The sequence below is a fragment of the Rhododendron vialii genome, chromosome 13a (genome assembly GCF_030253575.1).
Source record: "Rhododendron vialii isolate Sample 1 chromosome 13a, ASM3025357v1".
NCBI lineage: Eukaryota > Viridiplantae > Streptophyta > Magnoliopsida > Ericales > Ericaceae > Rhododendron > Rhododendron vialii.
This window is the reverse complement of record NC_080569.1, coordinates 25,216,050-25,285,044: the sequence shown is the minus strand read 5'-3', so window position 1 is coordinate 25,285,044 and position 68,995 is coordinate 25,216,050. Positions and strand designations below refer to the sequence as shown.

At 37.1% G+C, this 68,995-nt stretch overlaps 4 protein-coding genes across 9 annotated transcripts; all 4 read left to right on the top strand.

Moving 5' to 3' along the window:
* The first annotated feature begins 26,594 nt into the window (after positions 1 to 26,594).
* Positions 26,595 to 33,692, top strand: LOC131313397 (sugar carrier protein C-like). The gene is made up of 4 exons (XM_058341684.1): positions 26,595 to 26,831; positions 27,355 to 27,677; positions 32,290 to 32,919; positions 33,007 to 33,692. The coding sequence occupies exons 1-4, from the start codon at positions 26,696 to 26,698 to the stop codon at positions 33,466 to 33,468; spliced, it is 1,551 nt and encodes a 516-aa protein (XP_058197667.1). The 5' UTR covers positions 26,595 to 26,695; the 3' UTR covers positions 33,469 to 33,692.
* Positions 33,693 to 35,886: 2,194 nt separating this feature from the next.
* Positions 35,887 to 40,178, top strand: LOC131313366 (sugar carrier protein C-like). Its single transcript, XM_058341643.1, has 4 exons — positions 35,887 to 36,235; positions 36,454 to 36,776; positions 38,657 to 39,286; positions 39,407 to 40,178. Exons 1-4 carry the CDS (start codon positions 36,103 to 36,105, stop codon positions 39,887 to 39,889), a joined length of 1,569 nt encoding a protein of 522 aa, XP_058197626.1. The 5' UTR covers positions 35,887 to 36,102; the 3' UTR covers positions 39,890 to 40,178.
* Positions 40,179 to 48,908: 8,730 nt separating this feature from the next.
* Positions 48,909 to 53,342, top strand: LOC131313761 (equilibrative nucleotide transporter 3-like). 6 transcript variants are annotated; one of them, XM_058342263.1, is made up of 10 exons: positions 48,909 to 49,048; positions 49,652 to 49,704; positions 49,877 to 49,981; positions 50,476 to 50,631; positions 50,757 to 50,900; positions 51,018 to 51,123; positions 51,466 to 51,629; positions 51,767 to 51,927; positions 52,583 to 52,841; positions 52,923 to 53,342. In XM_058342263.1, exons 2-10 carry the CDS (start codon positions 49,663 to 49,665, stop codon positions 53,034 to 53,036), a joined length of 1,251 nt encoding a protein of 416 aa, XP_058198246.1. In that variant the 5' UTR covers positions 48,909 to 49,048; positions 49,652 to 49,662; the 3' UTR covers positions 53,037 to 53,342. The 6 variants fall into 6 exon arrangements, with proteins under 6 accessions (XP_058198246.1, XP_058198245.1, XP_058198243.1 ...); XM_058342262.1 differs by having other exon boundaries at positions 48,965 to 49,349; XM_058342260.1 differs by having other exon boundaries at positions 49,014 to 49,349; positions 51,466 to 51,641.
* Positions 53,343 to 60,067: 6,725 nt separating this feature from the next.
* Positions 60,068 to 66,732, top strand: LOC131315369 (lysine-specific demethylase JMJ28). Its single transcript, XM_058344545.1, has 12 exons — positions 60,068 to 60,915; positions 61,024 to 61,169; positions 61,701 to 61,803; positions 61,905 to 62,037; positions 62,169 to 62,232; positions 62,339 to 63,080; positions 64,250 to 64,579; positions 65,212 to 65,712; positions 65,796 to 65,868; positions 65,947 to 66,032; positions 66,343 to 66,462; positions 66,548 to 66,732. Exons 1-12 carry the CDS (start codon positions 60,277 to 60,279, stop codon positions 66,617 to 66,619), a joined length of 3,009 nt encoding a protein of 1,002 aa, XP_058200528.1. The 5' UTR covers positions 60,068 to 60,276; the 3' UTR covers positions 66,620 to 66,732.
* The last annotated feature ends 2,263 nt before the right edge of the window (positions 66,733 to 68,995 follow it).

The following is a 68,995-nucleotide window of genomic DNA, read 5'->3' as shown; positions in this document are numbered from 1 at the left end:
ATTTCCGAAAATCATGGGTCTCTACAACTTTACAGCTAAGCAGCTTTATCACAATTCATATGAAAATTTCATAATAGAACGACAAGCATTAAATAAATAAATCCATTAGCAAGCCTTTAAATTAATTTCTTTTGAATCTCACATTTCATAATCATACCTGCACCATAGTATCCATCACTTTTTCAAACTCAAAATTCCGTTGAACATATTTCAAATGTTCTGCTACCTTCAATATCACGGGGTATTAGTAGACTATTCACACAATTCTTGGTCCATCAGGCTGCCCTCAAGGTCCTGCTAGGCTACTCTAAATACCTGAGGTCCTGTCAGGCTACCCCTGAGATCCTGATTGGCCACCCTACCAATTCTAGGTCCATCAAGCTGCCCTCAAGGTCCTGCTAGGCTACCCTCAATACCTAAGGTCCTGCCAAGCTACCCCTGAGGTCCTGCTTGGCCACCCTAGCTACACCGGGTCTTTCAGACTACCCTCAAGGTCTTGCCAGGCTATCCTCAATACCTGAGGTCCTGCTAGGCTATCCCTGAGGTCCTGCTAAGCCCACAACTTTCATCTATTTTTCCTTTTTCATTAACCATAACAACGTCGACATAATTTCTCATTGAAATCACCAAACGAATCTAAGTTCGACCCAACAATACAACAATCATGAATCCATAATAACATAATCAGTAAACATGATATATTTTAATGAGAAAGCAAACATAGCAATTGGTACTGTGCGAGTAAGTAAAGCACGTAGAGTTTCATAATTGGGCCAATGCCCTTAATTTATTAAATAAATGAGAAATTTTATCAAACAAATAATTTAACTAGTAATCCTTCATCATTCTATTTATTTATTATAAGAATCATATTCAATTAACACTAAACCAAGGCAACTCAATTATTTTCATTATTGTTCATATATAACATGTAAGTTAAAACCACCCAAACGCATCTCTTGGGGCCAAAATTATAAATTCAAGAAGTCTAGGGGGATAACTGTAATTGTTGTGCCATTTGTTTTAAAACTTCCAACTGGTGAACAATTCCAAAAACGTGATTAGCAATCACGGTTGATAACAGAGCAGTGTCTTCTCGGAAAAATCTGGGTTTCGTTCGTTCAATTTCAATTTCGAATCTTTTCGATTCTAATAATAAAAACTAACCTCTTAGTACATTAATATACTTAGGGAGAGGTAGGAGAAAGATTATAATATCTTTAATCCAGACAAAACGATTTGGTAGAGTCCGGTAGGTTTTTGTTTGGCGGCGAAAGATCGGTATTCTAGCAGCAACTTTGGACTGGAATAACTTGACCAAACCTCTGCCGTTTTGGACGATTCTTGTGTCTAACGCGAAGATCTTGAAACGCTCTACAACTTTTGTGAAGAAGTCAAAGCCCGAAAACCATTTGAACTAGGAGAAAAGTGGGGGTTTTCATAAGTCCTGTTTGCTGTCTGGAAACAGAAATCCGAAAATTTCACTGATCTTTGGATAGCGATAACTCTATCAATCGTTGACCGTTTTGGGTGATTCTTGGGTCGAAATCGAAGCTCTCGACGCCCTCTACAACATTCGTGAAGAAACTTAGGCCTAAAAATGACAGCAACTGGGAAGAAACAGACCGTGAACAGAGGGACGTGATATGGACGAAAATTGAAAGGATGTGATCCATCTTTTCTTGTTTCTGTTTTTGCAGTGGACTAGGAGTAATATAGAGGGAGTAGTGGAGGAAGGTAGGAGAGTGGGACGTTATAGAGATTAGAGAGATGTATAATTTAGGAAGAGTTTGAAAGGGAGTGGATAAGTTAAAAGATAGAGATAGAGGGAGAGATAGGTGGGGGATGGGTATCTAAATCTCATAAATTGTGGGATGGTTACTAATATCTATTTTATAGATATATAGACACACTTATACATAGTTACAAGCTAATTAATAATATATATGCTAAACTAATTTTAAATACCAAAAATTAATCTAAGTTTTAGTTTAATCAAATTACACTTTTAAATAATTAATCGATTACTATAGACTATTTGATTAAAAATAATTTCTTTATTCGAAAAAAAAAATAGGGCAAAAATTCGGGTCGTTACAAGGGATGCAAATGATCCAAACCGAGTCGAGCTTAACTGTGTTCAAGCTTGTTTATTACTTAAAATTTTAATGAACTCGAGCTTGCGCTCAGTGAAAACTTAAAAAGCCAAACTCGAGCCGATCGGGTCTTGGCTTGACTCAAGCTCGAGCTTTTGCATCAAGGTATCAAAATGCTAATTGTGGTAATTAACGTAAAAAGTCTATCACGTCTTGGCTTGCGAGCCAATTCGAGCTGAGCCTCTACTGGCTTGTGCTGGGCTTGACAACGAAACGAGCCTAGAATTTGAGCTAGAGTTTACTTATTTATGTCTCGAGTCGAACCCGAACAAGCTTTTACCGAGCCAAGTCTCGAGTGGCTCTTTTCGTTTGCAGTCCTGATTTTGAGTTTAATTCACAACTTTGTCCAGAACTCAAACACAGTGGGAATAGCTGTATTGGTGAACTAACAGACACACCAAAAAAAAGGCCCAACTTTTTGTGCGAGTATCACAATCCACTGCTTTTCTTCCTTTGGGCTGTTTGGGCTCAAATGTTTCTGGGCCATTTGATTCATATTTGTCACTTGCCCAACTTGTCTTGGCACATTGTTGTATAAACGATCCGTATTAGTATTCTGTTTTCAAATGTATTGCTGTTTTAGTTCCATCTTTAGTGATATCAAACATTTCCTTGAGGTTCATGTCAAAAAAAAAAAAAAAAATTTCCTTGAGGTGATATTGAAGTATTTATTTGTATTACAGCCAAAACAAAAAAAAAAAATCAAGAAAAAAGAACGATGGATGTGGCGGTGTCATCGACTAATTAAGAAGTCCGAATCTGATGAAAAAAAGCATATATTTAAGAAGCCCGAAAATAGAATTTGGTATTGCGATATTGCTGGCAATCTTATTGAAGTATGTCACATTTGAACCCGGTATTATTAATTCTACTTTTTGTTCACACCCTCCATTCAAAGGATTATATATAATGAGTTATAATGAGCTGAATACCAATAAAGAAAAAAGGAAAATATATTGTTCAAACTTTGAAGTTGTCCCGGAAAAATAAAATAAATAAAAAAGAACCCGCAAAAGTATGAGACCCACCAATTTATTGTCCAGCAAATTATTCAAATATATTTCGAAGTAAGAGTATCATTTAATTTGTCAAAAATGGGACCGGCGATACTAGCTTAGCCAACCAAATCTTTCGATGAAATGGGGCCCTGACTATTTTTCAATAACTAACCTATCAAATTTCTTTTCACGTTTTTATTACTCAGGTGTATTGGCAATCTCACGCGCACCTCGGCTAATATGGAGGGTCGACCAATCCCACATTCTACTTATCGGGTTCCAACTAAAATCAAATCAAAGCTCCTTATGAACTATCTCAAAGGAGTTAATAGGTTTCAAACCTGACATCTTAAAAGAAAGCAAACACGTAAGTCTCATGCCTCGACCGTTAAGCAAATCCATTCGGGTTAATTTGCCCAACGTTGACTATTGTTACCTTTGAATTCGGAGTATTAGATACCGTTGACAATTGTTAATTTGGGTTTAAATTTCTCTTACATGACCGTTTGGAATGAGCAATTCCATGTGCAGTGGGCGGAGGATCAGTCGCACACTCTCGCAATAAAAATAAATAAATCAATGGGCTCTTGTTAATTAACTCCAAAACGTGCATTATGTAAACTAAAATAAGTATTAATTACTAGTAGTATGTAATTTCACTTGCTAATTATGAAAATCGCATCTTATTGCACCATAAGTTGTTCTATATAGTAACGGTAACTTGTAGAGGTACCGGGTAGTGTCCCACTGGGTTGCACCGCATTCAGGGCCGGACTGATTTTTCAGGGCCTCTAAGGCAAAAATTAACTACTACTCTATTCGTTTCAAATTTTTGGCCATCTTCAATTTTACGTATAATTTTTAATGGTCTATATATCTCAATGTATATTGTTTAAAATATGCAATATGGATATTATTTGATAGATTTCAATTATTTTAATAAAATAATATTTTAATTTCAATTATTTTCATAAAACAATGTTTTTAAAAATATAAAAATAATATAAATTGAGAAATATAGGCCATTGAAAATTATACATAAAACCGTAGAAAATAAAGAATTTGGGATGGAGGGAGTATTAGATTGTTTTTGTTAGACTGTTAGAAATTAGGCCATGTTTCGCTAAGGGTTCTTAAAAAATAAGTACTTATTTACAAAATTTAAATTTAAAAATCATGTATTGACGAAAATTAATTTTTTTTTGCACCGTTCAAAAGATCTCAACAAGATCTATCAAACAAGATCCAGATTCACAAGAAATTATTTCAGTAAGTATATTATTTTTAAGCTTAAAAATTGTAAATAAGTACTTATTTTTAAGAACCTTACGGAACACAACCTAAGGGTACCAAAATAGGAGGGTCCTTAAAATTTGAAAAAAAAAACTGGCCTAAAGTGGCTGCTTCTGCGGCTTTAGTTCATGTCCGGTTCTGACCTCATTATCAGTTAGCATTCAGAGAAATACTTAAAAAACAGTCAATGATTTGGATCAATCATTTGTATGAGATCTCGAAGTTAGCCCCACAATTGCTCAATACTCCATCGGTTCTCTCTTGGTCAGTCTCCGTAGTGTTTTCATTGACCAATAGCCAATAGGTCAACTCCCTTGGCGAATGTAAATAAATACTCCCTCCGTCCCAATTTACTATCTAGTCTAGTGTCGGAATGCCAAACATATTATACAGTAATTTTCTATTTTTTCATTTATTTTACATGATCCTTAAATCTGAAATAAAAAAAATAAAAGATTGGATCGAGTACGTACACATGTCGATTGAGCTAATTTTTCACGGATCCACTCAACTGTTTTTATAAAATTATCAAACGGCTCGGATCATCCGTGCAGGACCACGAGTAGGTCTTGCGTGCCTGTTGGTACCCATCGGTAGGGGTTTGGTCGGTGCAAGTACCTAGCTCGGCTCAATCCGTAGCAGGGCAAAAGCAAGTATGAGAGAAGTGTCCTAGTACGAACCCTACGTATAGATATATTGTATTAGCTGGGATGTTTTTGGTAGTGAAAAATTTGTAGATTTTTATTTGTAGTTGAAAAGTTGTTAGGTATTTTCAGTAGTAAAATAGCTGTTGAGAAATATCAAGTTGTTTCCGATAGTAAAAAAGTTTTTCTGGGTATGTGAGTGAAAAAGTTGTTGAGTTGATAAAAATTTTTTTGATAGTGGAAACCAGTTGGTGAAATGCGTTAAGTTATTAGTATTTTTTGTTAATAAAAATGAAATGATAAAATACATTAAATTTTGGGCGCCGCTATTCGCAGCCCTTTATTTTCTCCCATAGCCCACTACATTTCGGTAAATGGTTGTTGAAAATCATAAATAACATTTCAGTAAATTGTTGTTGAAAACAAGATTATATTTCGGTAACTACATGTCGAAAATATGTTCAACTTTCGGTAAACAACTGCCGAACATATATTTTCGGTAAATATCTGTTGAAAAAAATATTATATTTTGGTAATTGGATGCTGAAAATATATCTTAATTTCGGTAACTAACTGTCGAGTATAATTGGAAATTTTTAACGGATTATGGAAGAAAATAGAGGGCTGCGAATAACGGCGCCCTAAATTTTTTGTGATTTTTGTCGGTGGAAACCGGATCTAAATTTATGCTACTACAAAATTACACTATATGTCTCCTGTATTGTAGGAGTGGTACGGAGTATTAAATTAAATTTAAATGTTCACTGCAAAAGCACAGCAACGGGCTAATAAATTAGTACGGAGTAGTAAATACCACTACCTGGCTTCTCAGATGATGGCAACTATTCATGAAATTCCATGGGAAAAATATGGAGAATAAAATCTGTACCTTCATGGCTTCATGCATGAACTGTCATTAGCTTACGCTGTATGGTCTTTCCACCCACCTAACACATACTCCCCGCCCGTCCGTTCATTTTTGTTGGTCCATTTTCAGTATTTATGTCATGTTTTAAATTGTTTATATATCTTTCAATCAATAACAGATTTCATGATTTTGAACATTTTGTATAATGGAATTAATAATTTAGGTTTATAAATAAGATTTATATATATATTTTTGCATATTTTTTAGAGATTTGAATTGAAAGATGTGTACTCCAATTTTGTAAGGTGTGTGAAATAATGGCGAAAATGAATGAACAAACAAACACGGAGGGTGGTAGTATGCAATTAGAGGAATCGATATGGTACATGAAATCTGGATCACGAAAAGGTCCACAAAAGATAAATAAACGGTGGATCCAAACCGTTCATTTCTCTTTCATGAACCATTTCATAGATACTTTTCATGTATTCTGACATTTTCGATACAATTAATTAAATTGTTTTCTTTTGACCCGTTTTGATTGGGGTTGGGCCATGTTAGCTGTTACATCTCATTGCTTTCTAGTCTCTGAGTTGTCATCCTCATCGTATTAATGCATAGACTATGTTTGCTGTTCATTAAAGGAATGGTAACATGGAGTAGTAGGCAAGGCTAAAATAGTCAGAATAATAAAAAATGTGTTCTGAATATATCATCCAAGATTTTAAACATAATTGGATCCAGAATACCATCACGATGCGAAATCCGCTCCGGTTGGCATATCAAATTGTGATATTAGGAAAATAAACCACATCTTCCAACGGATGGATGGATACCTTGCAAGCCCATTTAACAAAATAATCAATCCCGGTCAAACCTTGAATCTCACACAAAAGCTGAGTCACAATGGCTTTGATATCTCAACATAATTTTTCACAAACCGAATGGAATAAAACCGTAGTGTTGCTTAGCGCAAGGAGGTGGCAATTTTGTCTATTCATGCGCACGCAGGGAAAACGAGAATGCAAAATTAGAATCGAAAAAGCTTCTAAACGGGTGATGTTCAGATTGCGGCTAAAAATTGTGGAGAACACATTTTACAAAAAGACATTCTAGAAGTTGGCTCCCAAACACAGAATAGAGAATTACGGAGTATTCCACAATGCAAAAAAAAAAAAAAAAAGGAAAAGAAATCACTATATAGCTAGCTTTGTTCATTTTGGAGTCTCCAAATCCCTGGACACGGCTTCGAATAAATTTTTTTTTCTATCTTTTTCTACTTATTACTCCGAAAAACCTCCATCGAAAGGCTCATGAAAACTCTTTGCTACTAGCTAGGCAGGTCCGTGGTGTGTTTTTCCAATATCAGCAATATTTTTGTCCCAACTTTGCCACTTGCTAATTTTTTCCTTGAATATGGCCCACTTGCTGATTTAATTAACACAAGAGAATCTTGGCAACTTGATAACAGGATTCAAATCCTTGGCAAGTCCATGCTTTTAGGAGTAGTAAACTGTTGGGTCAAGGTCTTCTTAAGAAAACAAAAAAAAATGTAGGGTTCTAGAATAGAGAAATGAAAATCACCCAAGTGGTCCTTACTTACTTAGAATTTATTACTCCTATTTATTTAATTATTAATTTTCAAACGGTCCTTAGTGATGTACTGGTCAGATTCATTTACCATTAATTGGTGTTCCCAAACAGGTAGGATTTCGAACTGGGTCGGGGATGTTCCCCAGAAATTATTGAGTCGAAATTAATAATGTCTTCTCCTCCATGGCTGAGAACATGCCTACTCTCGCAAGTGAGGCCGGTTTTCGCTTAATAATCCTATAGGATTTTAAACTTTTTTCGCATTTGTTAATTTTGGTAAATCTTTTTTATGGGTTATTAGTTCGTCGATGATCAAAATTTGAGAAGTAGAAAATTATGTTCGAAAGTAAATTTTATTCGATTAAAAACAAAAAAATAGTTCAAAATCAAACTGTTTTGGATCAGTACTTCTCATAAATTTAAAAGGGGAATGAAAACATTTGCTATGGGACCATTAATTTTGAGGTTATGTTGATAACGTTGCATCCTTTGAAAGGAGTAACATATATGATGCATGGCTGGCCGATGGTTGGATTTGCCTATATATAATATAGGAGTAATAATTTAACGGTCTCGCTATTGTTAGCCCACTGAGCTGACGAAAAGCACACTAGAAGACAAGAAAAACACGTATTTCTGTGTACTTTTTATACATTTTAATACATATTCACACACTTGCTATTGTCAGCCCATTGGGCTGATTTTAAAATTTTTCATAATTTAATAATCATATACCAAAACATAGTTAATTAAGAGAGAAAAAAAAAAACAATTCAAATTCAACGGCTCCAAATTAAACTGCACATGCATGCAATTAATATGGTCATTGATTAATTCAAAAGGAAAAGGTTACGGTCTGGGTTTACTGTTCATTATTATATAGATATATTAATGCAGCTGCAAATTAGTGTTAACTTCGTCTTATTCCTTTAATAAGGAAAAAAATGTGTGTATATATTAGTATATAAATTGCCCTCGGTGACAACTTTAAACATCAAATAAACAAACATGTACTGTAAATTGCAATGAAGCTAACAGGCTGATGTACAGATGTAGATATATCGACCATTGGACAGGACCATCACTGGGCTTTGAATAACGGGGTTTTCTCTTTTTCTTTTAATTTTTTTTTAAAAAAAAATTGTCTATGTCAAAGGTTAGTCCTTGTAAATGTTGATGGGATATTTCTCCTAGGATTCGTAAAATAAAAGGGAAAATGGAGAAAGATATGAGAATAAAATTGTATTAGCACATTAGAAGTTATAGACAAGAGGAGTTGTTGAACTTTTGACTCTTTTTTCTCTTGACATCCTTTTTTTGTTTTACAAAAGTGAGAAGTTGTATTAATGTATGAGTAGCTAGGGGCGGAGTCAGGAATTTTGATTTGTGGGGTCAAAAATTAGATTCATATGCACTTAAAACAAGTTGGGGTAGTTTAGAGAATTTTTATGGGGTCAAAATAGCTAAATTATACATATTCCAATGAAAATTCGGGGTCAAATTAGTAAAAATAGGGTAAAATTTATACCTATCCCAAAGGAAATTTGGCAACTAGTAGAGTCGGCCGTTGTCCCTTGTATCCATGTGCCTTCGCCCCTGAGAGTAGCGGCACTTACAATACGGAATTCATCACTAATATCTTGGACAAAGCCAAATTAATTATCTAATTGCTACAAAACGAGATAAGTACAAGACAGTTGATGTCTTTAACCTCAACGGCGCTGCTATGTCAAAGATCTCTTGGCTATATGGGCATGAAATTTAAGGGGATTGCTTTCAATACAAGCCCCGTACCGTTTACTTCTTTATTTTTTGAACCCACGCCTTCACACGTCCCCGCACTCCATGCTAAGGGACCGTTAATGTTGAGGTTATGTTGATAACGCTCCACCATTTAAAAGTAAATAAATATGCACGGTTGACCCAAGATAATTGGATTTGGCTACACTTGGTTAAATTAAAGAAACATACCAAAACATACTTTAATTGAAAACCCAAAAAAAATAAAATAAAAAGACACTTTAAATTCAACGGCTCCAAATTAATCTGCACATGCAACTTATGGTAATTAATAGTACTAAATAAGAAAAGGGTCCGATAGAAATAAGGATAGAGAAAAAAAAATTGCAGTTTATGACAGCTAATTTTTATTAATGTCTTGTTCGTTTCCCTTTTTGAAAAAAAAAAAATTCAACTCAAAAAATACTTATTACCTTTATTTTTAATTATTACTCTCCACTCATTACTTCTATTTTCAATCATTATTCTCATTTCTCTCTCTATTTCTCTCCACTTGTTACCCCTACTTCCAATCATTATTCTCATAGTAAAAAATTTCTCAAAAACTCATCCAAATACAGCATAAAGCATATTCAATAAACTTTCATTCATTAGGGTAGCTTTGTCGACAATACGTACGTGGTATGACCAAGAGAAATGGAGAAGACATTGCATTGCAAGCCCCAAAATAAGGTGTTCTATGGTGGAAAATGGCTATCTTTTCATTACATTTTGACAATAAAATTCAAGTAAGGCCCCGTTCCGTTAATATTCTTATTTTTTAAGTACTTATTTTTCGCTTTACAAGACATGTAATTCTTTCACAATACATTACCTTTTTTTAATTCAAAAAATAAATATTTTAGTTAGCGAAACAGAGCCTAAATATGACAAATTTGTTTTTCCCTGTCACGATCTAATGTGTACCAAATTGTGGTGCATGCCACTTAGAAAAACATTTCAGAACTTATTATGCAGAGACTTACGCGAACAATTTGCAAATTATACAGCAGTACACAATATATGATGTAGGACAAAATTGGAGAGTTTCTATATTTTATTTTAATTTATTGCTTTATAATAAGTTTTTTACTAGGAATATTCTCGTTTAGGTTAGAATTATTACCTTTCCGTATTCGGTTTGATTTTAATTTTCCAACTTTATTAGGATTCTTGGTCTACAAAAATTAGGAATTTATTTTAATTAATTAAGAATTATATTTTCTTTAATGCAACTTGTTTTAGCATTATTTAAGATTTCTTTTTCAGTAAGATTTCTAGGGTTAGGGTCTTATAAAAAGGGTTATAACCTATTCAATTATTCAGTTTTTTTCCATCAATAATAGTCATAGTTTCTTTCTATTTTTCTTATGCTTACTTTGCTCGTGGACTCGAGTATCTATATCATTTGGAATAGTACGCATACAATTCTCTTGTGAATTCCGCTGCATCAATATACTAGAATAGGAAGATTACTTTTAATCAAAGTTTGCATTCGTCAACATTTAGGGTGTGTTTCTACTAAATTAAATGGACTCGTGCTTTCCTGAATTTCTAGGTATATATCATTCTCCTCACATAAATCAACTAAAATATTATTCAGCGAAAATAAACTGAGTCATTAACTTGTAATTCATTATGTTTAGCGAAACGCAACCCTTATATTCCGCTGCAAAATTAGATGGGCCATAAGTGACTTTTTTCCAGAGCTGCATTAATGGATAACAACAATTTTAAAACCACAAACAAGTCCCTAAACACTTGCACAAATTCACTCGCATCACATATGAAACCCCACACACATTGAGATGTATAATGTGTGTGGGCTTCACATGTGACGGAAGTGAGTTTGTGTGTGTGGTTGTAGTTTAACTCACGGGACCGAGGGTTGACTTCACCCTTGTTATATGTAGATGGTTGACTTCACCCTTGTTATATGTAGAGGGTTGACTCACGCGATCCATTACGTCCGGGGATCAAGTGGGAACACAGAAGGAAGTGCCCGTTGCGGCCCATGGCGGCCGTCCACCTTCGTTGACTTTGTACATTCAGTCAACCCCACCGTGTTTGAAGAAAGGGGAATCTAGTTCTTGTACTATCAAGTGGGATCAAGGCTTCATTCTTGTTTGACTCTTTTTTTTTTAAAGTTTTTTTTCCCTTCTATTTTTGTACAGTACTTTTCGCAACTTTTTGTTTATAGGAGTAGTTTTTCATCGAAATTTTTGAAGTCAATCTTTCGTCTCGACAAGAAAAATCATCAGAAAAGTACAAAAATGGGAAGCGCTGTTGAAAAAATTTCATTCATGGAAGATAGTATTTTAGGGAAAAAAGGACAGTTGTTTGGTATAGTATTTTTTTCATCTTTAGTGAATTTTTTTGTTCATGATTTTTACTTTTTAGACTTCTTCGTCGTGATGGATCATTAATCCAAAAAAATATGACGTGAATCTAAAAAAAAAATGAAAGGCTAACATGACATACAAAATGAAAAAGTTAAGTGAATGGAAAGTCTTCCATTGCCACGTAGTATTCCTACCCCCTTCTATGGGGACTGATGAAATGGGTGCCGATGGTGCACATACGGTGTGTGAGGTCTACACAAATGATCCAAGCCATTCAAAAAATTTAAAATAATTTTTTGAATGGCCTCGCTCAAAATCAGTTCAATTGGATATTTATAAGCCTTTGATCTAAACTTTTATTTTTTATTTAAAATTCAGGATCCTAATTTTTGAAAGAAAATTTGAAAAATTAGATCAAATACTTATGAATATCCAATTAAGCTCATTTTTTAAAAAACCCATCCTATGGTTCCTTGGAGTATATCATTGAGTGAGGCCAAGGCTTGTGAGTTTATGATATCAGGGTCCCGAAGGAGGGACATCTCAAAGGTGAGTCAGACATCTATTCCCATAGATGAAAATAAAATATGATCAAGTACCTTTTGGACCATCATGGATTAGAGGACAAACTGACGTGGCATTTTACTAAACATGCGTAAGATTTTTTTGGTGCCGGGTGGTATATCCCACGTGGTACCCGCTCGGCACATTCGGATTGTCCAATACACTTTTGGACGGCTCGGATTGAAACCCTCTCTCTCCTCTCACTCTAACACTTTCTCTCTTATTTTTTTTTCTCCAAATCCGAGCCGTCCAAAAACGCAATGGACGGCTCGGATGGGCCGAGCGGGCACCATGTGGTACCCACTCGGCACTGACATTTATTCCTAAACATGCAGATTATGTGGTTTGATTGCATATCATCTACTAATTATGGAATAGAGCAATGCTAGGTACCCAAATACCCCGAAATCATCCCTAACAGATATTTCTTACCGCTAATAAAAGTCTATTAACGGTCATAAATACTTTTAAAAGTCTGTTCGAAATGATTTCGAGATATATCTTTCGGGTACCTAGCATTAGCAAGGGCTGCCTAACAGAGGCGAAAGTATCAGTGACAGTGAGCCTTCATCTGGCAATGAGCCTTCCCTTTAAGCTGGACCTTTTTGGTGGGACAATGCATACCGGGAAAGGTCAATGACTTTGCTTGGCGAGCTTGTGGTAACACCTTGCCTACAAATGCAAATCTATTTTTTTTTGTTGCAACGGAATAGACAAATGCAAATCTATGAGATGGGAAGATACGCGAAGAACATATTTGCTTGTCTCTTTTGTTGGAGTAATAAAAAAGAGGTCGAAACACTATATATATATATATATATATATATATATATATATATATATATATATATCGGGACGGTTCAAGGGACACCCAAAAAAACACATCATAGTTCCTGATCAAATTTTGATGATCTGAGCCGCTCAAATTGATCAGAACATGATTTTAAGGAAACTCGCGAGAAATTAGCAAAAAAATGACCGGAAAGGACTTGATCCGAACAATTTTGAACAGTTTTTTATTGAACGGTTCAAATAAAAACTGCTCAAATCAAGCCTTTTCCAGTCATTTTTTTGCTAATTTCTCGCGAGTACCTTTAAAATCACATTCTGCACATATTGAACGGTTCGGATCATAAAAATTTGATCGGAAACTATGAAATTGAGATTTGGGGTGTTTTTTTAGGTGTCTCTTGAACCGCCTCGTATATATACGGGATATCCGGTCTTTATTCATCACCAAAAACGCAAAATCCGTCGTTAAAGCTTTTAGCGACGATAAAATTCCATCACCCAACTTTGTAGTCTTTTGTTTCATGCGAAAGGGGTATCACCAATCGTCGACGATATTTTTCGTCGGCAATGTGTTGAAGGCAATACGGTGACGAAATACCAATTCCTCGCCAAAAGGTACCATTTGGAAACGAAATCTGAATTTCGTCATGATTGACCGTTTTTGTTGTAGTGTTAAACAATACAGCACATTATTAGAGGCGTACCATACTTTTGCTAAAGAGGTGTATGGGATGTAGCCATGTTTCAGAAAGTGTTGAAGTGTGCTGGAGCTAACATTTTTGGATTGGCTTTGCAACGTCCCTAGCTAAAACTTTTCAAGATGATCCAGTGCCTACCGCATTGATGATCTGTTGACATTTTGTAGAATAACAGAGATGAGTTTTGGCAAAATGAAACCAATAGAAGTCCGCGACAAATTGTTCGAAGTGGTAGGGAAATTCTTGCAGCCTTTCGGCAGGCCAACGTAGAGGAAACTTCCGATGGAAAGGGGAGTGGCATTTTCTTGAAGGTGTCACCTCCGAGGGCAGGGTGTTCAAGGTCAACTTTCGTAGACATGATGTTTGGAAGGATGTGGCCCCACAATTTATCACGGCTTTCTTTGTTGTGGACAATCCATCGTATCAACGAAATCGCTTCTTGTATGTAAAAAAAATCAAATCGAGCAAATCTAAATTCATTGTTTGGCCACCTTCTGACATCAAATGCATAGTATTCATCTGATCATTTGCCGCCCTCCTCCAATCGAAGAGCTCATGTTGGTATTTGGTAATTAGGTCATGTTAGTTGATTCAACACCCAATTAACTAATATATGTCATGTTGATCAAATCAAACCGTTTGAAGATGTCAACACAGCAGTTGGGGTTCTAATTGCGGATGTGACCCGGCTAAAGCAAGAGTTTGAAGATACAAGAGTGAGTTTTATTCGAAGGATTGGCAATTCGGCGGCGCATGTTGTGGCCAAAGATGCTGTGAGAGGGAGTGGGATTCGTTCGTGGGAATTCTATCCCCCCCCTTGGCTTTTTTCATCCATCATGTGAGGATGAGAGCCCTTCTTGATGTATTTGATTTTATTTCCCTGAGATTAATAAAATCTATCCTAAACTTTGGCATAAAAAAAAAAAGAACTGGAAAGTTTGACTAGTTGGACCTACAGTTTAATGGTTGCTTATAAACTAACCACTCAATCGATTGGCTAAATACTTAATTAAACCAATCGGTCCACTTTAGTCAACTGTATCGATCTTCATTGATACTAAAACTATCAACCATCATCACTGTAAACTACCGATGAGTCCATAGTGATCAATTCAAATGGTTTGATCAATTGGTTTAACTGTTAATTAAATCAATCGGTCCACTCTAGCCAGTTGTATCAATCATCACTGATAAGTGTCGATCACTATCACTATTAACTGTATGATTTGTGAATAATGCCATTTTGATCGATTCAAATGATTTGACGGACTGCTTTGACTATTATCTAAATTAGTAAGTAGGTTAAGTACTCCATTATAATCATCTAGCCGTCAATGCGACACTAATCTACTCTACTAACTAATCTTTATTAACCACCACTAATAATCATCCCCATGTGAGTCACCATGGCATGTCGATTGAATTAACTGATTCCATAAGTGTTACATATTTTAATCTAATTGAATAGTCTAATTTTATTAATTATTAATCTTAATTAATTCAATTGAATGGTCTAATATTTACTAAGAAATCTGTGCTAAAATTATTAATTTTTAGATAATTGTTAATCCGTTATTCATGAGTGAAAATTTTTGAACTAGATTTATATTTTCGCCCTAATTTTTAGGTTTTCAAACGGCTTAGGAAAAGACAAAAAGAAGGGTGGACATAATATTTACAAATTTCAAAATCTAAAAATAGAACTTAAAAAATTATGGGTGACCTTTCTACCTTTCTTCCTAGTAGTGTGTCTAAAGAATTATCTTTGCAATTGCAAATGGGAAGTACAGATTGGTAAGTATGGTCAAAGTAAGTAGTGCATAAATTAGTTTCTGTGGTAGATAAAATGACAAGGATTTTTGATGAAAAAAAATGTCAAAACCATCTTTTTTTAAGGAAAAAATACATCTTACTTTTTGTGGGATTTTTTTTTTTTTTAAACGGCGAACTTTTTGTGGGATTTTTTAGTGTAACTGTTGTAATTGAACTACTTTACAATTTAAGAGTAGATATTTTGTTGGGAATGAATGCCCTAAAACCAATATGGAATTTAAGGTCTATATTTTGTAGGGCATCAACGCCCAAAAACCACTATGGCGTATCATGAAAAAAACTAATATATGTATAAAGGAATCGAGAGAAATCTTTTTTCTTGTCTTATTTTGAGGATTCAGCTTCTCTGTAGCCTAGGTTTGGACCGAAGAATCCATGAAGCATCATAAAAAATCTTTTGTCTTACATGTAAAAATATGTCAATGAATCTTAATTATTAAAAATAGTTTTGGATGGTCATGGCAGCAGTCTAAACACAGCCAGCAAAGAGAATGGTTAATGACTGCAGATGGTAGCAATCCAAACACAGACCGCGGATAAGCCAAAACGAAAAGTCTACGGTTTCTGACCCCAAAATCCTAATCGGATCCCGACGTCTTGCTGGGCACATTTCGGCCACCGGACGGTCGATCCGAGCCGTTCAAAAATTCTTTAAAAAAAAACCGTGTGGGCTTGTGCAAGAATCAATGGCATCTGATGTGTATAGGTGCTCGATCCAAACACTCATATACAAAAACATGGAGTGTTTGGATCGAGCACCTACACACATCGGATGATGTTGATTCTCGCATAGGCCCACTCGGTTTTTTTTTAAAATTTTTGGACGGCTCGAATTGGCCGTCTGGTGATCGAAGTGTGTCCAGCGGGGCGTCGGGATCCGATCGGGATCCCTTTTGGTCTGGAACTGTAGCACCACTTAAGCCAAAAACTTACTTTTTACAATTTCAAGGTGTCTGCATTTTCTTGAACTTAATTTAAATTTAACTTAAATCTCAAAGTTTTGTCCTTATTTGAATTTTTTTTGTATTTGTTAATTTTGTCCCAAAGTTTTATAGGTTATTGATTCGTCTCGACGAGAGAAATCAATAACCCACAAAAGTTTGGTACAAAACAAACAAATACGAAAAAAATTAAATAAAAATAAAACTCGTAGATTAAAGTTAAATTCAAGAGAATGCAATAGTATAGTATTAAAGAAAGCTAGAGAGAGAATCCGGGGTGAAAGACTGAGAGGGTTCCCGAACCCACACCCTGCCACCGCCCCCTTCCCTACTTCCCTCCTCCTTATTTCCCCCTCTTTTTTCTCTTCTGTTCCTTCTTCCTCTCCTTAATCCTCCTCAGTCCGGACACTCTTTTCTCTTCTTTCTTCTCCTACTTCCATGACTGTAAAATGGTTGAGACTTTGTCCTTAGAGAGGGTGGGAGTTCCTTCCCCCCCCCCCCCCCCCCATTTCTCATATTACCCCCTCCCCTCCCTCCCGTTCTCCTGCTCCTCCCTCCTTCCATTTAGTTTTTTTTTTTCTTCTTTTTTCTTCTTTATTTCCTTTTGTTTCTTTTCTGTTAGAATTTTTTTTTCGTTTTTTTCCTCTTTATTTCCTTTAGATTCCTTCCACTTTGAATCATTTTTTATTATTTTAATAATCTTTTCTATTTTCTTTATTTGTTTCTTTTCCCATTTACCTCCCTTCTTTATTTTTTTTTGGTTAACTCAAATTCTATTTTCAATTAAAATTGACTTTATACTTAATAAATTTATATTATTTTAATAAGTTAATTAGTCTTAACAATGAATAATAAAAATAACTTGTAATGAACAATAATAAATTGAAATAAAATTTCATTTTATTATAATTGAGTACATATTGTCAAAACATGAAAATACATAAAAACACAAATTTTAATCAATATCTCCTCCAAATGCTGCTCCCGACGTGCTTATACACATTACTTCGTACCACAATAGCAAACATGTTTCATAACTGGCAGCCCATCCTTTAGCTTCATCCGATGAATTCTCCTCCCACCATGTTGGGATGGGTGGTACAGGGTAATGAGGTTCTAAGAAAATTTGCACAAAGTGATTGTTGTTAACACGGATAATAGCAATTTCCCGACAGTATTCGACTGAAACTGGAGGGGACCTCAATGGCAAATGAGTAAAACAACCGTAAACATCCTCATCAAATGTATGCAGTACAAGGTTGTACCTTGTTGCGATGACAACTCCCAAAGTCATAGCCTCCATCCAATGAGCCTCTATCCAATGATCCTTTGGTGCTGTAGGCTCGAACCAATTCAGTAAAATTAGTAGACGATTTTCCCAATCATGTACTGGATAAATCACACTGTATAGATAATAATTTTGTCAAATTTCTTCAATAAGCTCCTCTCGTACTCAACTCCAATCATTTTCACTATACCCGATTAGTGCAGCTATCGCCCTGAATCCACAATGACCATCACCAAGCACGTCAACAGTGTGGGAAATATAACGCTGATAAACCTGAGGTAATCGTTGAATGTAGCGATCAGTGATGGATGGAACTATAAATTGAGTGTTGCAAACCCCCGAACCCCTCTCACGTCTCCCTCTCTCACTCACTCGCGATGTTGCAGTCCTTGATCCTGAAGTGGATGCTTCTGAGAAAGAAGGTATGCGACGTGTACTTTGCTCATCTCTACCTGTAGGTTGACCTCTATGTTCTGTGTTGTACGATGGAGGTCGAACTGCGCTACGAGATGGATCTGCCATATCGATAATCCTGTCTATGATATGCTCTCGCATAGGTGGATCCATCCCATCTAATATCTCAACGACCTGAGATGTCTTGTCAGATCGTGCTCCCTCCTCATTAAACTCGGTTGCGTGCATAGACAACCTAGTCCAATGAGCATGGATACTCCATAGCGGAATTGGAGTGGAAATGGAACGATAATATGCAAAATCGTGCATGCATGGCAATACGTGTGTGATTTTGATCGTACAGTTGCAATAGCCAACAATGTGGGGATACTTCTAAAGCGGTTTCTAACTGATCATGTATGAACTCCATTGCCTCTAATGAAATTCGACACCTTACCTGATCAAAAATGTCGTCACGTAATTGTTTGTGGCGTGGAATGTTCAATGATTTCTCGAACACTTCTTAATTTCCCCGAACTGATTTTTCAACATCTTTTCTATTTTATCAAAAGGTGTTTGTAGCGATGACATGGTATCCTCCAAATATAGCTTTAGCCTCGCATGTGCAGACTCTGTCCTGTAATAGAATAATGCACTATGTTTAAATAGGAAAGTATCAAAAAGTATTTCCTAGTGTAGTAGAGAAATGTACAAAATTTTAATAGTAAAGTCAAAAAGCGATTTTACCTTTGACTTGAATTGCTTCCGAGGTGCATACATGTATCTGTCCATGCTGAAACAAACCGCTCTTTGTACGATCTTAACCATGTTTGCCACAGGTAAGTTATGACATACGGGAACTGGCGAAAATCATCGCACATGGCTTGCCACTTCTGTTCGAAAGACAAAGGTGTAGATGAATTGATAAGCGAGTGCCATGACGTGATAAAGCGCTTCCATTCCGGACCAAGCACACGGCTGCAGTTCTTCATGACGCACTGATTTATGTGCCAAATACACAAGATGTGACGTGCCGTAGGGAAACATGCTTCAATGGCGTTCATAAGGGCTAAATCCCGATCTGAAACAAACACCAATGGCATCGACGCCCCCTTTTGAAGCATCCAGTTTTTTAAGTTATTCAATGCCCATGTCAATGTCTCTTCTCTCTCATTACTAAGATAACCGAACATAAACGAGTAAGTTCGCCATGTGGATGTGATACCCACAACCTCCAATAGTGATTTTCGATACTCATTGGTCTTGTACATGGCGTCAATGATTAGTACAGATGGAAAGTTGACAGATAGCTCTGGACTCATAGGATGAACCCAAATAATATCTGTGATTTCGTTAGAATCCGGATTTGTAAGAAATTGATGGAGGTAATGTTTCTTAAGTAATTGATGTATGACATACTGAATAGGAGTTAGACCGTCCAGTTTGGCTGCTTTGTTTGCAAAAATGGTGTTATAAACGCTCTTGATTCCCGTAGTGTTTGACGGGTCTTTTTGCTTCAAAATATTAAGAATCTCACGAGGCGCAGTGCTATTGGCCATGTCGACCACAAATTGTTTCTCTATTGGTTTTAGCCTTGACGGGTACTCGTGGCCCTCAATTTGTTTTGTTATTTCATGGTTATGGACACCACTAATAACCTCTAAACCCCACCTGATACCGTATGGATGTTGTGGTATACCTCGCAGTTGAAATGGGCAATCGCATTTTCTAGTCCTAGTGTTTCTTTGCAAGGATTGCCCTTCAACCAGATACCGTGGCGGTTCGTACTTTCCTCATCTTTCACAGCCAAGAATGCACTTCGGCAATTTGCCACCTTTTAACTTAGCAGAATTTAAAATAACCACCACAATACCATATTTTAGACTAACGCTCCGCGCCCAAGCTAACATATCTTCTCTACTTTCAAAAATCTATATAAAAAAAATGAATATGTGTAAATACAACATTAACCAGTCTTGACATAAATAACGAATATGCAAAACAATAACAGTAAAAACTAACCTGGTCGGTGGTAAATTCTGGTGTATAATCGTGACTATTGTGGGAGACACTCTCCTCACTACGAACATCATTCTCAAATGACCAACTATCTGAAATTGAAAAGTTGTAGTCATCCATTGTTCCTTCCTGAATTTTTCGCTGCGGCGTTCCTAAAAAATTTGACAGATACATAGTCTGTGAGGAAAGCCTAAGTAACCATGCTAAATTTTCACCAAAAATCATTATTCTAAATTTTGTGGATTATGTTTGACATAGAAATAACCAGGAAAGTCCCAGGTCGGATTGTCGGACGAGTCCAGTTAGAATCACCATTCCTTCCTTAGTTGGTACGAAGCCAGACTTGTTGACAAACTTTCGAGGGTGTTAGCCTCGGGTTACTCCACAATTATAAAAACGATCATAAAGCATAGTGTCACATGGACGGACACCTTTGGAGTGGAAACCACTTATACTTTAGACCAGTAATTTTAGTAGAATAAGTTTGCTAGCTATCTTTAGCACTTTAACTTAATATGCATTTTTAAACACAAAAATAAAATATAACAAAAGGTTACGGTAGCTTACGGAAGATGAATGTGGCTATCGAACGAAGTGACTTCTTACGGTAAGCTTACGGTAGCTTCGAAAGAGAAGAAAATACTTTTTTTTTCTCTCGAAAATAAATATTGACTAAACTACTAAATTTTTTGGATCGAGAGGCTGATTGGGTGGTGGTTTGGTGGCGGCCTTGGGTTGAGTTTCTTGAAGAACTCAAGAAGAAACTCAATAATACCAAGAACAAAGAGCAAACACAAAGTTTCTAGAGAGAAAAGTTGGAGAGATTCAAGGTGTGAATTGAATGGTTTCACAAAGGGTTCTATTTATAGAAAAATGAGGACCTCTCTCCTCACCCCATATGGCCGCCCCCCAAGTCTAATTCTAGGTTCAAGTCTAATAAAAATATAGTTACAAAAATAAATGTTTCAATTTTCAATCTGTTTGAACCGGTGCAAAGATGTTATTTTTCTGATCATTTCATCCTAAATGGTCGTAATAAATTTTTGCCTCCAAGGCCTTTCAATGAACACCCTAAGAGAGTCTTGAAACTAAATAATGAGTTTTAGGGTGTTTGTTGAAAAGTCTTAGAGCAAAAAATTCATTATGACAATTTAAAATAAAATGATCAAAAAAATACGATTTTTGACCCGGTATATTTATAGAAATTAAATAAATAAGATAAAATTAAATAAATAAAAATAAAATTTAAAAGGTGAAGGTGTTTTAAGAGGGGAGGGGGGGCCGGGGGATAATTCGGGTTTTAAGGAAAGACTGGGGTTTGATAAGAAAAAAAGAAAAGGGCGGGGGGGGGGGGGGGGGGGGGGGCGGCGGTTTAAAAAACAAGAAAACAAAAAGGGAAGGGGGGGGGGGGGGGGGGGGTTTAAAAATAAAAAGGAAGAAAAAAGGGAAGGCTGGGGGGTGTAAGGGTAAGGAGGTAAATTTGGTGTGGGGCCGGGGTGGGGTGTCAAGGAGGAATAGTAATTTACTTTTGAAAAAGTAATTTTTTGAAAAAGAGGGTAATTTTAATTCAAAAATTATGGATTTACGCAAATAATTTTTCTATAAATATGGATCTTGTTTGATAGATCTCATTGAGATCTTTTAAATGGTGCAAAAAAAATTAAAAAATTACTTTTCATTTTCATTATATTTGAGTTTAAAATTACCTTCTTTTTTAAAAAGTTACTTTTTTGAGAAAGCGGAACGGGGCCTAAATCTCTCTCATTCTTCCCATTAATTTTGAACTTAGGAGCCAAATCTAGGGAACTAGATTTGGGTTTTGGCTCTTGAATTCGTTCTGCTTTGTCGAAGGATTTTTGAGCTTTTCAGCGGCGACTGCAGCTGATTCATTAATGGTCCTTCAGTTTGCGGCGGAAAAGCTCAAGTTGATTGCGGGTCCTGCCTGGCCACTCCACCCACGTTCACGAGTGTGATTGATGGATCGGGCTCTGGCGTCTAATTTCCGAGGGCTTTTTTTTATTTTTGTTTCATTCTTTTGTATTTTGTTTCATTATCTTTGTCGCACGTTATTTTTCGTATTAATATAACTGATCTGATCTTTGTTCATCAATTTGTTTTTTCAAGGTGTCTATCTTCTCATCTAGTAAATACTAGAAGCGCAGGTTGCTAAAAGTTTGGGCGTGATGATGTCACGAGAATTGTAACCGTTACCGTAGAAATAAAGGCTTTTTTTGCTTTGAGGATAGAATTTGAGGACTTTAAAGTCACGTTTCGGGTTTACCTTTTTAAAATTGCTGCCCAACACCCTCCAAACAAACATCTCCCTAATAACTGCGGCTTTATCCAAACACCGATAAGATAAGTATTTATAACTTTATACTCTACAAATGATGAGTCAGCATGATTTGTGCTCCGCACCGACCCAAAAAAAAAATTAATAAGCAGCCGAAAAAGAGGGGAAAGAAAATGCGATAAATAATTTTCACACTTCACGTTTTTATAAAATATGTTTTACTAATATTTTACTATCTTTTAAGTAATATGCTTTTGGGAATTTGTGTTATTCAAATAGTAGATGAACCATGTCAAAAAAAAAAAAAAAAAGTAGATGAAAATGAAAAAACCTTTGAGTGCGTTTAATACTCTACTCCTATTAGGGTATGTTTGGTTGGATGGAATCAAGATTGGAATGAAATAGTCATTTCAATGACTTATTTATTCCAATATTTGGTTAATCATTGAATAATGAAATGATAATTTCAAATGAAATCACTATTCACCTTAATAAAGGAATTACATTCCATCCAAAAAACTAAGGAATTATTATTCTATTTCTTTGTCACACCAAAATTACTAATGCCACTTAAACATTCACTATTGCCACTCTAAACATTCATTACCTGATCACTAGGAGTATTTTTCTAGTTAATCTTCCAGTTAAGTAAAGGTCTTTTGGCATAAGCGTTTGCCGGACTTGTATTGTAAATTTATAATTTTGAGGATCAAAAGATAATAGACTGAGAATCTTGAAGAGTTAATTAATATGTCAGAGTATGTTTATAGTACTATATTATAATTTTAAATAGGCGACTGCGGCTCCGTTCTGCTAAGAGAAATAAGTATTTATTTTTCAAATAGGTACTTATTTTTTAATTAAAGGTGATGTACATTGTGAGAGAATGACCTGTCTCGCAAACCAGGAAATAAGTACTTAAAAATAAAAAAAACTTAACGAAACGGGGCATGAGTTGTGGATTCTCTAAGGAGAACAACACTAGACTCGCGACATACTTACGGTTTAATCAGTCATTTAAGAGCGAATTATCTTACATGACAACAAAAACGGATACAGATTATTTCGTATGTGTGGCCCTGAATCAACACCATTAGCGTAATTACACCGATTGTAAACCATCCATTCGCGAACAAATAAAAAATCATCCAATACCAGCTTATTTCCCACCATTCACATTAGATTGTGCGAAAATTCTGCCATCAAAACTCTCAATTAGTTATAACTTTTAGTCAATGGAAATACTATCCATGATTTATATTTTTCTTGCTATTGACCTAATAAGTGTTAAAAAAATTCGAATCCCTTCAAAACAGCAACCATAAATAAAATATTGGTGTCCACAATTTTGAAGGCCTAATACTTTACTCCTATTGTTGCCCAGAATTAGTCGAGCTATGCGTAAGTAGGCTTGAATACTCGAGTTATCAAAAAAGAAAATACTTTACTCCTATGCGATTGCATCAGAAACAGAAAATAATTACTCTGTATGTGAGATCTTAATAGGGCATGTGATGTGAACGTTGCACCAATTAACTTGCCGGATGGATTTTTTTTTTAATCAGAGAATAATGAGTATCATTCCTCAAAAGCCACACAACACTTAGAGCATCCACAATGTAATAATCAAAACTAAAAGATTGCTAAAATTAGCAATATTTGCTCAAAAAAATGCTCACATTGTAATAACCAAACTTAGCAACCTCTTAGCAACTCATCAAATTTTGACCTTTGAATAATCAAACTTAACAACTTTTACTAATAACCAAAACTCAATAACCAAACCCAATAACCAAATTCAAAACTAAAAAATTAAAAAACACTTCACATTAGAATCGTCTCATCGAGACGAATAATTTGGTGTGGTCGGGTGCGTGATTGAAACTCGTTTGCAATTGGACATAGATGCATTGCGTATTGTGGGGGGGTTTTTTATAGGGATATAAAAATAACCAATGTGGAGATCAAGTTTGTTAGGTTTGATTATGAACTAAATGGATAATCAAATGCTGACGTGGCACATTTTGGTTATCGATTTTGATTATTCCCATTGCGGATGCTCTTAGAGAAAGTCTATCTGACAACAATGATAAAAAAATCTATGCCCAATCCAATACACAAATATGCGACAATAATATCAAAATGAAAATTTATCGTCCAAACATCCGGACATGAGACTAAAACCCTTTTCACAACAGAAATCTGGCAAAAGTGGAGTCGTAGATGAAGGACAGGATCGGCATAGCTTCAAATCAAAGACGAAAAATGAGCTCCGATGGATTTTCGAGAACGACCCTCGGGCCACGGGTCTGCTATGGCTTCCCGGATGGATAAAGATAAATTTTATGAGCACTGGCCGAGGTGGAATGGTGGTTTGAATGCCCAACTTTGACTGCCAGCCGCGAACCGTGGTTTTCCAATTGGATTAATTTCATTAATAACTCCTCAACTATTGCAAAGTATCATTCAATACCCCTGAACCAAAAAAGCGTATTAAGTAAAAACCCCTTCAGCTTTTCAAATAAAAACTTGGCTTTATAATTTTTTAAACAAATGCCAAACGGCAATACTAACCATTAAACAAGAAGTTCCTCTTTCTCCTTTCTCCTCTAGACTGTTTGTTGTCATTATTCACAACCCCCATCTCATCTCTTGTTAATCGAAGCATTGTTGAAAAAAAAGCTCCTGCAACCTACACATTAAAATAGTACATCAAAGTTGACAAGTCTTTCCCTTTCTTCCAATGCCGGCCCCGACATTTGGGTTGCCCAAGCCCGACCTTCTGCTTGGTTGCCCACTTGAAAATTCTAATCGCAAGAAAGATTTACAGGGAACTATGCAAAGAAAAATGCATTTGGGCTCATTCCGAGTCTCACAAAAATCTAGAAAAATATCCAAAATTTTTTTAATATTATTTTATGGGGCCTTATAAAAAATCGGCTACAAGGGATATCGATCGGTAAGTATTACTTTTGGATTCGTTAGGGCGAAATTGCTCAATTCGCCCATATGAATTCAAAAGTAATACTAACTAATGTCCGTTGGAGCTGATTTTTTACAGGGCCTCATAAAATAATATTAAAAAGTTTATGGATATTTTTCTAGATTTTTGTGGGACCTAGAATGGATCCAAACGAGTTTTTCCTTATGTGGTTGTCTGCAAATCTTTATTGCGAATAACAGGGCTCGTTGCCCACTAGTGTTAATTATAAAAAAAGACATGCAAGCAACAACAAAAAAAAGGACAAAAAAAATATTATATTGTCCATTTAGCTTGAATTACATCATCCGTTCCTTCTCGTTTTGGCTATAGCGTCCCTTTTCTTTTTCTTCTTCTTATCTGATAGCCCTCCTAATTTTCTCTCTTAATAATTTGCCCGTCTAATTTTTTTTATTTGTTATTTACCATAGGTATGTAAAAACCTCTCTTTTACCCTCTTAATTTTCTCAAGTATCATAATTTTTTAAAGTAGGTGGAAACCATACATATTTACTTTTTTTAAAAAATATGTACAAAATTTTTTGGATGATACCCATAAATATATTTTTTGCTGGATTTCTTTTTTTTTTTTGTATACATACAATTTTTTTTTTTTTTTGCTCCTTGCCAGGGGTTGCCCGAGCCGGCCGGCTTGCGGGGCTTACCTCCTGGCCGCCCTGCAGTCTCTTCAAATATGGTGATTGAATATCACTTTGCAACTGGTTGTTACTTTCATTAAAAAACTAACGAAGTGATTGAATGTAAACATCACTCATTAAATAGTGGGACATCCTAAGAATATGAGTCCTCACACACACAAGTCAACAAAAGATTCATTTGGTTAAAAAATTAGAGATGCTCGTAGATTTTTGATTGTCCACGCCGGCTTAATGAATCTATTCTTCTACCATATCCTCCTTTAAACCTATGTACTTACTAAAATATCCGAAAATCAAATGAGCTCAGGACTATGTCTCACCACCAGGCCAACCATGGATTAATTTTCCTAGATATCCTAGCTCTTTTGACAGCTAAGAAATATCGTCATTCCAAGGCCTGCATATCTCTTTTCATATCTGCTCAAGCTATATATACATACTTCTCATATCCATACAACTCTATGTATTGTTAGCCAACCACCCCCATTCTCTATAAGTGAAGTTATTTTACACATAACTCACCCTCTCTCTCTCCCTCTCTCAAAAGAAAAGATAACCAAATATGCCAGTTGATGGTTACGGACTCGCTCCGGGCCTCAGGAAAGGATATCCGGGCAACCTCACTTTGTATGTAACCGTCACATGTATGGTTGCAGCCATGGGCGGGTTGATCTTTGGTTACGATATCGGAATTTCAGGTATACTAAAATACCCTTCACAAAACATCACACCTTTTAATCATTTCTTAATTATACTAACAAACTATAGTATTTGTTAGTTTGTTTTTTATAAATGACTCAGTTCTTTATGGAAAAAAAAAACACTACAGTATTCACGATACAAAATTTTCAGACAGAAAACAGATAGAGAGTATGAATTTGTGACGTTTGGAAATTTTGAAAATTAATCCAGCTTCTTTGCAATATGTTATTGGATTGTAGATAGCAGTCCGTGCAATTGGAGCCACCTAAAAGTGTTTTTAATAGTTCAAAATTTTTGATTTCTGTTCATAAATCTAAATTATTTAGGTGTGTTTTGGCTTAATAATTAGATTATATTATTATTATCCTTATTCAAAAAAAATTGCATTTATATGTTTTGCGTTGGTTTTTTGTGGGGTATTGGCCGAGGTGTGACTACTTTCTGCAGTCCAAACTCAAACGACAAGACGAGCTAGGTCCTTACAAATTACTGGACTAATAATTATTTTGATTGGTATAGGTGGAGTGACATCGATGGACTCATTTTTGAAGAAATTCTTTCCGGACGTGTATAGCAAGGAAACTGCAGATAATTCGACGAACCAGTACTGTAAATTCAACAGCCAGAAATTGACTATGTTCACATCATCTCTGTATTTGGCTGCTCTGACTTCGTCGATTGTTGCTTCGACTGTGACGAGGACTTTTGGTCGGAAACTGTCGATGCTCTTTGGCGGTGTCCTGTTTTGCGCCGGAGCTCTAATCAATGGGTTCGCTCAACAAGTGTGGATGCTTATCCTAGGCCGTATTTTGCTCGGTTTTGGCATTGGATTTGCCAATCAGGTAAAGAAAAAAAACCCCTCTCCCAAGAATTTTTGTTGACAAGGCCGGTCCTTGGATTTTGGAGCACTAGACGAAGTTGGCGAACTCAAATATATGGGGCGCGCAATGTATATTTAAACAGAAATACAAAACATATATGGGGATTTTTAGGCTGGCCCAAAAAATTAGGTTCGGTCTTATTTTAGTTTTGTACAATTATTTGTATTTTTTATTCCAACCATGTCCTTCCACGCGCATCAACGGACGGAACCAGAGAACATCTAGTATAGAAAAATTATCCAATGCTCCATGAGCACTGGTGCACCATTAAAACATTGCTTAAATTTTAAAAAGTCATATATTTTGTTGTAGATATTCATTTGTAAAAAAAATTATATTTTTGGAATCTACTCGACGATATCTACTAAACAAGATCCATATTGAATATGAAATTATGAAAGAATAAAAAAATACCATTTGCTATGAAAAATTCTATGAGAACTGTTTCTATGAGAATTGTCCATAAAAACTATTTCTATGAGAACTGTCCCTATGAGAACTGTCTTTATGAGAACTGTTTCGGACAAAAATACTCTTAGTTATGTGAACTAGCTATGAGAACTGTCAATTCTCATAGTCAGTTCTATGAGAATTATTTGAAATGACTATGTGAACTGAAAAGTATACAGTTCAAATAGTCTCAACACACACTAAAATACACAGTTCTAATAGAAAATACGTAGTTATCATAGAAATAAACAGTTCTCATGGACAATACTCAATTCTCATAGAAAATACACAGTTCTCATATATAATTGTCATGGACAATACACAATTCTCATAAAAAATACATAGTTCTCTTAGAAAAATACACAGTTTTTATAAAAAAATACACTGTTCTCATAGAAAATACACAATTCTCATAGACAGTTCTCACAGAAAATACACAATTCTCATAGAAAATGCACAGTTCTCATGAAAAATTCATAGTTCTTATAGACAGTTCTCATGAACAAATACACAAATCTCATAGAAAATACATAGTTCTCATAAGAAAAATACAATTATCATAGAAAATACACAAATGAATAAAAATACCCCTGAACTATGGCTATGAGAACTGAGGCTATGAGAGCTATATTTTTAGAATCAATTCTTGAATCATATTATTTCGAACAAAAATACCTTTGGTCATGTGAACTAGCTATGAGAACTGTCAAGTCTCATAGTTAGTTCTATGAGAACTGCTTAGTTCTTATAGAGAACTGACTATGTGAACTGAGTTATGAGAACTGACTATGTGAATTGCCAATTTCCATAGTCAGTTCTATGAGAACTGTTAATTTTCATAGTCAATTCTATAAGAATTGGCTATGAGAAGTGACTGTTTTCATAGAGAACTAGCTTTCTGAACTAATTATAAGAATTGGATTATGTGAACTGAAAAATACACAATTCACATAGTTTTACCACACACTAAAATACACAGTTCTCATAAAAAAAATATAGTTCTCATAGAAAATACACGGTAACAAAAATATCCTTGGCTATGTGAACTGGTTATGAGAACTGCCAAATCTCATAGGCAGTTCTATAAGAACTGCTTAGTTCTCATAAAAAACTAGTTATATGAACTGAATTACGAGAACTGCTTATGTGAACTGCCAATTCTCATAATTAGTTCTATGAGAACAATACACAATTGTCATAGACAGTTCTCATGAATAATACACAGTTCTATGAGAACTGCTTATGTGAACAGTCACTTCTCATAGTCAATTCTATGAGAAGTGACTGTTCTCATAGAGAACTAGCTTTGTGAATTGGTTATGAGAACTGGTCTATGTGAACTGAAAAATACACAGTTCAAATACTCTTACCAACAGTTCTCATAAAAAATATATAGTTCTCATAGAAAATACACAGTTCTAATAGATAATTCTCATGAATAATATACAGTTCTCATAGAAAAATACACAATTCTCATAGACAGCTCTCATGAACAACACACAGTTCTCATAAAAAATACACAATTCTCATAAAAAAATACACACACGAATAAAAATTATAAACTGTGTATTTTACTTCAAGTGAAGTAATAATGCTGTGCAACAACCATAATTATCATTATCGTTTCCATTGTCATTGACTCACCAAAACTCATCTTACACGCCAGATCACGAACCAAACTCCACAACATACACCACTAATATATTGTATATGCTCCATACTCCACAACATACACCACTAATATATTTTATATGCTCCATAAAATTTGCAGAACAACTCTGGAAAAAAATAAAGAATATTTCTTCGAACGAAATCGTTAGAATTAGATCTTTTTTTCTTTCACCTGGTTGTGATCAAGAAATGCGAGAATAGGTTTTCCTTTTTTTTTTTTTCCTTCTTTTTTCTTTGCTTTTTGTATCCTGATTCCTCAGTCGCCATCGAAATCGCCGGAAATGAAGTCGTTGAAACTTCGTCTAAGTTGCCGGAGAAGTCAAAATCACCGTACAAACCAAGGCGAAGAGATTTCAATGGCTGGTGAGTGCAGAAAAGGTTCAGAATAGTAGTTATGGAGCAGATTCAGAGGTTACAGAGCAAATCTAGAGGTTTCGCAGTGGCCTCAGGGTTGTCGGTTGCCAATAACTAGTTTTCGGTGGTCGTCGGAGGTTGCTGGACACTCGTCGGAGGTCCGGCGAGGATCGGCTATGGGTAAAAGGTGGTCGGCAGTGGTTCACAAGGGAGAGAGGCGTCGGAGTGAGATCAGAGAGAGGCATGGAGTGGAGTGAGATGAATTTGGTTGTAGTCTACTTGCAAAGAGAGGAAGGGATGAGAGAATAAGAGAACGGGGTAAAAAAGCCATTATACAACATATCCGAGCCTATTTAGGTTCGGTAAAATATTTCAGGATTGGGTTCAAACTGAACCTAAAAAAGGGGACCGGCCCCTAATTTTCTAAAACATATACTCCAAGAAGTATTTTTAGATAGTGAGGGAGAGAAAATGTAATGGATAGAATTAGAGTAATATAGGGAAAAAATACGCTACAAACTTGCTAATTGCAAGGTTCAAAATGTTAACTACATATGGCTCAGTGAACCCTGTCCCGCACGCAAAAACTAGCTCGGCACATGTATTAACAACCCGAAAAACTTGTGAGATAGAAAATCGCATGCGTATCAGCCGGTCCCGTGACATAGTAGTCCATTTCCAATTCATGGCTGTTACGGATGATACTCTATCGTTACAGGTGATTTGGGCAATTCAAATTTTTTTGGGGGGTCATTAATGATTTCTTAAAAATTCACGACCGTAATAACTACTATTACGTGTCGTTCGCTACTCTCAATAATGTTGCACGACGACAGTTACCTTTGCGTGTCCCAAAACCATTTCCTATGCCCGGGCCTCTTTATTGATCTGATATACAGTATATTATAGGGGAGGAGTATTATTTTTGGGAAACATTGTACTACTAGAATATATGGGGGTTCAAATTGAAATTTACGAAAATTTCAGGGAGCCGTGGCTCCACCCTAATTTGGACGGTCCGTTTTGTTTTAGCTAGAGAGTACCGTTGTTCGGTGGAGGAATGTTCTTCGATATTCCGCTCTGTTTTGTTTTTTTGTTCCAAAAACAAAATAATAAAAGAACAAAATGATGCTTTCTGAAAACAGGACAAGGTTTTTGTATTCTTATGGGTGTTTATTTTTTATTATTTTTTGATAATTACGGGTGTTTATTCGATTCTATCCAAATAGTGTATTCCCTTTCAAGACTATAAAAAAGTAGTCCTATTAATTTATCGATAAATTAAATCGTACTTTTATATACGATCTTACCTGAATATCTCAAGACACTATTCCTTTCACACCACTGGCAAAGAGTTCTGCTCTAGGGATCGACGGATCCCGTAAGGAAAATCGTATCAACGGTCGCGCCGGGCCGTCTTCGGTTACCGGACGGCGATCCGAGCCATCTAGAAATTCTAAAAAAAAAAATGAGGGGCCCAACGCAGGAATCAACGGCATCCTATGTGTGTAGGGTACTTAATCTAAACACCCTATTTTTCGTGTATATTGGCCATCCGGTGGCCGAAGACGGCCCGGAGCGGCTGTCGGTACGATTTCCCTACAGGACCCGTTGGTCCCTATAGCAGGACTGGCAAATTCCACCATTTTCCTGGCTTAAATCTCGTTCGATCCATATACAGGTGACCAAAAAAAAAAAATTTATAGGTACACCTATTTTTTTCGTTACAGACAATCTTTTTAACAGAGGGTTCCGTGAACAATTGTTTACGAAGGTGAATCGCGACCGTCCAAGAGTATTTTGGATAGTTCGGATGTTCATGAAACCTTTTCGGGGAACTCAGAAAAGTTTCATTTAAATCCGGACCGTCCAAAGCCGAAACGGACGGCCGAGATCGCGTGGCTCTGTAAACATTCTGTTTATAGCGGCTTCGTGAATATTAAAGGTATAAATAATAAAATTGCCCCCTCTCTACAGGCTTAAACTTTTAAATTAAATGAGTTAGTGGTTAACAATCTAATAGTGAATAAGTCTATCTCTTTTCTTTAATGTTATGTTGAATGAAGTGCTAAATGTTGTTTTAAATTTGTAATTACAGTCTGTGCCACTATACCTCTCAGAAATGGCCCCATACAAGTCAAGAGGAGCACTCAACATTGGCTTCCAACTTTCAATTTGTATAGGCATACTAGTAGCCAATGTTCTCAACTACTTCTTCGCCAAAATCAAAGGCGGTTGGGGATGGCGGTTGAGTTTGGGCGGAGCCGTTGTCCCCGCCCTCATAATCACCATCGGAGCGTTGGTCCTCCCGGAAACACCCAACTCGATGATCGAGCGTGGCAAGGCCGCGGAAGCCAAGGCGAAGCTCATACAGATCCGGGGCACTGACGATGTGGAGGAGGAGTTCTTCGATCTTTTGGCGGCCAGCGAGGAGTCGAAGAAGGTGGAGGATCCGTGGGCCAATCTGTTGCAAAAGAAGTACAGGCCGCACCTTACAATGGCTATCATGATTCCGTGTTTCCAGCAATTGACTGGGATTAATGTGATCATGTTTTACGCGCCGGTTTTGTTCAAAACGATCGGGTTCGGAAGCGACGCTTCCCTTATGTCTGCTGTAATCACAGGTATTGTGAATGTTGGTGCGACGCTTGTTTCGATTTACGGTGTGGATAAGTGGGGGAGAAGATTTTTATTCCTTCAGGGTGGCACTCAGATGTTCATTTGCCAGGTATATTTCAATTATATCTCGAATGGTTTTGCATCTTTATATGTCTCCATTGGATCATTTGTTTTTTCTATTTTTGTGTATCAACAGGTTGTAGTAGCAGCTTGCATCGCATCCAAATTCGGAATTCACGGGGAACCCGGAGACCTACCGAAGTGGTATGCCATTGTAGTGGTACTCTTCATATGCATCTACGTCGCAGGATTTGCATGGTCATGGGGACCCCTAGGGTGGTTAGTCCCTAGCGAAATCTTCCCTCTGGAAATCCGATCGGCCGCTCAGAGTATCAACGTCTCGGTCAACATGATCTTCACGTTCATCATTGCCCAAATCTTCCTAGACATGCTCTGCCACTTCAAATTCGGCCTCTTCCTCTTCTTTGCTTTCTGGGTGGTGGTGATGACCATTTTCATCTTCTTCTTCTTGCCCGAGACCAAGAACATCCCGATCGAAGAGATGGTGATTGTTTGGAAGGAACACTGGTTCTGGTCCAAGTACATGGTTGATGTTGATTATCCGGCCGGCAAAGTAGCCGGTAAAGGAGACTTCTAGATGGGGGAAACGGTCTCCATGAGCCCAAAAATGTGTGATTTTGTATTTGTGTACTTAAAAGGATTTTGGAGGGAGGGGGATAAACTCGAATTCGTCTTTGTTTGTTCTGTTTTTTTTTTTTCGAAGAATGTACTGGTTGGTGGCTACATTTATCTTCTAGTGGGAACTCTTCATGGGTTTTACTTCTCCTCTAGTAAATGCTACTTTGGTTTCAGTGTCAACAATTTATGAATTGGTAGATTTTTTGTGTTTTTTTTTCCTTTCGAAATACAGCTTATTGTGGTAAGATATACTAGCATACAAAGTAGACCCCTTCAACTATTCAAAATAGAAAGTTGGCTTCATCGGTTAGCAGAAATGCGTAATGATATCACTTCCGTCCCAAATTGTTGGTCTTTTTTAATAGTTGTATCACTTATCCAATCTTTATAACGGGATGTGTTGCCAATGGCACCAAGTTCCTCCCCCATCGGATCAAGCTCACGTTTAGTTTTTATTGTGTACAATCTGGTCCGGTTTGAGTTGTTGTAAGCCCATACTTGACCCACAACAATGATCGAAATAGTTCATTTTGCGAACCTCATCGAGTAGGAATACACGAAAAAAATTAGATTGATCAAACATCGATAGCTATGTGAACAAAATGGATTTGTGCAAAGAAAAATGGAAAAATATAAATACGATATAAAATTTATTTGGTAATTCACATAGTTATCGATGTTCAAACAAACAACATCCAAAGTCTTCCCTATCAAATTATCAACCAAAAATGAAAGTGAAGAATGTGTGCATATTCAAATTAAAAGCCATTATGCATTATCCATAACACCAAAGTCTCAAAGCAATTACCCTTGTTTCCTCCTTATTCATAATCCTAATAGAAGCAGTTCAACCAAAAACGATCAAGTCCGTACTCAAACTAAAAACCATAACACCCAGGTTTCAATCCACCAAAACGACGTAACCATTGATAACCTTGATAAAACGTGTGCTTATTTATAGAACGTGTATTTATTTTGATAGGCAATATAACCTGTTACAACATAAGTATTTCACCAAAAAAAAAGTCATTGATAACCAAATAACCCCTGAATGTCCTCATATTAGATTCAATTTTTTTTTTGGTACCCCAGTAACTTAACTTTTCAAAACAAGAACTAACATCCAAGGATGAGTTGGCCCCCTTGAAGACGTCTTGATGGGGGTAAATATTACCTTGATCATGTTGATGGGAAGGGGGATATAAAATTCAAAGAGATAGAGGAGAGATTTTTCGGTGCTGGGTGGGTATATCCAATGTGGTACCCGCTTGGCACATTCGGGCTGTTCAATACACTTTTGGACGGTTCGGATTGAAACCCTCTCTCTCCTCTCGCCCCAACACTTTCTTTCTCCAAATCCGAGTCGTCCAAAAACCCAATGGACTGCTTGGATGTACTGAGCGACACTACGTGTTACCCGCTTGACACTAAATTTTTTTCCAAGATTGAGATATTGAGCGCTCACACACTAGAATCTTCACAGTTGAAATGATCCCTAATAAATATCAGGCTCCGTTCCGCTAAGATTATTATTTTTAAGTTCTTATTCTTCACTTTACGAAGCACGTCATTCTCTCATAATACATCACCTCTAATTCAAAAAATAAGTACTTATTCTTGTTAGTTGAACACACCACAATAGAGTACGTCTCATTAATCTATTCGAGAGCAATTTAGCCGAAGGGGTGGAAGTAAATTTCAACTTTAATTGGACCTAAAAGGGGTCTGACTGCATTGTTTTTAAATGAAAGGGGCTAAGTTATGTAACTGACTAATTGTTGAAGGGATGTTGAAGAAATTATCCCTTTTCCCATTTCAGTTCCTCTTTCCTATCTCAGTTGGTAATACTCTTGCATCCCATTGGAAGGTCAGGAGTTTGAATTTTCCTAAATTCGTATGAGTGTTCTTTTTCTTTTTTTGTATTTGTTAGGGTTATTTATCTCTTTAATGGGGTTATACTGATTGTGATTTCTTTGATGAACTTATTTATTCTGTTGGCTTAGTTATTGGGTTTGATTATCTCGTGGACTCTCAGACAATGAATGTAGTGTCCTGTACTTTGTACTTCACGCATGATATAATGATCTCTCCTACCGATTGAAAAAAAAAAAACTCCAAATGGTTCCTGAATTCAATTTTTCCGTGCTGTGTCTTACTTTAGCGCACAGTAGTCAATCTTATCTACTTATCCAGAAATTAAGCCCTAATTAATATTAGTATATTCTACTAACTTGGAAACAGAAAAAGATACGTAGTACTCCTAATTAATACCCAAATCAAAATGCCATAAATAATTATCCTCTTTTGACAGCTAAGAAATCTCCCCATTCCAAGTACTGCGTATTTCTTTCCCATCTATCTCCTCGCTCTATATATACGACTTCTACTTCCCATACCCATCCACCCCTCTATATTCTAGTCAACACCTCTCTCTCTCTCTCTCTCTCTCTCCAAATGTATAGCAAGTACTATACATAACTCCTTCCCTGTTTCTAGTCTGTTTGCTCCTCCACCGTGACTCTTCACAACCCCTCTCTCTCTCTCTCTCTCCCTCTCCAGAAACTAGTGAAATCACAAGAACAGAGAACCAAACATGGCTGGTGGTTTTGGACCCGGTCAGGGTACCGGAAAGGCGTATCCAGGCAATCTCACTCTGTATGTCACTGTCACGTGTATGGTTGCGGCCATGGGCGGCCTGATCTTCGGTTACGATATCGGAATCTCAGGTATACAAAAAATACCCACCACTAAAACCTCCTATCTGTTTTTTGGACTGTTAGAAAACTTTTTTTTAGTTTAAATTCTTGCTTTCGTTCGTAAATCTGAATTATTGATCATGGGCAACCGAGATGCGACTGCTTTCTGCAGTCAAAACACAGACGACAGAGAAGCCGGGTTCTTTAAAATATCTCACGCTAATATTTTTTTACGGTGGGTGTTATAGGTGGAGTGACAACGATGGACTCGTTTCTGAAGAAATTCTTTCCGGCGGTGTACAGGAAGGAAAAGGCGGACAGTTCGACGAACCAGTACTGCAAGTTCGACAGCCAGACGCTGACCATGTTCACGTCGTCTCTGTACTTGGCTGCTCTGCTCTCGTCCATTGTCGCGTCGACGGTGACGAGGATTTTTGGCCGGAAACTGTCGATGCTCTTTGGCGGAGTCCTGTTTTTAGCCGGAGCTCTAATCAATGGGCTCGCTCAGGCTGTGTGGATGCTTATTCTCGGCCGTATTTTGCTCGGTTTCGGCATTGGGTTTGCCAATCAGGTATAAATCCCCCTCTCTCTCTCTCTCTCTCTCTTGGATTTTTGTTGATCTCTTAAAATGAACAGGAAAAAAATTGGTGTTTTTCTGAAGTCAGGACAAGGTTTATTGTGGCTAATAACAACCATCAATGTCCATGAACAATCTGATTTTATTTTCTTTTAATTTGTGGTGGGAAGCAAATATAACACGGGTTCTGATTCTAAATAAGTTTTTGAATGCTTGAAATATATATATGCCCTTTTCTTCAGATCTGATTTGGTAAATGTCATTCAATTAACCAAAACATCAACCCAAACTGGGCTTAGTTCAATATTGACCAAAGTTTGGTTTTTTGTTTTTGTCTCCAAGCCTGATATTCTGATCCAGCTATGTTTTCGTCGACAGATCTCTCTCTCTCTCTCTCTCTCTCTCTCTCTCTCTCTCTCTGTTTTGCTCTCTGACTTTTGAGTTTCACTAGCATGGAATATGTATGTTTTTCATTTTTGGTTATGATGTGTTTGAATCTGCTTCGTTATTGCTTCACTCTCTAGGAGTAGGAGTACTCTGTAGTCTGTACTAGTCTAAGGCTCCGTTTCAATTTATTTTCTTTTTGTAAAATTTCTTATTTTTAATTTTTGAACTCAAATATAATGAAAATAAAAAATATTTTTTAATTTTTTTGTACCGTATAAAAGATCTACAATGTACAAAAAACTCTGCTGGTGTGAATAAGTGGAGAGATATTGTTCTACAATGTACGCCCATCATGATTATATTTTTTTCATGACAATATTGAATAATATTGTGCATGCTAGTTATGCACGAATTAAATCGCCTTAAATATGCAAGTATGCCATCCTTTTCGGGACTCTGAAGATGAATAACAATGATCAATGATTAGGCGTAACTAATCCCTCTTTTTTAAGACGATTACTATTATTCAGTGTCAAGAATGCTGAATAATATTTTTATATTTTTTAGGGATATTTCGAGTTCGTACATGCCTTCTTTTTCTTTGCACATGACATCTCCGTTTGTCCATTTTACCTGCTATCGTTGAATTAAGATTTTGAAAATTGATTTGACAACAACGGCTTATTATTAGACTGAATGAAATTGCGTGCTGTAATGTTCAAACTTAGTTTTATAATAATAATAATAATTGTCCCAATCTATTATTTTTAAACCCCCGAAACACGGCCAGAACACGTGGTCTCTGAAGACGACTTATTTTATTTTGAATAATAATAAATATATTTTATCCTAAAATTATGGAAGTAAATCATTTTCGTATATTCCGTGTTAAACTTCATGGAGAGGCTAATGCTGTTTATAAAAAAGAAAGAACAAAACGAAAAAAAGAGAGATTATTTAGTGTCCTTGGGACACGTACTGTCACGTAGTAGCCCAAGAGAACCGAATAAAAAATTATTTAGTGTCCTCGAAAAACCGTCACGTTCTAACCCAAGAGGACCGGATAGTTTTCCTAGCGACAGGAAAAACTATTTGCCCCTCTTGTTTTGTGTTTAGTTTGACTTGAGCTAATGACATGTTTTTTTTCAAATTTTCTCTGGCACTTTGCCTCATGACAAGAACATGTGGTCCTCACAAACAACATTTTATTCCATGATCTTTTCACCTTGGTCCTTCATGATATCGACTTTAATGGTCCTACATGATATTGGCCTAATTAATCGTTCTCCTACTTGATTGGAAAATGGAATGGTGATTTTGCAGTTTTATCTGAATAGATACGAAGATAACGTATAACCAAAATTGAATTGTTACAATTATTTTTCGTAATGAAAATGCTAATCGCAAAATATACCGGGTACAAACATTTTTTTTTTGCCAATTTCAATGAGGTGGTAATATTGTTTTGAATGTCGGTATTATTTCAGTCTGTGCCCCTATACCTCTCAGAAATGGCCCCGTACAAGTACAGAGGAGCACTCAACATAGGCTTTCAACTCTCGATCACAATCGGCATACTAGTAGCCAATGTGCTCAACTACTTCTTTGCCAAGATCAAAGGTGGTTGGGGATGGCGTTTGAGCTTGGGTGGAGCCATGGTCCCTGCCCTAATCATCACCATCGGGTCGTTGGTCCTCCCGGAAACACCCAACTCGTTGATCGAACGCGGCAAGGGCGAGGAAGCGAAGTCAAAGCTCAAACAAATCCGCGGGGTTGACGACGTGGACGAGGAGTTCAGCGATCTTGTGGCGGCGAGCGAGGCGTCCAAGATGGTGGAGCACCCGTGGGCCAATCTGTTGCAAAAGAAGTACAGGCCACAGCTCACAATGGCTATCTTGATTCCCTGCTTCCAGCAATTGACCGGCATTAACGTGATCATGTTTTACGCACCCGTCTTGTTCAAAACGATTGGGTTCGGAAGCGATGCTTCCCTTATGTCTGCGGTGATCACCGGTGTTGTCAATGTGGGTGCGACGGTTGTTTCGATTTATGGTGTTGATAAGTGGGGGAGAAGGTTTTTGTTCCTTCAGGGTGGCACTCAGATGCTTATTTGCCAGGTACAGATTACTCCATAAGGCAGACAATACACTTTTATGCACTTTTTGTGTTTGGTTGTAGATGTTGGTATGTTTCTATTGAATCATGGTTTGTGATTTTTGTTTCTTTTTTGTTTTCAGATTGTAGTAGCAGCCTGCATTGGTGCCAAATTCGGAATCCAAGGGGATCCCGGAAACCTACCGAAGTGGTACGCGATTGTAGTGGTACTCTTCATCTGCATATATGTAGCGGGATTTGCCTGGTCATGGGGACCCCTAGGCTGGTTGGTCCCTAGTGAGATCTTCCCTCTGGAAATCCGATCGGCTGCTCAGAGTATTAATGTGTCGGTCAACATGATCTTCACGTTCATCATCGCGCAAATCTTCCTAAACATGCTCTGCCACCTCAAGTTCGGTCTCTTCCTCTTCTTCGCGTTCTGGGTGGTGATAATGACCATTTTCATCTTCTTCTTCTTGCCCGAGACCAAGAACATTCCGATCGAGGAAATGGTGATTATCTGGAAGGAACACTGGTTCTGGTCCCGGTACATGGTTGATGTCGATTATCCGGGTCATGGAGCCGTCGAGATGGGAAACGGCCGCCATGGGCCTAAAAGCGTTTGATATTTTACCGCGGGTTTATATTGTTGCGGTACTTACAGGATTTGCTAAGGGGAGGGGGATTAATTCGAATTCGCCCGTGTTTGTTCTGTTGATTTTCGAAATGACTCTTTGGTGGCTTCATTTATCTTATAGATGGATCTGTTCTTGTGTTTTACTACAACTTGTCTAGTAGTACATGATATTTGGTTTCAGTGTCAAAGAATTATGAAATGGTGGATTTTGTGCTGAATTTTTGTTCAAAATACAGCCTATGGTGCTAAATACAAGGACTGTAGTGTGATTTGATAAATAGTAAGTATTAGCTATTTATTTAGTTTCAAGTTTAAACGAAGTAAACAGATTTTCTCACAAGAACTGAAAATACAAACATGGAACTTGACCTAAAGAGAGAGTATTACACCTCACACTCTAGTTCTCTGTAAACACACACCAGATTTGTTCTTATTTGAAAAACTGAAAACTGCAATTGATAGAGCAATCCCTCATCGAACCCCGGGGCCTGTTGTGCGCTAGGGTGCACAGCACGGTGTTATGCACAATTCAGCCAAAAAGGAAATTCGGAAAAAAGGAAAATTCTCGGTGATCGTTAATGTTGTTAGATTAGCTCTTAAAGGAGGTTAACTCTTGACCTTCTTACTCCTACCACCTAAGTGCAACCCCTTACGCTTTGGACGGGATTTTGTAAATTTACATAAATATAGACAAAAAATAAATAAATAAAGGATGATAATTGCTCTCATGCTAAAAAGCATTCTTAGTCAAACTTGCAAGCTGACCCAGTTGGTTTGAGTAATTATTCCAACTTCACCAACGTCTCGAGTTTATACTTGACGTCTACTTATTAACATTCTAACCTATATTGTATGAGTTTATTGTCATTTCTGAAAAGAGAGGATTATTTGCAATCCATTTCACTATGATGTGTTTTGTTTCTCCATTGAAAGTGTGTTATTTGTCCCAAGTGCTATGTGAGGCCATTGGGGATTCAGCTTGGGGTATTTTCGTATATCCATTATCACTGCAATTGTTTTTGTTTGAAGAAAAATGAGGGGCATATTCTGATAGTTGGATCCAAAAGTAGCAAACACTCTGAATCATAGGCAATAATTATATTGTTGAATTTTAGCAATTATGGACAGTCGGACACCACCTAGAGACGTAGAAATAATTGGGGTACATTTCCACATCAACCCTATGTCAGTCAATAGGCTAACTAGCTTGAGGTAGCAATAGGGGTGAACCGTAAATCCAAACATTTTGAATTCGAAACTTGGCAATCTTTTGGAGTCAGAATAGAAAAAGAGAATCTCTTGTGTATCTTTTAGCCCAACGTGGGTGACCTGTCTTTGATTGGACCGGAGAGGGGAGTAGTCCATTTTTCGGGTTCAATTGTGGTCACAACTCGCAAGAAATACCTCTAGGGTTCACATGTGACTTTACAACCACCATGACAACATTAACAATGAAAGATAACAGGAGAAAAAAAAGAACATGTAGGAGAAAGCTAACACGTGAGGTGTATATCTAAGACGTGAAGAATAAAATAAACGGTTTTTCCACCGTGACCATGAGTAGTACTCTGGCCATAACATGATTCACAGATCCAAGATGTACTCTTGCAAGTAAAGGGCGTTCGTTAAGGGTGAAAAATAGGGAAGATGTATATATAATGTACTGTGTTGACAACCTTTTAGCCACCCCAAATCTACATTTTGCGAACTGTGGCATTGAATCCATTGATGATCTCCCACCATCAAGCCGGAAACTGCCACGTGGCTGAGTCGTGCCACCTGATCAATAGGATTGATCGCAACTCAATACCTTGATTATCTATGAAGTTAGTAAACTCAATAGAAGGGGCGGAGTGGCACGGTCCATCCTAGGTTCTACTCTCCTGCCAAAAAAATCACATATTTGCACTACAACCTTCCACCAATTTTAATAGCGTTGCTATTCACACACCTGTGAAATCTACACCTGCAAGTACATATCCGATTTGGACGCATTTTGGGGTCTCAAAAAAATAATTGGAGCCGCTCATTTTGTTTAATATATTTTGTTTGTAGGGTCTTTGAAAAAAATTAGCTCAATCGCATATGGGTAAGGGCATTCAAGAAACATCCAAGCCAGAATTCGTGCCTGAATTTTAAAGCAAAGCTGGATGTATCATAAACGCCTTTACTGATATTAAATTGAGCTGATTTTTAATAAGAGCCCTAATTCCGAGTCTTGAAGTTAACGATTGGGCAAACCCCCCAGTAACCCAAGATTTAAAATATTTGACATCTGTGGGATTCCAACTTGCGACTTCGGACAAGCATTTAGGATTGGTTTTCTTCCATGTTAGGTGGATTACAAATCGTTATGTATGGGGAACGCAATACAAGATTTTGTTTTCAAGCAACAAACAGACAATAAGACAGTAACTACTACTCATCTACTCATTTTTAGAGCAAGATGACCAATTTTTTTTTATTGGTATAATTCGAAGGGGGCTGCCGAGTGGCATCCCTGCAAAGCGGTGCCAAAAGCGGTTGATCCGGCTGTTCATCTTGGCACGAATGGCTCAGATTGAATATGAGCGTTTACAAATTTGAATTATGTATGGGGAATGCAAACATTGTACAACAGAAATCTGAGTTGGCCGCTCTGCACCCGCTTTGCAAGGGGGTGCTTGGCAATATCCCCATTCCGGGAATTTATTTACGGGAAATACCCCTGCAAAACAAGAAAGGAACCTCAACAAGCATCAAAACAAAGGGAAAACAACACAGGAAAAGGCCTAAAGCATAACAAAACCAAAACCAAAATCAAACACATTACGGCAAAAGAAACTGTTACTAATTTGAAGTTAAACTGGAACAGATTCCAAAATCAAAGGCATAGGTTCCAAGCTAACTGTATTTTTGTATAATTTTTTTCGTATAAATTTTCATCTTACATGAACTTTCGTATCGTTTTGTGCTATTTAAAAAAAATTACTATTTATTCATCTCTACGAAAGAATCTTAAAAGGAAAAAAAAATTTATGATCAAAATTTAAAAAAGTTCACTGAAGACAAATTAAAGTAATCCAAACCAGGCAGATCTTTTTGAATTAGTTTTGTCCTTAAAGAATTGTTTCAAGTTTGATTCAACATTTTGTTATTTTCTTGCACATTGACACATGACACGGATAAATAATTTTAAAAAAGATCGACACAAAATAAACAAAAGTTCATGTGAGACAAAAATTTCATAACAAAATATAAAGTTAGACCAAAACCCGCTGCTGTAGATAGTCCAATATTCTCCGATTCGAACTGGTGTATACTAGTTTCGAAACTTAAGTTTAGGCTGTTGATTTTGTCACTTTTTTTTTTTTTGTTAACGATACTCCTCTGTAAGTGTATTTTTGGTGCAAAAATACACTTGCAGGGGAGTGGCGTTAACAAAAAATAAAGTGGCAAAATCATTTCCCTAAGTTTAACGTAAAGCTAAAATTAATTTCGTTTCTTTCATCACTCGATAGATATCTAACATACTCGTAAGAGGATGAGAAAAAAGTACCGCTAAGCGGCATACGGATGGGGCAAGAGCCCAAAAAGTATCAACCACCACGCCAAACACTTGCGGTCCTGGCAAGAATCGAGCTCTCACATTTCATGTGAAAGAAGTGAGGAAGTGCCATTAGGCTACAAGTCCACTAACGGTAGTTTTTCTGTTTAAAAAATTAGTTTAATGGTTATAAAGATCTCGTCAAAAGGATAATGTCAAAACATTGAAAGGCAAGAAGATTGTCCGAGAAAGCTAACTCATCAAACAAAGGGGCTCCAAAAAATCCACAACTATTCAAGTGGGGAATCGAATTCACATGCTTTTCCATTTAAGAATCCCTACTTTTTGCTGTCTGAAACAATGAGATCAGAACGACTTTCGGATAAAAACCATAACCATTTAGTTAAGCGGACGACGAGTTCCAATGGTGTAGCGCGTCTCGGTGGGGTCCGCAGAAATTCTATCGCCGTGATCTGAACCGTCAAGGATGTAGAGTTTGCTGATTAGATCATCCGTGAAAAAAATTAAGTGAATTTGATATAATTAGTCTCTTAGTCAAATAATTTTTTTTAATGAAAAAAATGGATGGTCCATATCGTCTCATTCTAAAAAGAAGTGTAACACAAATCTGTCATTATTATATGGTTATCAATGTCCAATTAACTTCATTTTGTGAACGACTTTAGTTTTCAACAAGCTCTCTACAAACTGAACGATTCAAATTACGGTCATAAAATCTCGGTGAATTAAACCCACTACACCCCGTAGTGCATTAGCACACTATAGGGACCCCATTTATCCAAATTAACCTGGAACTTTCATGAAGAAAGGGGTGAGTAATCAATACGGTCACGGTCTTGAAAAAGAAGCAAAGGAGGACACCAAGGCATCAAACACCACAATTTTGCAAATTCAATAGGATCACCTTCTTCTTTTTTTCGCATCTAACAAAGTAGGAAATGGGATAGAAATTTCAGGTCACGGATTTGCAAATGATTAAAGGCAAAAGGAAAGAGGGGGTATCATATGATTCACCTCACTTTAATTCAATTTGAAGCCAACTTAGCATTCCTTGTGGATATGATTTTGGATAAGAATAGATGGATGAGTTTTAGTTTGTTTACTTGTTCGTATTTCTTACACACACTTAAAAGGAGCTACTACTTATTCTATCGGAACTAGTAGAAGGATATTGGTATGCACACTACGTGTCTAGACACCAACCATAAATAGTGGGGACACTGTCGGTTCTGGACTAAGGCCCAAGAGGCATAGGCCTTAAGCCCTCAAAAAATGTCAAAAAAATTAGGGCCCCCACTTGTATTTAGGACCTAGTATGTATGTGTTGTTTTAGGGTCCAATTAAATCCAATAAGACATTTTACACTTAAGGCCCAATGAGCCAGAAAAATGGAACATGGAACGCAAGAAAAAACAAGAAAAAAAAACAAAAAGGAAGAATAAAAGGTCGCGGGATCGCCAAAGATCTCTGGGCCTTTCAAAATTATTCAGTGTGGTAGGCGCATGGATGGATCTTTTTTTCCATTACAAACAAATACAATGAAGAAAGAAGAATAAGACCGAGCCCGGAATTATTCAGTGTGGTGTGGTATATTGTATTTTTTGTGGGGTTTTCTGCCTTGAATACATGTATGTGGTTTTGAAAAGTTTCGGCTTTTCATTTGATTTTCGTTTACAATTATTAAGGACCTCACTTTCGAAAATCGTCTTAGACCTCTAAAATCTCAGAAACCGGCCCTGAGTGGGGAGTAGTTATATAGTATACAGATTCGGAACATTTCAAGTGTTGCAAACTTGCTTTTCGAGGGCTCTTTTGGCCGTGGAAAAAGTCCGTACACTTGAAAATAAGAACGAGCCCAAATTGGAGTTCTCCCTTTATATATGGAGTAATAGATTAATAGATGAAGCTACAAAGAAATAGTTACCCGTTTTGAATTGTTATTTAGACGTTGAATTCTGTAAAGAATAAGAAAATGTACATTACAAATGGGATTGGTGTTCGCCAATTTTGAGGAGTGGCCGCCCTATTGGAGGTCAAAATATGATCACCATTCTACTCCATTTCTTTTCAAAATCATTGAGACAAACAAATCAGTACCTTGATGATTATCATTTATCAGAAAATTTACCAAATCCTCATGGCTCAATTAGTACTATTATACCAACTGGGGCTAGCTCAGTTGGCCATGACTCTTGCATCTCACTAGGAAGTCAGGAGTTTGAGTCTCCCCACATGCGTGTGGGTATTCTTCCCTTAGAAGGTTTTTCCTTAGTGTCGCTGGCTTGTAAACTATACTTCATATCTGATGTAGATTAATCTCTTCTATCGATTGACAAAAAAAATAGAACTATTATTACTTTTCTCTTATCTTATCTTATTATAGTAGAAAAGAATGCAGGTGAACCAATGAAGAGAAGGTTGAATATTTTCGGAAATCTACCTTATGTTTTCTTTTCTTTTGATCACTAGATGACCAGACCAGCTTGCACACGTCTCAACTAATTCGAGGGATTTGAAATTAATGACCAGAAAAACCCTCCAGTGGCTCCAAGATTTGAAATGTTTGACTCCTTGATTCGAATATGCGATCTCATGTGGTGCTTGTGCATTAGTAATGTATGTTCAGCTTATTTTTTGAAAGTTGTGACGAGAGGCCCCAAAAATAATCTCAATTTTCTTTTTCTTTTTCTCTTTTCATGGAAAAACCGAAATAACACTATATTTGGGTTGTCAATATTTAAAGGCGAGGGGTTGGGCCTTGAGGACCTCTTCTTTTTGGGCTAGGGGGATGACCATTGAACCTTTAGAATTGCAAATTTGTTGGGCTGCATCTTTTCTCAGGGAATTAGAAAGTATTTTCCACACACGAAAGGACAAACCGGTAACTTCACGTTCACAAGGTAGAAAAAAGAAGCGTGAACGAATAAAAGCAGAGTGTAAAAAATTATTATCCTTTCAATATAAATAGATTTGGGAACCAGTAAAGGTTCACAGAAGGAGGAAAAAAAAAAAAAAAACACCTCCAAAGCCCTTACAAGGCCTTGTCTGTATCACTGATTTTTCGGACATTTAAAAAAAAAGGTTCTGGAGCCCAGAGAGGCAACCAAAAGACATTTCTGGGCCTGTAAACTTTTTTTTTTTTTTTTTTGACTGGCTGGGCCTGTAAACTTGAAGCTATAAAATGCAAATGACCAGACTTGTTTCAGTTGTTTGTGGGATAATAAGTTTTCATGGCTTCTGAAACAAAGTACTGGGCTTAAACTCAAAGTCTATAAAAACACCCGAACTTGGGCCTTTTTCATGGACACTGTATCAAAGGTATTTAGAGGGAGAAATTTTTGGGTGCCAATAGTCTCGATTTGGACCGTCCAAACGTGTTTTGGACGGGTCGGACTTTAGAGAGAGAAAAAGGGGAAAGAGAGTCGCGTGGTGGGGTAGGGGAGAGAGAGAAAACAAATTTGGGCCGTCCAAAATATGTTTGGATGGTCCGGGTCCCCGATGAGTACCATACATATGGTACCTGCTCGGCACCCAAAAACTTCTCCTTCGAGGCATTAGTTGGGCCATTTGGGTCTGAGCCAGAAAGGGCTAATCAGTGGACTACCCCAAAAAGGTAGGCCCGGTTATTAAGTAATTTCATCATTTTTTTTTTTTTTTTTGAAAAAATGACACTCCAGGACATGTTTTGATAAAGGAAAATGACAGTCAATGACGTGTTTTGATAATTAATACCTGCCAAGGACATGCTGAGAACATTTGTTAATACTGAAAATGTTCTTGGCGGATATTAACTATCAAAACACGTCATTGGCAGTCATTTTTCCTTTTTTTTTCCCTGTGATTGGGCCCGGCCCATGAAGGATTTTATGTTGTCAACATTTTTTTTCTTATCCATAATCATAGTTAAGGACCGATTAGAATAAAAAGGTCAGAAAAATACAGGAAAGTGAACACAAATGACATTTTTCTAGTGTTTTGATTAACATGAAAGTAGTTTAAAGTGATAAAGAGTTGATTTTTTTGAATAACCCATCGAAACATGGTTGCATAGCTTTAATTTTCTTTGCTAAAAATACAAGAAAAAAAATTATTTTCTCATTAAAGCATACCCCTATTGTCCACACAGTGCGTTCACAAAAAAATATTTTCTTTTGCAGATTTTGAGATTTTATTTTTTCAAACCAATTTGGATTTTGAAGCGTTTACCAAATATTCTAGATAAGGAATTTTCAAATTTTATAGATTTTGAAAAACTAAGAAATGAATGAAATTCTGAAAAATATCAAAGATGAGTTGAGTAGCTTTTGGAGCTTTCCAGATTTTATGCTTTAAGTTTAACAAAAATATCGCAGTAAACAGTATTAGCTTATACTGCAGCACACAAAATTAGAATCTAAACCCGATTCATATAAGGTCATAACTATGACTATTTACTCGCAGGATTCATACGTCAAAATTTTCATCTTAACCAAAAACAAAAGATTCACTTTCATTACTTTTCCTTTTTTTTTTATCGGTAAATGATATATTTTTTGGAGTTCGGCTTCTCTTCAATGATTGGAGAACACTCTTTCCAATTCCGGCTCGATTTGTTTTTTCAATCATACTTCAATGATTGGGATTGTTCATAATTTTTAATTTACTTAGAGCATTAAGCATGCCAAAAATCAGTTTGATCAATTATCGTTTAATATGATTTCAAAACAGATTTATATTGCAAAAAATATTGAAATGGGTTTTGGTCCAGTGTTGCAATATTATATTTTGCAAGATAATGTGTTTCAAAATCATATCTAATGATGTTCAATAAACTTGATTTTTGGTATACTTCATGTTTTCAACGAGCAAAATAAACTGAATTGTTTCGGTCATTAACATGAGATCGTAAAAAAATTTATGGACCAAAATTGGAGATAGTGTTCTCTCTAATTATTGGAAAGGAGCTGTACTCTCTTTCTTTTTTTTTTACCGGACCAATCAAATGGGGAATCCTTTTGGAACGCTTTTCAAGATCCCCTTCCCTAGCAATAATTTGATATTCTTTATCCTCATGGGACTATCTTTAACGAAAATGCTAAGGTACCCACGATAAGAGTAACGATAATGTACTGACAGCATATGAAATCCATGTTTGAGTTCTATACAAAAAATTCAAATCGTTCATTAATTTTAAAATACATTTTTGATTAGCTTTTCAAAACATCAGTTCAATTGAATATGGCTAAGTGATTGATCCAAAAACAATGTTTTGATATGAAAATTATGTTCATATCTAATTGAGCTGATTGTTTTTTTAGACTACCAAAAGAAATTATTTTAAAATTATTTAATGGTTTGAATTTTATCCGTGGAAGACCCAAAAATGAATTTCACACGCCGTTGGTATATTATCGGTACTCAGTACTCTACCCGCCCATGGTCGGAATCTATCTTTAACTCGCAATCAATCTTTTTGCAAATAAAGAAAAAGTCAGATGCAATGATACAACAAAAAGGGAATCTTTTATTCCTCCTTTTTTTTTGGCAGACTTTTTGCATTCATCACTTCCACACCCACCTCTGCAAATTGCAAGCTCATCCCCGCTGACTGCTCCTAATAAGGTCTCTGGTCTTTATCGAACACTCCAACAACCGAGCATTTTAATGCGGCGCGAGATCGTCTATGACGAGAGATTTTGGGCCGTTAGATTGTATGAATTTTATTTATGTTTTAAAATTTTTGAATGATTTAACGGCTAAAAAACCCCTTTGAAGTTTTTCGGCATAGAAGATCTCGGACCCATCGAATACATACTTTAATATATGCAATCACATACCCCAACCCAATAAACTATAGATATAGCTAGTTACCCTCTTGGTTAAGGTCTTCATCCTATAGAATTATTTCCAGCCGGAAAATCAGGTATGTTCCTATTTGATTTGATAAATTCCTCCACCTCCACGTTTCAGCTTTTTGATTCTTTAAACTTCATGTTCAATTTTTCTTAGAAAAAAAAACACCCACTTTTTTGAGCAAGTCAAGAGTTTTGAAATATTGGGTACGTTCTTTTTTAAAGAAAAGCATTCAACTTCATCTGCTTCACCCTTTCCCAGTATTCACATTCTACCGACAAGGACATACATATATGTATATATAGAAGATATATAGATGTATAGACATGCGCAGTGTATTCAGTAATAGTAGGAATTATCATCATTTGACAGAAGAAGCAGCCATGACGACCGCTGATTCAATTGGATCACCAACTAGGCTTCAGGTTTGTGGATCAAAAATCTCTGTTTTTTGTACTTAGATCTTGGTCTTATATCTTTGAAACGATGTACGCTTTTATTTTTTTTTGATACTACGGAACATGATGCCCTCGAGCAGATTTGCTGACCCCCAATTGATTGGGAACTGAATTTGTGGTTTTTATGTACGTATAACAGGGAAAACTTTTTGCAATGGTGGTATGCTTTGTTCTAGGACTTGGGTCCCTTGTTGCCTGGAACAGCATGTTGACAATTTCAGATTACTACTATAACCTTTTCCCGGTAAGCATCCCCTTTCTTGATTTCCAATTTTCATCCCTTTTCGAGACGCGAAACATCGCTTCTGTGGCTGCTAATTAAGTAAAAAGTTAGTTATAGTTCAATGTGTTTTTGGTCAAATTTCGTCTCTTGGGATCTTATGACAGCATTGTATCTGATTGGGGATCAGGGTCTTAAATGATTTTGGAAATTGAGTTGGTTTAGAAGGAGATTTACAAGAATTTTGGGCTCATTGTTTGGACAGTCCAAGTTGTCAAGCTGATATGTTGGGGTCTATAGAATTTCATATCTTTCCAACATATAGTTGAATATCATTGATACTCTAGCATTGGCTTAAGCATACGAACTAAATGGATAATAAAAAACCCATAAAAAAAAAAATTATTGTATTGTATAGATCTAGTATTGCAAAAATGGAAAAGAAGAACTCCTTTTTGTTTGATGAATTGATTCCAATAGCAGTTCCATTGATGATGTTACTTGTTTTCCTTTTGAAGAAATACCACCCTGCAAGGGTACTTACCCTCGTTTATCAACCATTTGCACTTGGAACAATTGCAATACTTGCACATACTGAGGCAAAGAGCGATACGAGGCAACGTAACATGACCGGATACATCCTGTTCTTCTTAAGTACTTTGGCTCTCTTAGTTGTAAGTACTGCAAAGGCCCATCTTATGGTTATGAACTACTCCAGATTCTTGACTTCATCTTAGTTCTTGTGCCAGGTCCTTATGACTCACCTCTATTCCGATGTATTTGACTTTGGCTTTTGCAGCTGGATTTAGCTACATCAGGCAAAGGCGGAATCGGAAACTATATTGGTATATGTGTCATCGTTGCCGCCTTTGGAGTTGCGGATGCCCATGTTGAAGGTGGAATGGTTGGAGATCTATCCTTAATGTGCCCCGACTTCATGCAAGTAAGCCTTGGTAGTCAAGAGTAACGTTTCTTCATTTCTTTGACTACTTTTGCTCTCATTCCTATTAACTGAGTAGATTTTATAGCTTTGTGGATATTCTTTTCATGAATTCTGCAGTCCTTTCTAGCTGGTTTGGCTGCATCTGGGGCTCTCACTTCTGCTTTGAGACTCATCACTAAAGCTGCCTTCGAAAAATCTGCCAATGGTCTTCGCAAAGGAGTCAGTATGTTATTCTCTCTCTGATAAACTAACTTAAACAATTTTGACTGTTGTTTTCTCCGAAATTCTTGTTGAGTTAGTCTCACTTCTACAAGTCTACTGAAATCGAACATCCCATAGTGGTGAATGGTGCAAACAATTTTCAGCAATGCGTATTCGATCTGTTCCTTTCCATAAAGTTGCTCTCATCTCAAAACAAAGTTCAAAATAAGTAAGATCTAATAACCCGGTTGATGTAGTTTTGTTGGAAGTTTAGGTTTGTTCTCAAAACATGAGTGCATTTACAGTATTCTAATAATATTTTATATCCTTGTTAATTATTTTTTCAACTGATGTATTCTTGCAGTGTTATTCCTAGCAATCTCCACATTCTTTGAGTTTCTATGCATTTTCCTATATGCATACATCTTTCCTAAACTACCAATTGTGAAGTACTACCGCACAAAGGCAGCCTCGGAAGGATCAAAAACTGTTTCAGCAGATCTTGCTGCTGCTGGCATCCAAACAGAAGTAAGCAAAGGAGTGTGGAAACTTCCTTTAGATTCACAAATCTCATGTACTTCAATAAGTTTTGAACAAAAAACAAGGGCAAAATCAAATTTCAGGATAAGTACGCAACTTTAAAATAGCTGTGTGGATCTGTGCAGGGTGAAGGTGACGATAAACAACAACAGATATTGAGCAAGAAGCAATTGTTATTTCAGAACATAGACTATGCATTGGACTTGTATTTAATATATGTCCTGACTTTATCCATTTTTCCTGGCTTCTTATACGAAAACACTGGAAAGCACCAGTTAGGCTCATGGTAAGTGGTAATTTCGTGACTTGTCAACCAGCTACTCAATTACTCCTACTTAAGAAGCATTCTCTGCAATTTTTGTACAAGTATTGGGCATGAGCATGCTAGTTTCATAGCTTTCCAAAGATATCTAATTATGCCATGTTCAGTATTTTAGAGGTAAAAGAAAATGTCTGCTAAAATTATTATGCATAATGTTCGTGAGACTACTTCGCTTATTCATTTTTCTGCAGCAAATTATTTTCTTCTGTCCTATTCTTTGTATGTTCCAATTGTTCTTATTGAACGATGTTACGGAAATGGCACTGTTTCATCTGAAAAACCTCCCACAACTTTGTACGTTAAATGTACTCTTCTCATCGGCACTTTCTGTATAACTAGCATTTCGTTTAGTTCCACGTTCCTAGAGTATGTAACATCACAACACGATAAAGTTGCTTGGATTCTTGTTCTTTTCTTGTCTGATGGTTTCTGTTTTTTGCGTGTATTTATAACTGCTATTGTGATCTTCAATTGAAAAAAAAGTATAAGGCCAATGTAGTCTATCATATATCTTGACTAGATGTGAAGCCACATGACCACAAAGGAGCTAATTGAGTCATTGTCTATCATATATCTAAAAATCATTGGACGTGTTTACAATGCCGCCGTGATCTTTCAGGTACGCACTTGTTCTGATAGCGATGTACAACGTTTGGGATCTGATATCGAGATACATTCCTGTCGTAGAATGCCTCAAGATAAAATGTCGAAAAGGACTTATGTTAGCCGTACTGTCTCGTTTCTTGCTCATCCCTGCATTCTACTTCACTGCTAAGTACGGTAGCCAAGGATGGATGATAGCACTCGTATCCTTTCTGGGCCTAACAAATGGTTATCTCACCGTGTGTGTCCTCACAGAAGCTCCAAAAGGCTACAAGGTCTGCTAAAATCAGTTGTTATCAGAGAGTTTGATTGGTCTCTCCTCGTAAATAATTATTCTGTTTTCCTAATCTTTGTAGGGTCCGGAGCAAAATGCTTTGGGTAATTTGATGGTGTTGTTTCTCCTAGGCGGCATATTTTCAGGAGTTGCTCTTGATTGGTTGTGGCTTATTGGTAGTCATGAGCAGTTTTGAAAGCTTTAATCTGACAAACTGCCTGTTGATCTCGATGAAGAAAGACAAGTTCACTATACCTAATTTACACTGTAGATTACTGAATTTTCGAACTTGTATATCGGAAGACAAGCCATGGACCATCTCGATGCATTCTTATCTAGAATTCGTCATCCACGGTTAAATTGGTGATCAAACTTTCTCACAGTCGGACGTTTTATCTCCAACTCTCTGTTAAGCATTGGAATGTAAGTTTGCATAAACATGGTGTTATAAAAGTTGTTATCTTGAAATATTTGAGTGTATAGTGAGATGGTGATTTGCTTTTGTTATGCCTTCGAGAAGCTATAGATATCAGTTGTTGCTCTAACTGGTGGTGGCTTTCTTAGTTTGCTATGGCGAATTTTAAGGAGCCAACAACTTCTTGATCTTTTGCAAATGTTGGTAATTTCTTTTTTTCCGGCAAATTTTAAGGAGCCAACAACTTCTTGCCAACTTGCTTTGACATTCAAATGATTAAAGACAGAAAGGAAACATATTCAAAATCGTTTAGCAACTAGCTAGCTAGCGAGCAGAGGAGATTATTCCATCACCCACAGTTTTGTCACCGGCTGGTGTTGTCAATTGTCTTTCATTATTAGTTGTGTCTAATGATATTGTGTTTTATCTATCGTGAAAAAATTCATGGTTCCACCAACATGCACTCATAGCGACGTATTTTGGAAAATCATATATCACCCTATTACTAGATGTATTGACCAAATCTATTTGGAATGATGAATACATCCGCAATATAGCAACACATTCTTATAAGCTACATGTTGCTTTTAATTTGCATCCTTTCTGTGGACAGTTTGTGCTTCAATGGATGAATAGTCAAACCATTTTGCTTTCTTCTGTTTTGCAACTTCACAAGGAGGAGGTACATTAGGACACGTGACATTGACTCCGAACTCACTTTGGTTTTGTGAATATGGCTAATGTTGCCCAATAGAAATCATAAAATTGCCCCCAACAATTCAATTTTTTTTTTATTCGCACCGCTATACACACATAATCTTGTCTCATCTAAATTTTCCTACTTTTACTCCTTATATCGACGTTGTAATTCATATTGTTCGTCTCACCATCCTGCTATCCTTACCTGCTAGAACACGGGCCGGAGCCAAAAATCTTGAGATAAAAAAATCATACTAAAAGCCATACCGGAAATTCATATTTTTTCTAGGTAATAACTGAATTTGGTTTTTTTAAAACAACAATACCCAATCTTAGAGAATTTTTCACAATAGAGATGAATTGATGGGATCGACCAAAGAGCCTGACAACTTTTGCAAAGGCACATGTCCCATATTGCAAAACTCATATAAAACGCAACATGTCGCTTTTACCTGATCAAAAAAAAAAAACACATGTCGCTTTTACGAATACCCAACTCCTTGCTTGCATATTACTACGTGGATAAATATTATTTGGTCAAAATAAATATTCAAGATTGATTTTTATTTTCAATCTCCTTAACCATATTATTCAGTTCGGATGGCAGAAATCTTGAGGAGGAATGAGAATGTAACACCATAATTCTATGATTCCGACATTTGAATAGGAATGTAATGCTATACTCTCAGGATTCCTATATTTGGAAGAGACAGGAATATGATTGTGATTCCTAATGACATATCCGACCAAGAATCACATTACCAGATTGAGTGAGAATCTGATCCCTCCATTAGCCCATGAGAATCTTTGATTCCTAGCTCAATCAATTAAAAAAAGGAAATATTGACTTTGATAAATTTTCAAAAAAATTGATTTCTGCATGAGATTATTGAATTAATCCAAAACACTGGAATGAAATTACTTTAGATATTATATTCCTAGGAATTTAATCATATTTCTATTCCCACTTAATAAAATTCCCAAGATTTTAATTCCTAGTAATCACATTCATATTTCTATTGAAGATTCCGGTCATTCAAACTAGACCTATTTAGAATGATATTACTAGGAGCTTAATAAGCAAACCATGTTAACCTCAGGGGGTAGGCAAATAGGCGGTCAGCTAGCAGTGTGAAGGCTTTAGGAGTTACTCATTTATAGGTCTCAAGGTTTGAATTTTCTTGTAGTAATCAAGTTGTATGCAGGCTCACCTAGACATTTGAGTTATTAAAAATATGAAGCTTTGGTCTCCTAAGGGGTGGTCAAGTTGTACGTAAGCTCACCTAGACATTTGAGTTATTAAAAAAAATAAAAAGCAATCCATGTCTACACATATCTTTAACCTCAATCACCAGGGGCGGCTGCAGCAGGTTTCAGGGGTTTAAGTGAACCTCCTAGATAAAAAAATGTACTAAATTGAGTTTTATATTTTTTTTTCCACATAATATGATTTTTCTTTAAGAATGTCTACACTATATCATTCATACAGAGTCAAAGTAAGTGAAATTCATGTAAATTTATTAGTTGTAAGTAGATCATATATATTTAAACCAACTGAGGCTATCTCAGTTGGCCAAGACTCTTGTATTTTACTAAGAAGTCAGAAGCTCGAGTCTTTCCACCTGCGTGTGAGTATTTTTTCCTTTGTATTTGTTGAGGGTTATGTCTGAGTGCAATTTTGTTTACCCCTTCTTAAAAGAGGGTGAACATTGCCCTCCTTCTTATTGGTTGAAATGGTGTGGAGCCCATCACAAAGTGATGTCATGCTTCCTTGCAATACACTTTCATATTATTTCAACAAATATGAAGGAGAATAATGTTCACCTTCTTAAGTGGAGGGCGAACAAAACTCAACTCGTTATTTCTCCCATTAATGGTGTTTGTAGTTGAATTGGGCTTATAGTGAGATTGTGGTCCCTTTGATGGGCTTATTTATCTTGTTAGTTTAGTTGTTAGGCTTGGTTATCTCGTAGACTCTCACAAAATGGATATAGTGTCCCGTGATTTGTACTTTGTACAAATGTTCTTAGCTTGTCATTGACAGGTAATAATTATCAAAATATGTCCTGGACCGTCATTTTCCCTAGTCTCGACAAAAAGAAAAAGAAAAAGTAGGTCATATATCTCAACAAAATGAATTGGGCAAACTAGGCCCAATAAGGTTTCTTACAATAAAGATCCTATTTTATAAATTTTTTTTGTATATAATTTTTTTTATTCATTTTTGTAACCCCTCAGTTAAATTCCTGCAGCCGCCCCTCCCTACCGCCCAAACCTTTGAATCAGGACAATCTTCAAACTCAACCTCTAAATTGATCATTCCCTATATTCCTGGTTAAACTGTCATTTCTGTGGCCAAAAAGGAAGCAAGTTTTCCAAATAAAAACTTGCGTTCACCGGATTTCTTGGAATGTAAAAACAACGGTTATTTTAACAGTACGTTAATTAAAAAAAGGGAGTCCAATGGTTCAATAATAATATTTGACAAGAATAAGTAGAGTACTCTCTTGTCAAGCAACCCAACCCCCCTTTAAAATCTCTACATATATATATTTCATGCAGTTCTCATGATGTTCCTCAGGAGAACTCTTACGTCAAGAAACCCTTAAGGCAGTTCTTGAACAGAATATTCTCAAATTTAACCATTTTCTATTTTTCTGGGATACCAAAATGCTGCCTTGTTGGTGTGAAATTCAGAATCTATCTTGCCTTCGTCTTACTCCAACATTTGTGTATAAAAGGATACATAGGAAAATGCATCATTCGAAAGAGAGGGTGGTCTTGATCATTTGCTTACAAAGGAGTTGACATTGCTTTTGAAGGTTTAATTCCCTTTGTTTTCTCTATCATCAATATGTACATATATTCTCTTCTTAAATCGATTGTTTGATTCCCCATTTTTTCCTTTAATCTGTAACCATAGAAACGTTCTTTGATCGATCGATCAAATGTTTTCTGTTTGCACGAGAATCCTTTTTTTGTACACGCATGAAGCACCCGTTTGCTAGATATCTTGTGATCAACTCTTTCCCCACTCGGAGGAAAGACAGCTAGGAGCCTCGTCTTCTTCTGCCCAGCTCCCCAAATGCAACATTCGGAATGCATTTGTTAAGCATATATATAGCTACCGTTTTACAAAAAGTTTTTGTTAACTTATTTTAAACTTAAGAAATTAAAATATGTATGACTACCAGAAACACACCATCTTGTGTAAATAAATTTGTGCACAGAAAGAATTCATCGATTAGAAATATTCCAATTAAGATTGCAAAGGAAAAAAAAAATAAAGGAGGCATCATGCTGACCATTCCTAATATTATGAGATGTCAAAAACTAAAACAAAGCCCATTTAGACTAGCAATTATTAGGAACTGGCACAAGGAACCTATTCAAGTGGCATGGGAAAAACCCGAAATCGGCTGGACCAAGCTAAACTTTGATGGTTCGTGCAAGGGCAAAACAGGAAAAGCAAGCATCGGAGGGGTATTCAGGAACCACAAGGCCGAGTTTTTGCTCGGCTATGCAGAGGCCATAGGCAGGACTACAAGCACCATCGCAGAATTGGCAGCGCTTCGACGAGGCCTAGAGTTGGTGCTCGAAAATGGATGGGAGGATGTATGGCTGGAAGGAGATTCCAAGACATTAGTTGAGATAATTGCACGAAGGAAACGAGTCAAGTGTGCAGAGGCTCAAGGGCATATCAGTCATATAAATTTGATGATACCAGAACTGAATAACTGCATGTTGAGCCATGTTTATAGGGAAGGCAATCAAGCTGCTGATAAATTTGCCCAAATGGGACATCAAATGAAGAAGCCTCAAGTTTGGAGACACAATCCGCCGCATCAAGTCCTGCGCATTATGCATGATGACGCGGAGGGTAAGATTTTTCTTCGCAAACGATAAAGTCCAATCCACTGGAAAAAAAAAAAAAAAAACCCCACATTCTTAGATTCAACAAAAAATGTTGTAGCCTTTTTCTTTTTTTTTTCGTAAATAAAAATGTTGTTTCGTTGATCGAGGCGTAGCTTGTTCTGTAATATATGATGCTTTTGATGTTATGGGTTATCTCTCCTTGATGTACATATTTGCAAGGCTATAAATCCTATCAAATGCATGTACTGCAGTTTCACCGAATCTTGCGTGCTTTATTGGAAAATTTCTTCAAGCCTTGTGAAAGTAGTTCTTCATATGTCTTGTGGCAGGGCTCCTTAAAACAGTAGCAAAGACTGAAAGTACACAAACGTTTGGACGCAGAATCATATACAGATGTATCTGATGTTCGATACGTGTGGATCTCAGGCAACCGCGTACTATGAAATTCACGTGCGTCGGACTCTGAACACATTTATAATTATATCTGTGCCCAAAGATTAATATCCAAAGCAGATATAAAAACTGGTCTATTTCGCGAATATCAATCTTCCAACTCTAGTTAGAACAACAGATGTATACAATCAAAATTAGTCCATGTCGTCTAGTCTTTTAATCATGAACTTGCCAGAAGCCTAAAACAATCATGGACGTCTATGTCTTTTTGCTGTTATTGGAGTAGTATACAATATACATGCTAGATGTGCTGATAATAGGAAATTCAACTTGGGCTAGGATCAGTGTTCTAAAAGCCCAAGTCTTAGGCGGGCATTCAATGCCTAGATTAAAATCCGCCTAGTTAGCTGGTAGGTGCTAGGGGCCTCTCCTCCGTCCTACTAATGCCTAGCGACTTTTAGAACACTTGCTAAGATTATGAAACCTTGTAGTTGGGTTTTAAATCGCCTCGATCAGTTTCACAATACAACCCATAATCTTTCTTTCCTTTTGTCCTATCCAAATTTCAGCTTTCCCTGAGCTACAGAAAAATGGAAATAGAATTGTGAATTCATCAACCACTTCTGTGACACTTTCCCAGTTCTTGAATAAAATCACAAAATTCACCTTTCCTCTTACAAATTGTTTCTAGCAAAGTTCGCGACAGCCTTAACCAACTTATTGCGTTTTCCACTCTGTCTCAGAATTTCTTGAATACAAATAGAGAAATTGAGCCATGAAATCGTGAATGGTTGCACAGTAAGCAGTTCCTAGCCGAGTCATTGAGTTACAAGTACTCCTAGGCAAGTAGTATAAAAGAAGTTCCATATCCTACATTGTTTTACCAATCAGCAACATTTCAGTGCTTTGATACGTCCTTTTCTTTCTTAATGAAGCTACATTAATGAATTCATGAAGTAAACCATCGCATCTACAGTCCAACCAATTGGGAGAGAATTTATGATGATGATAAGAGCCTGCGCTTAGTTCTCTATCAAGCTTGGCAAAACAAATTGCCCATACACACACAAAAAGAGACATGTTGCGTTTCACCACCATAAGGCAAGAGTATGCTGCCTTTTCGATCACGCTTATTCATGCGGTGTCATGCTTGTGAAATGACTATTCAACGATCACAGGATTGGATGAAGAAAAGTGGAGAAAATTACGAAGAAACAAACAATATTTCGACGACACGGATTTACAAAAGTCTGAATCATTTCGCTCTCCTCACCAAAATCACTTTTGAAGCATGATCAATTGAGTTGGCAAGAGAATAAACATTGTGCTTCAAAATGCAACCAAATTGCAGTCTTTAAGGCACATTTAGCTGCTGCCATTTCTCAATGCCAACTCAAACACTTTTATTTGCTTTTTCTGTCACAATTACAAGAGCGTCAACCAATCTGATTTCTTTCAAATCTGCAAACAAAACCCAACTAGAAAACCACAGCCAATGGCAGTAATCCTCTGCTAACTCCCCACCAAAATCCTCACATCTCATAAATCCATGATCACAAATCAAAACCCACAATCTGCAAAATACTGATTGTCTACATATATAATCTGCTATATATTACAACAGGAGAAATCTTTTATCACATTACTGCATTATTCACAAATTCATTGCAAAATACAGACAGAGAGATGCATGTGAATGAACCTTTAGAATTTGACAACACAATCAGATGCCACTTGTGAACCAAATTTTTTTGAAGAATCCGTGACAAGATTGGACTACAACCACTCTCCCCTATACCTACACATACAACATATATACCACCGGATTAGCCAAGGTTTGCGTCAGTTGGCCCGAAAACTAGCCCAAAAACTAGGTTGTCAAAAACATATAGTACCACAGTTTACCCACGCTCCCACTGTAACCCCTAATAAAAACACAAACCCAAAACCCTAAATCTGCCACCCATCACCAAACCCACCTCACTTTCCCAGTTGCCACCAATTTTCCCAGGGAAGAAAAAAAGATTCTTTTTTCCAAGAAAATACAAACCCAATGGAGGAAAATGAGGCCTTGCCCGACCACCTCCGATGCAAGAGAACCGACGGGCGTCAATGGCGTTGCAAACGGCGGGTAACGGAGGGCAAGAAGCTGTGCGAGGTTCATCACATCCAGGGGCGCCACCGCCAGAACAAGGAAAAAGTCCCCGAATCGCTCAAGCTCAAGAGAGAGAGAAACAAGGGTAAGGATCAAGACTTTGGCGGTGATGAGAGAGAAGGAATAATTAGGGGTTTTAAGAGAGAGAGGAAGGAGGGGAAATTGAGGCCGGGGGCGGCGAAGCGGAGGCGGAAGACTGTTGGGGTTTCGGAGGCGTTGGATGGGGCTCTGAGGAAGATGAGGTTGAGGAGAGGGGACTTGCAGTTGGAGCTGATTAGGGTTTTCTTGAAAAGGCAGGTGGAGAAGAGGAAGGAGAGGGAGTTGGAAAAGAATGGTGGGTGTGAGAGGGAGTTTACTAGAGAGTTGCCTTATGGGTTGATGGAGATTTCGCCCGCATTTTCGCCGGGTTTTTCTGAGCAGATTATGAACAATGCCAGTCCTTCTTGTGATGTCAAATTGGGGATTGACTTGAATTCTTCCCCGCGGAGGTGCTTCCGATCAAAAAACATCGAGCCGATTCCTATTAGCACAATGCAGGTTGTTTTCTTGCAACGTGTAGAAATGTCTGTACTGTTTTTGTTTGGTTGATTGAATCTGCTGTTTGTTTGTATATGTATTTGATCAACTGTTTGTTTTATTGCTCAGATCGTACCGTTTGCAAGCAATGTCGCTAAGCTGAGGAAAGTGAAGAAGAAGAAATGCCATTGGTGCCGGAAGAGTGGCTTCCGGACTATTGTTAAGTGCTTGAGCTGCAAGAAAGAACACTTTTGCACTGATTGTATCGACGCAAGGTTAGTTTTAATTTTTTTAGTGATTTTTTCAGTTGGATAAACATGTACGTTAGCATTTCAATGTTAATGCTGTTGCAGCATTTTCTAATTGCCATCCCATTTTAAATGTAACCTTAACGTAAATAACTTAATCCAAAGTTGGGACATTTGATTAAGGGTAATCTTATATGTGATCCAGAACCATACTTGATGAGCTTTCTAGATACAAATGAGGACTTTTCTATGGCTTTTAGATCAATTACTTGGTGAATATACACCAAAGTGAAATGTAAGAGGAAAACCATTGATTATTTTATGGAAAATGTTGGATAAGTCTCAAAGTCTGCGGCTGAAACCCCTAATCTCGCAACTTGGACATACAGATTTTAACCTATGTCACTGATGATGGGATTAGGTTAGAAGATACAAAGTTATTTTTGAGAGTTGAGTGGTAATGAGTGGAGAGAGATAGAAAGAGAAATTTCACACTAAGTAACTTGGTTTCGATAAATTGCTCACAGCTATATTGACTTTGACATCCAATGGATATAGGTTATATGTCATTCAAGAAGTAAAATTGGCATGTCCGGTTTGTCTTGGAACTTGCAGCTGTAGAGCCTGCTTGACGAATCAATCTAAAGACGATGAACAGAAGGTTTGATATCCGAGTTGGCAATTTCACGATACTGAAATGCTTATTTACGTTTCTTATTGAGGTTTTACATTTGAATGCTTCTCAATCTAATAATATTTCAGGATCAGTGTAAGAATGAAAAGAGGGTCAACAAAATTCAGCATTTGCAGTATCTGATATATATGCTCTTGCCTGTGTTGGAGCAAATAAATCGAGAGCAAAACATTGAGCTGGAGTTAGAAGCAAAACTCAAAGGTACAGACGATGGTTTGCTTCAAAATATTCAAACAATGACTGTTCTTGTTAATTTCTGCTCATTATGTCTGAGGTCAAGCATTCCTCTCCAGGTCTCTGTTTGTCTTCTAACGTGTTCGAATTCACTACAGGGTGCACAATATCTCAAGTTCAGATTCAGCAGGATGAATTTAGTTGCAATAAGCTACGCTGCTGGTATGTTTATACCGGTCAACAGCTTAAGTCATTAACTTTTTGAATGAGAAAGTTCGTATAATTTCCTTGTGTTTCTCTTTGGTGCATGATCTGACTTGTGGAGCAGCAATAACTGCCAAACATCAGTGGTGGATTTCCATAGAAGCTGCAGAAATTGTTCATACATACTTTGTTTAAGTTGTTCAGAGATTTTCAGAGGGTCCTCATCCAGAGTTATGAAAGCATTTATCTCAAAATGCTCTAATAGAAGTAAACCTTGTAAATCTGGTGACAAGTTACGGTCAAAGGCAAAAAAGATAAGTTCCTCTAGGCAAGAGAGTGCCAGAAGATTCCGTGCTTCTCCTACAACATCACCCAAGTGGAAAGCTTGTAACGACAACGGCGGAATAATTTGCCCACCTCTTGCTTTTGGTGGTTGTGGTGATGGCATCCTTGATTTAAGTTGTGTATTGCCTTTCAGTTGGACCAAAGAGCTGGAATTAAGTGCAAAAGAATTAATTTGCAGCTATTGCTCCCCGGAAGCTCAAGATGCTTCTTCGTGTTGCTCACTATGTAAGGACAATAAAGGCTGTAAAAGAAAGGTGTTGCAAGGTGGGGCTTTAAGAGAAGATTTGGATAAGTTTCTTTACTGCCCCTCTGCAAAGAATCTTTGTGATGAGAACCTTGGGCACTTTCAGAAGCACTGGGGTGAAGGTCAACCTGTTATAGTTCGTAGAGTGGTCAAGAGTAGACCCGATCTAAGTTGGGATCCGGTTGTCATGTTCTGCACTTACCTTGAGAAGTCTAGTAATAGATCACAAAATGATAAGGAAGCTGGTAAAGCTACAAATTGCTTGGACTGGTGCGAGGTCAGTGTTTAACCATCAGTATTTGGTCTCCTTTATGCAGTTTACTTGCTACTGTTGTATTGCAGTGAAGCTTGTGCCTACCACCCCACCCCACCCCCAATCTTTTTTGGTCTCTCACGGGTGTGTTTCATTTGTTATTTGGCTAATTTAAAGGTTATAAACATAAGAATTTATTATCTGCATCAATTAACATCAAGACTTAATAGTTACACTAAGGAGAATACAAACAATGTGAAACCATTTATGGTTGACACTAATATTGAATCTATATACAAATAGTGGAAGCCTGCAAAAAGTGTAGGGACTTTGGATGAATGTACAAAGATATACACCGCTCCTTGTTCTAGAGAAATTTGTATGATGACCATGAAATCAGGTTACCTTAGCTCTAAAGGTTTCATACAGTCCATATTACTGTTGTTTCCATTAATGCTAAATATGTAGGCTCTCAAGGGAGCCACCGAACTTGATGGCCCATGCCTGTCAGTGAGCACGTATATTTTGACAGAAGATAGCTTGACTCTTTCGGGCTCGAAGTTGATCTTCTAGGGTTGACCTTATTTCATTTCACACCAAATTTATTTGGCTCTTTCTTGTCAATCTACAAACAAACTTTTCTATCCCATTTGCAGTAGTCTTGTGCTGTATTTGGACCATGGATTTGTGGAGAGATTAACGGAGAGAAGAGAAAACATATGGAGATAAGGGTGGAAATAAAGCTAACTTGTCTCTTGTTTTCCAATCATTTTCCTCTCCCATGGTAAATCACCTCACAAATCCGTGCTCCAGACACAGTTGAAGGATGCAGCTACAAATGAACTCATGTTGTAGTATATTTGCAGTTATTAATTGTTCTTCCCTGTTGCCCCAGATCCCCTTTCCCCACTGACAGTAGGATGAGTTAGTTATGTAAGTAGAGATTTCAGGACAATGGCCTTTCTCTTCATCGATGATACATAGTTTATAGTTCTATTTTGCCTTCTGTGATGTTAGTTCTCCATAATTCTCCCACAGCCCTTCTCGCAGAAGGAATTAAGTTTTGGGAAATTCGAAATGTGTTATTTTGTGATTTCATTCTAAATTAGTGTCTTTATTCTGTTAATATCCTAAATTTGATCCACAGCTTCATGTGTTCTATGAATTTGAATTTTTCTTCGAATATATTGCAGATAGAAATTTGTAGAAAGCAGCTCTTTATGGGGTCTCTGGAGGGCAGGTCGCACGCAAATATGCGTTATGAGCTGTTGAAATTGAAAGTCTGGCTTTCTTCTTATTTGCTTCAAGAACAGTTTCCAGATCATTATGCTGAGATCATCCGTGCTCTACCACTTCAAGACTATTTGAACCCGGTGTCTGGTCTTCTAAATTTAGTAGCAAATCTGCCAAAGGATACGGCAAACCCAAGCCTGGGCCCTGGTTTATATATCTCATTTGGTTGTCCTGACGACTTAATGCAGCCTGATTTTTTGACAAAATTATCTTATGACTCACATGATGTGGTTAGTTCACTTCCCTGAATTCCCTCAGTTGAATACCGGCACTAAATAATATTACACAAATTCTTTGCTTGACTAAATTATGATACTTCCTATTTTTGTTAGATATACAGTTTAATTCATCGAACATGTGCTTCTGAGCTTTGATTCTATATACTGCTTGATTTTAAGATTTGCCCTTTCTATAGTTGGAATGGTGGCTATGGTTTCTCTACTCTTAAGTAATCTATGGAGCTTCATTTTGACCCTCAATCATGCATCATTGAGCAAAGGGCAGAGAAGATCTTCAACGACATCATTTCTTTGTAACCTCTACAGATTCATTTTGCTGTTTTTTTACTCATTAGACTATCCAAAGATACTCAGTTTTAGCTTTGCTACGAGCTTTACTCAAACCAGCATCATATTAAATAGAAATCATCTCAGTTTCTCCTGTTGCTTGTTGAGCTTGAAGTATGAATCTTAAACTCGAGAATTTCTACACCCAACCATGCACGTACATATTTTTGAGAAATGCTACAATGATCCTCACCATCCTCCCATGCAATCCAAGTATGGCAAAAATGTGACAAAAGTAAAGCAGGGTTATTGGAAGAATTGGCTGATATTTGCCTTCTTCTGTTTTGCTACCACAGGTTAACATTCTGGTACATACAACAGATGTCCCAATTTCATCAGAGCAGTTGACTAAAATAAAAAATTTGATGAAGTGTTGTCGCAGTCAAGACAACAATACCGGGAGTAATACAAGAGAGAAAACGGGAGGGGAAGAAAAATCATCAGTGCTTAGTGGAAACACTGAGGAGTCCAGTATGCATGATATTATGGAAGAAGGGTTACGCTTACCTAATGGAGCACATAACACAAATATGTCTGATGTCGAAGGACATGATTCTGAATCTGAATCCGAGGCCTCAATACTTTGCTCTGGAATCACCCAGAGCTCCGAAGACTCAGATGATCAGAATTTCTTCCGAGATCAAAGTAAGAGCTCTAATTTTTGTGCAGAGCAACAAGGTGCTGATTCTTGTGGGGCTCAATGGGACATTTTTCGCAGACAAGATGTCCCCAAACTACTAGAATATCTTTCCAGACACTCTAATGAGTTCAGCCATACATATTCCTTTCCACAAAGTGTAAGATAGGTCTAGAATTACTTTTTTTCCCAAGCAAGGCATATATGAGAGTCCTATGCTGATTGACTCGTGCATTGTCACAGGTTATTCATCCAATTCTTGACCAGAGGTTTTACCTCGATGTAACTCACAAAACCAGGCTTAAGGAGGAATTTAGTAAGTTACATGTTCTGGCATCTCATGCATTGTTTGGGTCCATAATAGGCTGGTTAAATTTGCCTACATTGTTTCCAGATATTGAACCATGGACATTCAAGCAAAACCTTGGAGAAGCTGTTATGATTCCCGCTGGATGTCCGTATCAAATAAGAAAACTGAAGGTGCTAACACTTAATGGCAACTCTGTACTTTTCTTTTCGGGTGCATGTATGTGCATGGTAATTTGCGCATGTGCATGCATACAAAACTTTAAATTTGTAATGTAGTGGAATCGATCCAATTTTCGAAGCCTAGTTACATTGGAAAACACTTTGATTTATTGAACTTGTGATGACTGTGTTTGTCAATTTTGATCCTTGGTTCATTGGATTTTGTATGCATGAACATTTGTAGCTGTATCTCTTAAATCACAAGAACTATGATAATCACTGATTTATTTATTTTTTTAAATTGGTTCTTTGTGGCCTGCAGTCCTGCGTTAATGTCATTTTGGACTTCATCTCACCCGAAAATGCTACAGAGTGCATCAACTTGATTGACAAACTTCGTCTACTTCCTGTACATCATAAAGCCAGGAAAAATATGTTGGAGGTAACTTTTTGCTGATCTCAGTGACTACTATCCTCAGATGTTGCTGTTATGAAGCAGGTCAATAACAAGAAAATGCCTTTGACAGGTGAAGAAAATGACCCTTGGTAGTTTATCTGCAGCAGTCAAAGAAATGAGTAATCTCAATGGTGCACTGTAAGTAGCCCTCTTGAACAATGAAATATAACTTCATTGAAGCCCATGTGCCGGGCTACCCATTTGTCACATTCTTTAATCCAATTTATAATGTGAATAGCCTAATCTTTGGCAGTCTGTGTTTTGTTCTCGTTGCCATTTTGTACATGTTGCGTGTTGATGTCATTGGAACTTGGACTATGTGTATGGAGAGGTTAGGGCAAAATAGTTGCAGTCGACTGGACAAAATAAATATTCTGCCCTGTATGCTTATGATTTAGAGGGTGGCCCTTGTTCTATCATCTTCAACCCCCCCTCCAGCGTAACTCCCCACGAGGCAGCCTAAAAGGCTTGGCAGTTGAACTGTATTAAGAGCAAAACAAGAGAAAAGGAGAACAGGGCAATTGACATACAGAGTTGTATTAAAAAGACAAGATCCTAGGAAATACATGTAACTGGTGCTTCAGCAGAAGGATGTTTAAGGTCAAAACGGAGAAAATCCTATCCAAGGTTGATTCTGTTGCAAGAAAGATGAAAATTTTGGTTAATATCCGCTATATTGTTGAATGAATGGATGTGTTCGTTTTCAGTTTGCTGCAGAAAATGTCAAAGGATTTGTTTTTTAGATCTTTCCCATGGTCTGGGGCAAAGTAAAGTGATACAGTCCCTTCGGTACAACTCACCCTTGAAACCCAGCTTGCAAGGGGAGGGTTTCGAAGAGCTCATATACACAAGGCCAAGCTCCTTCACCGATAAGAGAGATAGTATCGTAACATAAAGCACAAAAAGCTAAACTCTCACAATGGCCTGTTTGCCACGCCAAAGAGCAGGGCAAGCTGGAAACCCTGGAATAAGGCTTCTATCTGAAGAAGTTTATTTACTGCGTAGAAAGCCTGATACTTTCTGGGTTAAATGAGTCTGAAGGATCATTGTTTGGGGAATTTGATTTTACCTGCTGATAAATCATTGACCAGTGGAAAGATTTTAAGTTGAGGGTTATGGGGCAGGCTTTGATTAAGCATTTTATTGGTGATTGGACTTCTACTTTTCTATGGTTAGATCATTGGCGCCCCTCCCACTTCCCACGCGTTTGGGTCATTGGACTGGTTGAGTGCAAAGGTGCCTCAATGGGTTTTTCATCCTATGGCGTTCTCTTCCAAGTAGAGAACGCCATAGGTTTTTCATCCTATGGTGTTCTACTTTTCTATGGTTAGATCATTGGCACCCCTCTCACTTCCCACGCATTTGGATCATTGGACTGGTTGAGTGCAAATGTGCCTCAATGGGTTTTTCATCCTATGGCGTTCTCTTCCAAGTAGAAAGCTGCAGCTGAGACTCATCACCATCTCTTCTGTGAGTGCCAGTTTTCAAAGCAGGCATGGAGGTTTTTCCCACGGTATGGAACGGACTTTACTGCATTTCTCTAGTCGTACCTTCAAGGATGCAGTGTTCAATCTATATTTTGTTGCTGCCATCCACAAGCTATATGTTGGGGAAAAGGAATGCTGGAAACACCATGAACCCGAGCAATGTGGTCTAAAGTTGAGAACGATTTTAGAATCATATTATGTCTTGCATGTGTTTAAACGCTTCAAGTTGTAACCATCAGATCTCTGAGTGGTGTGAGTATTTCACCAGGGACTGTTAGTGATAGCATGTGACATGTCTGTGGAAATCTGCTGTTGGGTAGTTTGGTTTTGCTTTTGGGTATTTCTTAGTGCTAGTTTTGTTGAATTTGGTTAGTCGCATAGGCTATGTTTTGCTGTGTTTCTGTTCTGGGAGATGCCCTTCTGAGGCTGTATTGCTTGGTTATGAATCTTATTAACAAAGAACACACAAAAAAAGAAAGGCAGTGAAATAGTGATGGAAAAAAGCTTGATTGTAAGAACTTTACAATGATGTTGCATTAGAAAAAGAATAATAATGTAACCTATTTTATTCTTTAGAAGGGTAAGAAGTGTTAGTGGGGATTGAATATAAATTTTGTGCATGGGAGTACAAAGTACCTACAATTGGGCTACCACTTGACTAGTAATAAAATAGAACATTTAAAAAAAAAAAAGGAAGTGGTATATTTATTAACGGAAATCCTATGTGTACCGACCAAAAGTGTAGGGAAACCGTACCGACCGCCGCGCGCGGCTGTCTCCGGCCACCGGACGGCCGATCCGTATATATACACGAAAAATAGGGTGTCTAGATCAAGCACCCTACACACATCGGATGCCGTTGATTCCCGCGTCTGGCCCCTCAGTTTTTTTTTAAAAATTTTTTGGACGGCTCGGATCGGCCGTTCGGTGGCCGGAGATGGCCGCGCGCGGCGGTCGGTATGTAAATATCGGTGCAAATAGCACCACTCATTTATTAATCTAAGAAGTATACACTAAAAGGAAGGGTATAA

Excerpts from the sequence above, each read along its gene's own strand:
- LOC131313397 (XM_058341684.1), top strand. The coding sequence starts at position 26,696 with ATGCCAGTTGATGGTTACGGACTCGCTCCGGGCCTCAGGAAAGGATAT. Across the intron at positions 27,678-32,289 it reads GCATTGGATTTGCCAATCAG|TCTGTGCCACTATACCTCTC; the intron begins GTAAAGAAAAAA and ends TTGTAATTACAG. Across the intron at positions 32,920-33,006 it reads CTCAGATGTTCATTTGCCAG|GTTGTAGTAGCAGCTTGCAT; the intron begins GTATATTTCAAT and ends GTGTATCAACAG.
- LOC131313366 (XM_058341643.1), top strand. The coding sequence starts at position 36,103 with ATGGCTGGTGGTTTTGGACCCGGTCAGGGTACCGGAAAGGCGTATCCA. Across the intron at positions 36,777-38,656 it reads GCATTGGGTTTGCCAATCAG|TCTGTGCCCCTATACCTCTC; the intron begins GTATAAATCCCC and ends GTATTATTTCAG. Across the intron at positions 39,287-39,406 it reads CTCAGATGCTTATTTGCCAG|ATTGTAGTAGCAGCCTGCAT; the intron begins GTACAGATTACT and ends TTTTGTTTTCAG.
- LOC131313761 (XM_058342258.1), top strand. The coding sequence starts at position 49,606 with ATGCGCAGTGTATTCAGTAATAGTAGGAATTATCATCATTTGACAGAA. Across the intron at positions 50,901-51,017 it reads TGTGCCCCGACTTCATGCAA|TCCTTTCTAGCTGGTTTGGC; the intron begins GTAAGCCTTGGT and ends TGAATTCTGCAG. Across the intron at positions 51,928-52,582 it reads AAGCACCAGTTAGGCTCATG|GTACGCACTTGTTCTGATAG; the intron begins GTAAGTGGTAAT and ends GTGATCTTTCAG.
- LOC131315369 (XM_058344545.1), top strand. The coding sequence starts at position 60,277 with ATGGAGGAAAATGAGGCCTTGCCCGACCACCTCCGATGCAAGAGAACC. Across the intron at positions 62,038-62,168 it reads GTTAGAAGCAAAACTCAAAG|GGTGCACAATATCTCAAGTT; the intron begins GTACAGACGATG and ends AATTCACTACAG. Across the intron at positions 66,463-66,547 it reads CCAGGAAAAATATGTTGGAG|GTGAAGAAAATGACCCTTGG; the intron begins GTAACTTTTTGC and ends TGCCTTTGACAG.